The 72,089-nt window shown below is 40.0% G+C and overlaps 5 protein-coding genes across 5 annotated transcripts in view; 3 read left to right on the forward strand and 2 right to left on the reverse strand.

Annotated features, from left to right (window-relative positions):
* Window positions 1-1,767, forward strand: part of ankdd1b (ankyrin repeat and death domain containing 1B) — a gene marked incomplete at its 5' end in the record, with an annotated part of 5,541 nt that extends 3,774 nt beyond the window's left edge. The window contains 4 exons of the mRNA XM_083912920.1: window positions 225-320; window positions 808-1,009; window positions 1,294-1,425; window positions 1,553-1,767. Of these exons, the coding sequence (XP_083769046.1) occupies window positions 225-320; window positions 808-1,009; window positions 1,294-1,425; window positions 1,553-1,608 (486 nt within the window). The 3' untranslated portion in view covers window positions 1,609-1,767. The remainder of the gene's footprint in view (window positions 1-224; window positions 321-807; window positions 1,010-1,293; window positions 1,426-1,552) is intronic.
* Window positions 1,768-1,883: 116 nt separating this feature from the next.
* Window positions 1,884-11,014, reverse strand: poc5 (POC5 centriolar protein homolog (Chlamydomonas); the record flags this gene model as incomplete). The annotated part of the gene is made up of 12 exons (XM_083912919.1): window positions 1,884-2,517; window positions 2,629-2,799; window positions 2,951-3,052; window positions 3,465-3,598; window positions 4,962-5,145; window positions 5,605-5,784; window positions 7,378-7,482; window positions 7,770-7,946; window positions 9,051-9,250; window positions 9,380-9,487; window positions 10,182-10,335; window positions 10,931-11,014. 12 exons carry the CDS (start codon window positions 11,012-11,014, stop codon window positions 2,401-2,403), a joined length of 1,716 nt encoding a protein of 571 aa, XP_083769045.1. The 3' UTR covers window positions 1,884-2,400.
* Window positions 11,015-27,088: 16,074 nt separating this feature from the next.
* sv2ca (synaptic vesicle glycoprotein 2Ca) lies at window positions 27,089-49,270 on the forward strand. The gene is made up of 12 exons (XM_083912859.1): window positions 27,089-27,758; window positions 37,868-38,048; window positions 39,185-39,336; window positions 45,061-45,194; window positions 45,598-45,687; window positions 46,137-46,247; window positions 46,375-46,463; window positions 46,812-46,976; window positions 47,213-47,346; window positions 47,553-47,759; window positions 47,978-48,137; window positions 48,323-49,270. The coding sequence occupies exons 1-12, from the start codon at window positions 27,167-27,169 to the stop codon at window positions 48,504-48,506; spliced, it is 2,199 nt and encodes a 732-aa protein (XP_083768985.1). The 5' UTR covers window positions 27,089-27,166; the 3' UTR covers window positions 48,507-49,270.
* Window positions 49,271-52,493: 3,223 nt separating this feature from the next.
* iqgap2 (IQ motif containing GTPase activating protein 2) overlaps window positions 52,494-72,089 on the forward strand; it is a 34,731-nt gene continuing 15,135 nt past the window's right edge. Inside the window, exons 1-15 of the mRNA XM_083911915.1 lie at window positions 52,494-52,793; window positions 55,644-55,743; window positions 62,070-62,226; window positions 62,710-62,787; window positions 64,202-64,278; window positions 66,350-66,417; window positions 66,788-66,901; window positions 66,997-67,175; window positions 67,930-68,017; window positions 68,744-68,907; window positions 69,507-69,594; window positions 69,874-70,037; window positions 70,177-70,337; window positions 70,505-70,629; window positions 70,856-71,019. Coding sequence (XP_083768041.1) covers window positions 52,748-52,793; window positions 55,644-55,743; window positions 62,070-62,226; window positions 62,710-62,787; window positions 64,202-64,278; window positions 66,350-66,417; window positions 66,788-66,901; window positions 66,997-67,175; window positions 67,930-68,017; window positions 68,744-68,907; window positions 69,507-69,594; window positions 69,874-70,037; window positions 70,177-70,337; window positions 70,505-70,629; window positions 70,856-71,019 — 1,773 coding nt within the window. The 5' untranslated portion in view covers window positions 52,494-52,747. The remainder of the gene's footprint in view (window positions 52,794-55,643; window positions 55,744-62,069; window positions 62,227-62,709; window positions 62,788-64,201; window positions 64,279-66,349; window positions 66,418-66,787; window positions 66,902-66,996; window positions 67,176-67,929; window positions 68,018-68,743; window positions 68,908-69,506; window positions 69,595-69,873; window positions 70,038-70,176; window positions 70,338-70,504; window positions 70,630-70,855; window positions 71,020-72,089) is intronic.
* The window catches only part of f2rl2 (coagulation factor II (thrombin) receptor-like 2), a 1,504-nt gene continuing 964 nt past the window's right edge, over window positions 71,550-72,089 (reverse strand). Inside the window, exon 2 of the mRNA XM_083911916.1 lies at window positions 71,550-72,089. This exon is cut by the window's right edge and continues 594 nt beyond it. Coding sequence (XP_083768042.1) covers window positions 71,638-72,089 — 452 coding nt within the window. The 3' untranslated portion in view covers window positions 71,550-71,637.

Below are 72,089 nucleotides of genomic sequence, written 5' to 3' on the forward strand. Positions count from 1 at the left end.
TGGGTTTTTGTGTTGTTTTGTTCTGCTTTTATTTACTGTAAGGCACTTTGTGCTACTGGAAGGTATGAAAAGTGTCATATACATAAAGTTTATTCGATTTGATTTAAGCCACAACAGCAGCATGATACATTGAAACCATGAAAAAATATCAAATTCTAATCGTGACACCGTACAGTTGGAACTAAAGTTTCTGTATTTTGTTGTACCTGTTGGATTTGGAGTAGCAGGGTAAGACAGCTCTGGGTGTGGCAGTCAGAGCCGACGAGGTGATTATTGTGGACATGATTATCAAAGCAGAAAGATACTACACCTGGAGGAAGGTGAGAGATGGTGAAATTATATTTCTGTTTCTTATTGATGCTTCTTCTATGTGCGCTATCCACTTTGCTGCTGTAAATAAGAAATGTCCCCTCTGTGGGACTAATAATAAGGAAGGGAAGGAGTATCTTATCTTTACTTTACTGGTTTCATATGTGCCATAATCCATTCTTGAGGGCTTGAAATCAATAATTACATTCAACACAAATGATTCATTTCCTGGCATTAAAATCTAGATTAGTAAAAAAAACAAAAAACCCTCTAATACCTTTAAAAAGAAAAAAATGACTCATCACAGAAGCCTTTGACAGCCAATTTACCATTGATTACATTAAGGGTATGCCTGATTCCTTTCGCTTCTTGATTTAAAAAAACATTCAGCTCTGGCATTCATATTGCTAATCATGTCTTTCCAATAATATTTTCCTATGCCCCTCTAAGGCTTGTGGCCTTTATCAATCTGCTGACATAATTCAATTGCCCTTTCAGGCCAACCCAGAACTTAATGAGAGCATTCACAGCGAGTTTCCACTAATGTTTAAACTCGACCACCGGCATGACACCAAGCAGCTCCGTTCGATGGCCTGGCACCTGGCATATGAGCTCCTGAAACCAGGAGACTGGAAAAGACTTGCAGAATACTGGGGCTTCACGAAGGAGCAAGTGTCGGCCATTGAGGAGCAGTGGACAGGTGCCAAAGCTCACCTTGACTGGATAGGCTTTTCACTTTGTATGTGTCAACTCTCTGGAAAAAAAACATAAACATCTTGTGGCCAAAATGTCACAATAGAATCCACAAATTAATGAGGAAAATTTGTCAATGAAAAAATATCCCAGGATAACTATTTTCTGAATCAGGCTGGCAAATTTATTTTTCTCTATTTTTTCTTCTAACGCACAGAGGCAATCTATAAGTTATTTTTTACTATTTGGATTGTTTCAGCTGTACAGTTCTGTGTGTGTGTTTGTCCACAGGTCAGCAGAGCTATCAAGAGCATGGGAACAGAATGCTGCTGATCTGGCTCCACGGGGAGGAGTTGGCTCAGAAGAGCCCAACTAGAGAGCTCTACCAAGGCCTCATCTTTACAGGGAACAGGAAAGCTGCAGGTATATTCAGTAAACATTGGTTGTTTTTTTTTAATCAAATATACTGAGGAATCTATTAACATGACACTGTGCTGCCTTGGGATATGTGGCAACGTTTTATTGCAGAAAAAGTTCATTTGTCTTACAGATAAGATTCGGATGGAGGCAGAGAGTTCCAGCAGTAAGAGCTGCAGAATTTCATGAGGATGAACACTGCAACACATTGGGCTTAGACTGGGTACTGAACTTTGATATTTTAGGTAATGACCGAATTGCCCCTATAGTATTGAAAAATAATGATTGGCTGTCTAACGCTACACAAGGTAGGCTCACTCGTGTGTTAAGGATCTTAAAAATTGAGATTTGTACTGTAATATCTTTCTGTTAAAAGGGATTTTTATAAACTTGGTATCCAAAAAAATAATAGTTTAAGAACTTATATTGAAGTGAAGGTATCAGTACCCAGCCATAATATGCACTAACAAAAACTCCATGTTTACATCATTTTTGACTGCTGATCCTACAGGAAGTTACCAGTAAAATTATTTATTTTAGAAATAAAATGTGGCTTTGGTTCAGTATAGGAAACAATGGATGGATGGTCGGTTTCAATAGAAAACATCAATAAAATAAATACTTAAAATATACAATTTTAAACGTTACAGTACAGTCTCAGCTGTACATAATTTAAAGTGAAACTTTTTCATAGAACTAAATGTCCATTTTGCAATTCTAAACTCTTTCCAGCTGGTAATAATTAAAAACATCTACATGTGCAGTGCTAAACACCTGTGTCTGTGTAGCACTTTCCTGAGAAAATCCTATTGTTTAAGAAATCGTGCACATATGAAAGGAAGCTGAAAATGCAGAGAGTAAGGGCAAATTCACTTCAAGATATCAAAAATAAAATTCTAATTCTAAGACTGCTGCATAGGATGTGTTACATTTTAAATCTAGCCCAGGTGAGCGACACTTTCTGTGAGATAGTTTTTGTGGTCAGTCAACTACTTTAATGGAGTGTACATGGCACGTGCTGGTGTGTGTTCTGGAGGAGCTTTGGCCCTGTTGGGAGGAGCGGGGAAATTTAGAAGCGGTGGCCTGACCGATGGTGAGCTGAAGAGAAACAAAAGAAAATGTTCATTATTATTTTTCAGCTTCACATGACTAAAGGTTTACACATAATTACACACATATTGCAATACAGTAACATGCACTGTCCCGTACCTGTGTGACAGGATGATGGCGTTCAACTATCACAGAGCTCATAGGCGGAGCCACACCCATCACCTGGAGGTTGCTGCGTGCACCCTTACCAACGTCGGTACGAGCCGTGATGCGAGCCGTCACAGTCTTGGAGGATTTTTGTTGACCGGCTGTGATAACACGACCGCTCGCCTGAAACGACGAATATTAGCTCATGGTGAATAAATGGCGTTATTAGTGGAGAGTTGAGTTTCCATGCGTCATTACACATGGCTGTTGCGAAGGGGGACATTGTCATTGTTTTTACGTGCCAGAGTCAAGAGGTTGATCTTCTAATGCTAACCTGTTTCTGGGAACTTGCAGTGCCCCCAAGCGCGAGGGAGCTGTGCACCACTGTAGTAGGATGAATCACTTCTGTCCTGGACATGGGGGCACCAGAGCCCCCCTGAAGAAAAGGATATCAGGGGAAAAACGAGTTGTAGTGCAACAAATAAAACCAAACAAAGGAATTACAGAAGCAAATGTAAAACTTCTGTACAAAGACTTCCGTTTTAGTGGCGTCTACACAAGCACAGATGAGTGTCAAGCCAGAATTTGTGGCAATATAGGGTAGCAACAAATAAAAAGTCTTAATTAAAGAAAAAGAAAACCGCATATTCAAACTTTAAATTGAGAGAGGGACTTTCATATGCAAGACTAATGGTTTGATTAATCCCATGAGAGGTTTGAGAAGGAATTGAACGTGAGTGTACTGCTGCCACCTAGCTTGTCTTTGCTTACCCAACTCTGGAAGTCTGTGTGTGTTTTGTAATCTAAGAGGTTGGCGTGTAAATAAATGTAAGGTTTCAGTGTCTCACCGTGACCTCGACTTCACTGTGGGAAGGCTCTGGGCGGTCAAAGTGGACAGGGCTGAACCGCGTGGAGGAGACAGAATATGGTTGAAGTCGAGCCAATGTAGCAGAGTCAGCGTCATCCTGGGTAGGTGGAATATCTGCAGAAAGATAGAAATTTTAATCAGAAATTGGCAAAATATATTCTTGATAGAACTTTTTTTTGTTATAGTTACAAAAAAAACTTGAATAATTTTACTTTCTAGCTCTCAGTACTAATGGTTTAAAAATGGTCGATGTAATATCTGATTAAGTTTGAGCTAGAATGTGAATACCTTAATTCGTACAATTTTTAAACCAAATATGTAACTGCCAGTGCCAACTAAACGCCTCTGTTTAAGCAAATTAAAAAGGTGGCTGATCACTGATAATGCATACTGTACGTCTATTGAAAAAGACTAAAGGGCACCTCATGCCATTTATTATTACCAGGCCCGCACGGAATCTACAGCTGCAGAATTCCAATGACACATCCACAGATTTTACACAATTGATAAAAATTTAAATAAAACTCAGAATGTTAACGCATCTTCACCTGTAGCCAACAAACAAACAAACAAAAATAAACATTTCGCTAAATTCCGCAGATTTTCATTCTGAATCAGTGCTGAAAGCTGAAAAAAAAAAAAAAAAAAGTACTCAATTAACAGCCTAGTTTGATAGACACATAATGAAATGCATTCCAGGTTCCAAGACTCATTAAACCTGTAAGCAGATGAATGAGCAGAAGACCATGCTAGAGTTCAAAGGCACAGGCTGAATACTGTGGGATCCAGCTTCAGCAGCCATGTGCTCACAAAAAGTAGCCAAGAGAACCACAGAGTATAACTGCTGTCTGATACTTACTGTTGTGTGTGCAACATGCTGATAGCAGGGTTTAAATCTGCTGCCAACAGCATGAAAACCGTAGATCTGTCCTTGCTGGTGTCAATGGGCAAGTACTAGGCTGATTAGTACTACTGTACTAATTCAAATGCTTTGTGAACCTTCGCACTGTCTGTTGTTAACCTGCTGCACCTCTCGTTGGCTACAGCTACAGAAAAAGTGTCATTGTCTGGTCCAAGGTTTATGATAGTTGTATTCGTCTACTTAGGTTTATAACCTGTGCAAAGTACCACTCAGCACATCACTGCATTGGATGAGTCAGTGAATGACTTCAAGATAAGAACAAGTACCACCCTTCACTCCACTCATTCATAAATCTACACAATAGTCAATAGCGCACTGCTGCACTCTATTGGAAAAATGGTGTTTCTTTCCTACCCGTATAGATAGCTGTGCTGAATCAATACAGCGCAGAGGCTTGGTTTCCCCTCTAAGCTTGGTTGTATAGAGCAGGGGTCCATTAATGTAGTTAGGGGGGCTCGTGATAAGGGTAACAGGGCACATTTTAATATGCTTGTTGTTTAAAAAGACGGACATAATTCTGTAAAAACAGGTTTGTGTGATCATGCTATTACAAACCATGCTGATCATGAGCTGGAGGTTGCTCCAGCCGTCCCTCTGTAGTGTGGAACATTCCAAGAGCCTCCATGTTAAGAGCACAGACACCCCTCATGAAGGCTTTCTTCATGGATTCTTCATAGCGCTCTCGCTCTAGTCGCAGTCTATGAATCTCTGTCTGGGCCTTCTCTAAAGCCTCACAGTGCTGCGGAGACAGGAAGGAGAAGAATGCATTCACCGGATTATATAATACTGACAAAAACACCTAATGTTGTTCATTTTCTTGCCTTTGTGTTGCACCCTTGATATACATCTATAACACTACCAATAACACATTTTTTCCCGAATCAAGCTTCAATTTAATTATCATTTAATCAAGTTTAGTTAGGCTGTTATTCACTGAAATGTCCAAATTGTATGTAATTATTGTAATTAACTGAAGAAACCTTTGAAAAAACTAAATGTATGTAAGAAACTAATAAATCATGGTAACTAGAGGTCCCTCTGGTCTTGATATAACTTAGCTCTGTAAATGTACAATGTATATTGCCGACAACAGAGTGCTGGGAACACCTCAGTGAGGTAAAGTCAAGTATAAATTCAGCAATGCAGCATCACGATACACACACTGTTTCATATGCAGGTCCTTCATTCGTGTATATACCTCCGCTAGCTTGGCCTCATACTCTGTAGACAGGCGAGTGCAGACCTCTTCAGCCCTCGCACGGCAAGCCCGCTCCACCTTGACCTTCCAATGTTTCTGGATCAGAGACTGCCAGCCTAACCACACCTTCTTCTTCAGCTGCAAATTGTAGTGCTGCTGCGCTACCTGAGCAGCACGAGCCTGGCAGGGAACCATAAGACCATAAAAATATTCACAAGGAAATAATTACGGCCATAATTCATTCTTGTGCAGGTGCAGTAAATTCTCTCCTGTGTTGCACTTTATGTGTCATGGTTTAGAATGTATATAGTGAATTTTAAACAAATGGCATAAACAGCTATTTTGTTAAACGTAAAAGCATGCACATGCTAGTTTGACACGCAGTATGGCATTAAAAGGAACATGTCGCTCAGAAGTGCACTGACAAAATTTCACACATGTAAATTTAGTAAGAGGGGATGTTTGTGTGAAACTGTGGCATATGCATGTTCAGTGTGCGCTGACATTGATGTATGGGTCGGTAACTCATGCAGAGAGTGATCATTTGCATAAACCATTAAACCACAGTGACACTAATCTAGCAATGTTAGGATACATTCACCACCAGTATTTTACATCCATTTCTCAAAAAATATACTGCACATATATGAAAATTACAAAAATGAAAACACCCCAGATCACACCCTTAAGTAAGGACCAAACTAATGATTCAAAGTGGATCATATGATGTTGAGATACTACATCTGATGCTCATGTGATGTTCCTCTGAACATCATACACCCATTACTTTTATATTATCAAAAAAGTCAATTCCATTTTCATATGCAGTAAGTGTTTCCCATACAGCATATTTATTTGGACAGCTCACCCAAATAGATTAGCCCTGCCTAAACAAATATTTCATTCTCCCTTTACCTTTTTTATCATGTTCTTGCAGAGCAGCAGTAGGTTGTTTTCTCTGTGCCAGGGTAAGTAATTGTTTTTTTTCATAAAACATTACATTTAAAAACTATTTCTAAACATTTTAGGGATGCACAAAATATATCTTTGCAATTTAACGTCCAATAATAGGAAATGTATATAATATTGTATTATTCTGATAATGAAATGACAGCCAATAATAATAATAATGAAGCCGCATCGCTTTCATTGACAAGCACAGCATCTACACTCCCTGATACAGTAGGTGCCGTTACACATCTTTAAAGTTGGTGTGCATTCCGCCAATAAACATGTATTGAGTATACACTGACATGTCTGATTTTTTCAAAAACTATTATTTTTTGGCGGAGCTTGGAGTCGAACCTTTGGCTGCTGCCTCAGGGACTTTCAGCCTCTTTACATGGGGTGACTGCTTCTAACCACTCAGCCACCGATCACCCCTGACATATCTGATTTGACAGATTATGTCAAAGCATTTCATTTGTTAAGTTTTAATTAATTTAAACTTAATTTAATTTCAATTCTTAAGCAAAATGCTCCGTAAAAGTCTGTTTCTGATGTGTTTTTTTTAAACAATGTACCTTACTAGATTAAATACATGAACAGAGCTATGGAATATTTGATCATCCATCCTTGGTCACTACATTTGAGCTTTTCTTACCCTCAAGTGTACATGAACTGCAGGTTATGAACTTTGTAAAATACATAAACATGAAATCATTGGTTATCTTATCGGTATTGGCCATGAGGAGCAGATTAAATTTCCCCATGGATACATTAAAGTCTATCTTCTCGTAAACAGTTTTCAACACCACAATGTCATCAGTTTACCTCCTCTTTGGCCTCAGTGTGCTGGAGTCTCCAGCGGGTGAAGGCCCTCATTTTCTCAACCTTTTCTTTTTGTCTGTCCAGCACCTGGCTCAGGTTCCCAATCACCTGAGGGAGGAGTATACGTCACACAACAAGCTTGGCAGTCTCAAAAGCAGAAGGTGAAAGCATAAGGCCCTTATACATTTTTTTCTTTCAAGATCTAAATGTACATAAAAATCTGAGACAGATTGTGCATGAGAGAGAACATATGAGTGATATGGGGCTGATAGGATTGGATTAAGCCCATCCAGTCATCCACTATAATTTCATAACAATGTAAATGACTGGAATTTCAATCTCTGGTACTTAATCAATGTCAGTCTGGGTAAGCACACAAATACACATGTAGTCACCTCGTCTTTTCTCTGGTTGGATGTCTCGTAGGTACGTAGCAGCTCCTTCAGGCTGTCTTGCTCTGACCTCAGGCCAGCTGCCTGAGCTGCATACCTGTCCCTCTCTTTCCTCATCTCCAGCTTGTGTTGCTCCATAAAGGCCAGCTTCCACTTCCTGAGCTCAGTCAGCACGTTTGTCTAATTAGGGAGCAGAGGGTGGGACAGTCGCAGTGTGTTCATTACACTGCTTTAGTAAATAATGGACATGTGTAATACATAAATTACATTAACAGATGTGCTAGAGGGTTTCAAATGTCTAGAACAGGACCAATGGCCTCAGCTACATTTCTACAGGGTCAAACATAATCAACACACACAAATATGAACATGTTTGGCTTATCTGAAAGGTAAAACATCAGACAAGCTACCATTTATTTCAATCAAGAGAAGTGAAAGCATCTCAACTTCCTCGAAAAAGTCCTAAGCTCTGACTTTTCCCCGGTCAAAATCGTTTATCAGCACTGCTTGGAAGGGAATTGGTTGTCTCCTGCCCTCCAGGAATGAGCTGTACAACATTAGATGAAAAGAGCAGGAAGAATGACACCATGTCCAGGGACTCATATCCTCCATAATCATTCCACTGAGAGACACAATTGAAAGGTCACTGGTTCCAGTAAGAGAAGAACTGTCATCCTATTCAATAAGCCTTCCTGAGACTTTATATTCCCTTTATAATCTCTGACCTCATCCTCACCATTAATTATGACTGATTGTCTCATTGCAGGAGTATGGGCAATATAGAACAATAAGGCCGATTTCAGTTGCCTGTATATTGTACAGTATGCATTGGTAATGCATTATTTTAAACTGACTGGTCAGTGACAAACGTAACTAAAAGTTTTTTTTTTTAGGGCAAACACATTTTAGCATTTTTCATGCAATATTTTAGGTTTTATAAATAAAGCACAGTGACACTAAAATGTATACGCTAAACAGCATAATTTGCCTTCTAGATTGCTCAATTAATGCCTCTATTGAATCTATACAACAGATTTTACAGCTTATGCAAAACTTTTTGCATTCTTATTTCAATTAATTTAGGATAAACCTGCCAGAATGCGCCTAGTTTCCTGTAAACTGCTGAAACACTGCTATTATTATAATAATAATTATTATTCAGCGCCCTATATATAGCATATATAAACATTATCTATGGTCGACTCTCAAGCAGGCAGAAAATAAGAGCCATTACATTGATTGATTGTGGAAGGACTATTCTACAGTAGAAGAAAGCAGACTAACCTTCAGGTTGTTGCTCCACGTGTCCAGAATGTTCTCCATCTTGCTTATGTTCTCCTCCGAGACAAACATCTCTGTCGAAGCGGACTCAATGGGGTGTGGGCTGTTCGGCCTAGACCTCTCAGACACAGTCTGTAACCTGTCTGAGGGAGTGTTTGAGAGCACGGACGCCCTGCTAGATGACCGACCTGCCATCTCTTCAGCTGTAAGTGGGCAAAGAAAATAGAAACACAGACAGACAACCACTAGTATTATTCTCAATATTATTGTTAAATATATATAAATAAATAGATAAACACCTTTTGTTTATTTGTATTTTTAATTCAATTTACCAAGAGAGACTCTTGAGTGTGCGAAGGCCTCAATAATCATGGGAGAGACCTGTGACGATCTCACATTCCTGCTAGAATGCCTCAGGTCTTTACCGTCAGTGGCAGTATCTGACAGAAAAAGAGGAAGACAGAGAACGAGGCACAATGGCAGATAGATAAAAGGGGGATGCTGCTGGAATACATTTTAAAATGGAATAAGAGAGTAAAATGTAAAAGAAAAAGAAAGAAATCCAAAGGACAGCTTAAGAACAGAGGAGGTGATGGTGAGAATGCTGAACAAGACAAGCATGGCTCCTTGTCCAAGAATGCATTTATGTCAATATCTTAATTAAATCCTGCAGGGGGAAGAGAAAGCCTGCACTCTAAAGAGCAGTATGGGCAGAGAGCCAGGAGATCATTACCAATTGGCCGTCTGCTTTCCACATCCCTGTGCACTACTCCATGACAGTTAAAGCACTAAACCTCCAATAAGAGCTGCAGCTGGAGCCAGGATGGGGTGGGGTGGAGGGTGGGCTGATGGACTGTTTAAGATGTGGGTGTCGTAGGGGAAACAGATAGGGGGTACAATCTGACAGAGTGATATCATATGTATCTTGACTAGACTGGTTTACAAGCTGAAAATATGAGACTGATAAACACACACTACATTTTTTCCATGTAGTGATGCCAAATCCGTTTTGACAGCTGATCATTTGATGGGGGCAGCATCTGGAAGGGCTCAAGTTGTGTTTCTGTCAAAGAGGCTTAGTGAAATGTGTGTGTATATAAATGTGTATTGCATACAGGAGGAACCTAAGAATACCGGCTGGGTGCGGTGATTTTGTGCCATCTTTTCTCTGGGAAGTCCGACCCTCTGCAGACTGGTGTGAGGTGCTCAGCCACTGCAAGTGAGCACCGGTGAGTGCGTCAAGCTTAGGGGTGACCACAGCACAGCGGAGGAGCTCCTCATACTCATCCTGTTGATTCATGAACAATAGAATATGATATAAATAGAATATTGCAAAAAAAGAAACAGTGAGCTCAAGTGTTTATTGATATCTTTATCCATCTGTACATGTAATTTTTATGGTTTCTGATTTCCATAGCTATTATACCTGTTGGTTATGATAACATTTTAGTCATCAGCGTTAAATTCAGGACACAAGGATGAAAAGACCCTGTTGTATACAGCTTTACAGAGCAGTCGGTCAGTTTACTAGGGAAAACCACACAGGCAACTAAACAGAGATTTTACTGTATTATCAAAATGACTAACTGGGAAGTGACTTACTTAAAATAGTTGTACATGCATTTAGTTTTACATTGCAATGGGCAATTCAGGACCTTTCTGGTGCGCTTACCTCTGTTTCACTTCAAAATAAGTGATTTGGCTTATTGATTGAAACTGACAGAGCGTACTCACAGTGTATGTGAGTGTATGTTTAAAACTTGTCCGATTGCATGTGTTGCTTGCCCTAACTGACTTCACTGTGAAGATGTGCTACACAATGTAGCTGAGAGATGTGACAAGGCATAAAGGCACATTGTTGTGAACCTGTTTTCTTTAATCACCTGAAGCTCAGAGGAGACAGAGCTGCCCGGATCAGAGTCCTTGGGCAGAACAGGACTGGTTGGCTCCTCTTCGTCTGAGGACATCTAGACAAAAAAATATAGCATGTGTGATTCACATGTACAGGCACATGTTGTTATTGTAATTTATACAGAATGCTTTATATAAACGTAAAATGATTATATCTTTTAATCAAATGGACAAATGTTAATGTTCATCCAGATTTCATACAACAGACTGGTAGTTTGTAATGTACAGTTTGTGATGGCACTGTATACACAGGGCGTGCAGGATTTAACTGGTTACAGAGAAACTGTATTAAAATGGTCAAAATCGTGTAAAAAAATAACGCAAAAACATATATGTTCTCATAACATCACAAACTACATTTTGTTAGACAGTGGTTCTTCGTTAGGCGACTTGTAAATTCTCACTAAAACAACCTCCCAAAGTCCCCTCTGTTGAAGTGCAACATTCGCTACGGTTACTGCAGGTTACGCACGTTCTGGCAAACTTACGCATTTAATTAAAACATATAGCTAACTATTGTAAGTTTACATATAGATGTACAAACAGAGGGACACGGTTACTTTTTGGATGCATAGTTGAAAACCACACAACTCACTGGAGCGAATAACATTAGCGTTAGTGCTATTTTACAATCCGTAGTAGTAAAGTACAGGAGATAACGTAGTCTACATAAACAGACAGTAGACGCAGTAACGCTGGGGCTTTGGGAAGTAGTATTTACCTTTTGTATATTTTATGCAGGCTTCCCCGATGCACAAGTTATCTCGTCAGTTAGAAAATGCTTGCTTTGCCGTTTTAAACCAACCGACGCTTAAACAACAGACTCTCTGATTGGCTACTGTTTCTACAGCACCGTGCTAAATTGTCTCTGATTGGGTATAATGTTTCCGTGGTAACGGTAAGCGGAAGAGCCACACTACAGTACACAAACACAAAGCTCTACTTGAGTTTTCTTTGTCATTTTGAAAATACAGCTTATTTGCTTTGCACTTTTTGACAGACAGCAGCATCAGTAGTAGTAGTAATGAGTATATATGTATATATATATATATATGTGAAGTCATGCACAACATTTTAGCACAACATTTGTCAGTAGCCTATACTTTTTGCACATCCTGCACAAAACTTTTTGTTGTTTGTTGTTTTTAACTGTTAAATTGTACATGATTTGTAATATCTGTTCACCTGTCTCATATTTTATGATAATTTTCTATTCATGTTCTTCACTACATTACTTTGCTTATTGTTTAATTCTCTTTAATTATTTTGCGCATTGAATACCAAAGCAAATTCCTTGTATGGGAAAACATACTCGGCAATACACACCTTTCTGATTCTGATTCTGATTATCATTGCAACTTCTCAGGCTCTAGTAGTCAAATTAGGGTAGAGTGGCCTCACCACACACAATAACTGTGCACACAGGCTATTCACCTATTCTCTCACCTCTCTCATTACTTTTCACAAGGTTTGCTCATCAATGTATAAAGGGGTACATACACAAATCTTCAGTTAGCAGTTGCTCTCATTCAGGGAGTTCATCGGTAGACTAGGCTATAATAGTCTGGCATGCTGCATAGAGATTACCTGATTAAAATAGTCACAAGGAAAACAAGCTTACCTCTTGAAAGAAGGTGTAAGTCTTTGGGGAATACCACCACCCTGTGAACCTACCTGTGGCCATTCCTCTGTTGTTCGCCACACAGAAAAGACAATGGTTCACAAACTGAATTACAGCAATGTCTCAACCCCTGAAGACCGAGTGCTGAACAGTATTAAGGCACATATGTGTGGGATAGGCCTAACGGCTTGGCAGGCCTGGACTTGGACAGACTCTAGAGAGAAGAGACATATGGTCCCTCTCACTATCCTCCTCTGCCACGGCAGCTCAGCCGTGGCAGAGCTGCAAGCAGTAGCCTACTGTTGGACTGGAGCCTCCTCACCACCTGACTGAGTGCGAGAGTACTTCACCGTCCGAAGGTGGCCTGTCAGCATTGTCACAACAGACCTGTAGTCTGGGGGAATGCATGCTTCTGACATTGGTGACAGTACAGTAATCCCCCCCTCCCCTATACGCAGTTTGAGCGTGTTGAGGTCTGAAGGATTCAATCTGATACGTTTCATAACAAATCTATTTTATAGATGCATTTGTAATATAGTTTGTTTCTGTTTATGAACAGAATAAACACTAAGTGCAAGCCTGTGCTGGCACAGACACCCCTCTGTGCACACACACATCACGTCTATTACATGTCATGACAGTTGATGCAGACTATGAATTTGAACCAGAATCGTGAGATGCCGAGGATAATCCTCACTGCTCTGTGGGGAGTGGAGGTTTCCTGTTGAATGACAGAAAGCCGTAGCTCACACAGATTACTTATTTCCATTTCAGAGCAGATGATTCACATGTTTTGAAAGGTTTTGGCAAAGTGTTCGACACAGTTTCTCTTTTTGAGACTAAGTCTTTTTTTTTGGCTTGTGTTAGGTTCTCTGCTTTTTTCATCATGCCATTGATGTTAAACTACTAATTTCCTATGCTTGTCTGCTTTTATTAAGTCACTATAACAATGATTGGTCATGCACAGACAACTGCAAGGTTTGTGTATGTTTTGTTGAAGGCACTACTGGCAGCATAATACATAATAGCCAACTGTTAATATAGTTGTTTTTATGTGATATTTTGTTTGATTGAGTTTGAGTGTTTGAACTATTAATTGCATCATTTTAATTACCCCGTGTGGGATTAAGGATCTAATTTTGTAAAAAGTTAGATTTCTTTTTTTAAATTATAAAGCACGTCCAGGTGCTACATAAATACTGTGAAAGTACCAAAACAAGCTCAATCCACAGAGAAATGCAGACGGGCCGTATTCAGAAACTGTTTCTTTAAATGAGCCTTAAAGAGAAAGGCGCTAAATCAGAGTCTTTCAGACAGAGGGTGAATACAGGTATATTCAGACAGATAATATGAGTAAAATAATGTGTTTTTTGAACACTAAAGCATGTAAACAGGTAATAGAAAACCAAAATCCAAGTATGAACCTGAAAGTGACCATAATAGGGGACCTTTAAATTAAGGCATTAAATTACTATCCGTCAAGTAAAACCTATATTCTCTTAAATAATACAAATCACGACAATCAGAGGACCAGTCATCATATCAGCCATATCAGCTATTACACCTGTCTTTTTGTCCCACATGATTACATCTAGATGAAATAATAAACAATAGTGTAGAACCGAGTTTGAGATATAGGCAGGCGATAGAGACCGACCTCTATTCTTTACCCGCTCTGTATAATGTTTTCCTTTTGTCGATGACAAAGGTAATAAACTACTGTTGATAGATTAAAGCCAGTATTACTGCCTCAAACCCTTCTTTAGATCCCCTTTGTAAATTTCACCTTCCTCTCAGCTAAAGAAATGCACCTGGGCTTGCTCGTTGAAATGGGATTCAGCTCACATTCTTCTCTCATAGCCTGTTCAATCTGTTCCAGGACAATAATCACAATCCATTTGACTTTCTTCCCCCTGGTATTTTAGCTTGGGTACGTTATACTATTCAGGACTTACAATAGTAGACAGAACAGAAATTAGGAAATTATGTCCTGTGCTTATACAAGCTGACTTTGTTGAGGAACTTCTTCTCACATTTCTTTTTACGCTGTATTTTGATTTCAACTAATTCCCCAAAAATGTCTTGTTTTATCGTCGTGTCTAAGTGTCATCTTATCTTTTGCATTTCATTGTGAAACTAGATTACAAAACTTGGTGTGAAATTGTTTCTGCCCTCGATCGATTTTCCGTCAGACATACTTACAGACAGCCATAACTCCTGAAGACAACAACTAATGTACTATCATCAATCGTAATGTTATCAACCCATTTTTCTCACGTATGAGACAATGATAACCTCTCACTGAACGCAATGTTACCAGAACTCATCTTGGAGTTATTCATAGCTGCCTGCTGTTTTCAAATTAGTTTTCATTACATTTTGATGGACCAGGACATCCCCCTTGGGCCACTCTAATCCATCACATCAGTGACACCAGCGTCCTTTTGTGTTGCTTTTGGAATTCTTGGGTATCGAATTTACCAGCACTTGTAAAAACTGTACATCATGGCAAGGTTGTTCATACTCAGATAAGATAGCAATAACAACCATGTAAAAGAAAACAAGGCTACATAATTTATGTTACCATATGTATCCTTATGATAAATGCTGACTCCAGCATAAAGTGGGCATCCATATGAGTGCAGATGAGCAGTAGAGGCCAAGAGGAAAGATGGAGACTAAATCAGTTAGTCTTAGCTTCTATCTCCATGGGGCAAAAACAATTACCATCAGTGTCCACATCCATTTCTTATAATCTGGATGACGATAAGCAGCAGACACTTGTTCCAGTCTACCTTCACCTCTCTAGTCATTTCTTAAGGAAAGCTGGCACTGCAGGTACTACATCCATTTTAGATCTCAGGGTGGTAGGATACATATTAAATGCACAGATACAGATTCAAATCTATGTGGAAAGAGCAAAATGCAGTGGGAGACATACTTACATTGTATGTATTAGTGTGAAAATGCAATAGTGTATGTTCTTGTTGTATGAACATTTTTCTAACCGATATGAAGAGTATATGTATTTCAATTTGTGGGGGGGTTTGAATATAGTAGGCTACTTAAGCAATGTCCAGTTTCGAATCTATATGTACAAAATACATATTTTTAAGAGGTATAAGGAGGAGGAAGGTTGCTAGGATGAGCACAGGCCCGCCAATAAAGGGGGCTTTCTGGGGCCCAACTGCTGGGGGCCGTAATAAAATGCCTATACCTGACCTTTTCAGGGGACCAGCCATTTCTTTGGGTGGCCCTGAGTGTAAGGTTATGTTATCTCTAATCGACACTGGATATTTCGGTTGTATATAATAGTATTGGGTTAGGATCAGATAAATATGATTACATTGTTTGAGTTATGAAGAAGGGGTATGACCCGATAGAGTGTATACTTCTTTTCAGACATGTAATATTTACTCATGCTGTTAATTTATGTTGCGTATAAGAATTTTTAATATTGAGTTTGCTATATGTTTACTGTTTTCCTATTTATCATCTTGTTTTTCATTTATTTGTAGCCTGTTCAAAATAAATCTAAATCTTATGTCGTACATATGAAAACACAGTTGATGAGAGGGTTCAGTCGACTAGCGCCGTTTTATTCTTTTCTTATTGCCTACAAAAATAATATCAGGCTACGTTTACTATGACATGGGAATTAATTCACTTGACAGCTATTTTTCATACATTTCAGCATCCAACATGCAAGCTCTGGGAAATATGAGTATCATATTTATTGTATTTTCACTCTAATAAAAAGGCACTGACATTCATGAGCATCTTCCTTGCTTGTGTACATGTTTATGTGACAAAGAAAAGAGTAAGTCTTTCAAGAAAAAAGAGAGCGAAAGCGTTGGAATGCGCAGTGGACTGTGTGTGTGTGTGTGTGTGTGTGTGTGTGTGTGAGAGAGGGTCATTCTACTGTCCCCTACATTAAGCTAAGTGCTCCTCAGCTCTCGTCTTTTGGCCTGAGGGAGGGTTGTCTCCAAACTCTGAATCAAAAGTAAAGAGTGTCCCAAGCCTCAGGTCACTGCTTCTGTGAATCATCAAATTCAGTGGATTAAGATAGATGCATTTCCCTTTGTTTACGTGTGTGTGTGTGTGTGTGTGTGTGTGTGTGTGTGTGTGTGTGTGTGTGTGTGCACCTTTGCACACTTTTTTTTGTTGTGTGTGTGCATTTGTGCCCACTGTATGCATCATTTACAATCCTATTCAGTATCCTCCTTTGTGGTGAATATGATGCACAACCAGTGTCAAAGCCATGTCTCTGTTTAAACTCAGTAAGCAAATGCACAACTAGGCTGCACTATTCACTGCATGTCCTACATGTTAAGCATTTTATCATGAAGCTATTGAGATTCATTTTTTTTCCCCCTAAAAATGAGAATAAGGAATTAGATGGACAGGGTGCAATGCATCAAAGAGCTTGCTGTTAGTCATTTATGCAGCGGACCAAGTCTCACTGGTAGCGCTGGTACAGTTTGCAGGCTTTAATGATGTGAATACTGAAAGGCTGAATGTCCCTGTGCTTGCATCAGACCGTCATCTCCTTCTTTTCCCCTCCCTCACTTTCTCCAGGAACCACTCGCAGCTTTCAGAGGCGTCAGGATCTGACATAGCAGGCGCACTGGCAGTCACTGTCTCACACTTTTATCTAAAGAGCCTACTTATCCTTTAGAGCCTGTGTTAGGTTATGCAATTATTGTAACAGGATTGTGTAATCATTGTGTGGTGTTCCTGAAGAGTATTGCTCCCTCCCTGTGCATGGTCAATAGTTTTGGGCATAGGGAGAATAAATGTGTTTTGTTCTGCTAAAGCTACTTCTGAAAATCAAGGGCTTTACTTTCTGCACAGGTTACTTTATGTACAAAATCAAGATTGTCGTAACTGAGAGTGCAGCCAGATAAGCACCTAAATGAAAGTAATGAATGCAAATGATGTAACTGTGATTGAATGACTTCAGAAGATTGCCGGAGTGAGTGCACTAGCGCTGAATATTGCACATGTACAGGTCTAGTCATTATATTAGCAAATTCACCTGTGGCTTGATGATGTAAGGTCTAGCATCATTTTGATTGGATGTTCCATCCTCTGACGAGCTACGAGGGCCTGGACCCCCTAACCCTCCGGTTCTTCTCCCATTAGGGGTCCAAGGGAGATAATTTGTCCAGATATGAATGTCATAAGATATTTGCTTCTGCAATAATGCCACACAGCTGCAATCGACTTAAAATAAAGTGTAGCCACAAGACAGAACAGTGGTACACAATAGACGATGATAAGATAAAGATATCTAAATACACAGGCAATTTAAAATGAGTAAGAGAAATCATAAATACATGCAAGGTAAGCAGTGTATGCTGTCAAGGGTCATTTCACATAATGAGGCCAAGCTGTGACTGCACCTTTGGTTACAACCTTAAAAATACATTTAATTGATTTATTTTTTGTATCTTGATGGGTTGGAGTTCAGGTGCATTGTATCATGTTTTTTAATTTTAAATTTCCTATGGGAAGCATTTTAATTCCTCTTAATTTGGAGCCTTAGCTCTCTCTTTCTATGAATCTAGCTTGGAATCAAATGTAGGCAGTTAGTTAGTTAGTTTCATTTCACATATATGGAGTTAAAATAGAACAGCGATGGAGGGGTGCTTTAAGTTTGTTTGTCTGTTTATTTCGTTTATTTGTTACAGGGACCATGCACAAAATGCATTGGTTACATAGTGTAAAAAAATGATTTGTACCGGATTCTAGCTAAAAGCTCATTTCCATCTGCAGTCCCTGGGCAGGTAAAACAAAGTTAGTCTCAACGTTTCTTAAAATGTTGGAATAAAACTGAAATTCAGCATATCCCCAATAGTAAGGGGATATGGAAAAACTTTCAATTTAAATATGCACATGAATATTGACAGAACTGGCGAATGCGTGCACGACAAGCGTGGTCGTCTCTATGGCATCTGCACCCAAACCCTGGCTGCGCGCTGAGACGTTCAGGTGTCGGTCAGCAACACGGACAGAGACAGACGTTGTAATGCAAGGGGCAGCTTCACAGTCGACTCTGCATAACAAGGTGAGGTCCCAGACAGCTCCGGTTACTTTTATGAAAGCGGTTATGGCTAAAGTTGAGACTTGATTAAAAAAAAAAAAAAAAAAAAAAGACGAATCACTGCACAGTATTCAGATCTAGGACTCGCGGAAAACTTTTCGATCAGGCAGCTGCAGTTGTTGCCTAAACTGACAACTTTTGCCCTCAAGGAGAAGCCCAGGTCTATTTATCATGTAAGCATCCAACCGCACTGATACTCGTTGTTTCACATTTTATATGCAGTCCCTCGTTAGGCTGTTTAGCATTCATGCGTCGGGCTGTTCCACGTCATTCAGTCACCTAACTCGATTGTTCCATCAGACGGAATTACCCGCACCACTCAATGAAGTACAATCATTGATTACACTGCCTCCCACCCCCTTCCTCCCTCTCTTCATCCCTCCCTCTCTCCCTCCTACCACCATCTCTCTCTTTCGCTTTCCTTTCCTGAAGTACTGCAGCGAGGGAGGACTGCATCGGGGGAAAAAAACCTCTGTCGTGCGCCGGCAATTACCTCAGATCCTATTCTACAGTAAAAAACAAAAAACAAAACAAAACAAAACAAAAACAAACAAAAATATAATTTTTTTTTCCCATAACGAAAAAGCGGAGTCTGATGCAATGGCTAACTATCAGCCCAGTTCACTCTTCTCGCCATAAATGACGGTAAGTAGCCTTATTACTACTTTTCCCCCTGAAAACGTACCGACTGTGTGACGAGTTAGAAAATCCAGTATATTCAATACATTGTTTAACGATCATCAGCTGTATAAGGACTTACATTTCATCTTGCTCATTCATTTGTGTTTTTCTCCAAATATATCTCCAAATAACATCTAATCTAATCTGGATTCATAAGTTTATGCAGGCTATGTTGTATTGTTTGTTAAAGTTGGGATGTTTTTTTGCACTAAACTGAGTCCATATCTCCTGCAAAAGTAGACAAACTGGTATCATTAAGTGAAAGCAGGCAACAAGCAAGAAGAACAACTATACAACTATAGGGATGCATGGCGTTTTATTTCCAGTTTCTAATTTAATGGTGGCATAAATGTTTCTGTATTCTCCATGTGCATCTTAGTTTAGGCTATATGAAAAAAGTATGTTATTGATTTTACTTACTTGAAATATAAAGTGGTTATTTGGTTTATGAGGATGATCACCAACTGGAACTCATAGTGCACCTTCCTGTCATCTATCATTTATATTTTTATGGTCTATGGTTTCTATGGTTATTTTTATGGTCTGGTAGAATATAATTAGCACGCCTCTGTTCAGTTAATATTTTTCTTTTACAAACACACAACTGCTGTGGCTTTAGCTTGTAATTGCACACCCCTCTAAAACAGTTAAATTAGTCACTTTTCTTGGAACTTATGATCACTTTTGTGTTTGCTACCAGAAATGTCAACCATTCTGTCAGTAGGTGCCTGTTAAAAAACACCATGATGTATCAAATGAATACCTATTGAGTACATCTTTCTGTTCAACGTGCATGTTTACAGTGAAATTGTATGTAGGGGAATTAGAGTTTTAGGTAGTCAGCTGCAGACTGCATGCTGTAGTGCAATCCACTTGCCCTTGGGCAGTTAAAGCACTCTGCACTGCCGCCAAAAAGAGAAGAAGATGCAGGAGGAGCAGGCAACAACTGACTCATCCGTGAATTGCACCTCAAGAGGCAGTGAGCGATTGACAGGCACACAGCCGGTGAACTGGAAATGTGTGGTAAAGTGCTTTGTTTGCAATCTGAAGGCTGCTGTAGTAGTCCTGCTGGGTTAACACTGAAGGCGTCCGTCAAGAGAACAAGTGTTAAAAGTGATTGTAGGTTGCAGAATTCATTACTTTGACCCACTACTCATTGATTTCAATTTTCTTTTTCTTCTGGTAAACTAGAATCACATTGTAATCCAAAATAACTCTCATTTGCATTCAATAACATATCCGTCTCAAGCATCCACTGGCCTGTAATTTCGTTAGTTTTTCCTAAAGTTTATGCCACACACAGGCTATTTTAAGAGGAAGACATGTTCTATTCTAGTGTTACACAGCTGATAGGAAAGAAAGGACAAGTGCGCTGTGCTAGTGACGATGTAGTAAAACAGCTTCAAAAGAAAGAGAACCCCTGTGCAGGCAAATAGGGAATTAACAGATTAGTTTTATTTTAGACCCATAGCATATTTTACATTACATTCAAGAAACTCCTTCTCATGCTTGTGTCATCGAGATTTTGTGAATTGTATGCACACCTATACACAACCACCATGCCTCACATTAAACAGTTTGACAACATGTAAAGGATATTGATTGATTGAAATTGTAAAAAAAAAACGTACCGGTGAATGTGCTGCATCTTACATGCCTTGCTATTCGGTGCTATTGCGTCATTTCAACACAAAGTGTAAGGTCTGCACCAGACTGTGGTGGTGGAACATTATGTTTTGTATCTGTAAGCACTGTATTGTGTCAGCAGTGAGATTTGGCAAGACAGGGAGACCATATGCTTACAGAGAAGATCAAACAGACATCCGCTTAATGCAAAAACAGAGACAACACACTTTACTCTCCGTGAATCTTCAGGGTGGGATAGGACACGCTTTTTTTATTAACTCCAAAATGTGTGGGTTTTTTTGTATGTACAGATGTAACATTTTATGATTTAAAATCTGCAGTCAGATTGTTTAACAATATCAATATAAACAGAGAGGGTTTTGTTTTTCACTGGCTAGGATGTGCACAGAAGTGATTAAAGTCAATAATAATATTAACAATGGCTCATTTTAAGAAGGCAGATGTCAGCTTGCTACAGCTGCTTTATGAATCTGTATGATGTAACATGGCTTGCAATCAGCTCTGCTTTTGAAGTTTTTATCATGGATGGTGGAGTTGATGAGAGGTGAAGGGTTTCAGTGCTTTGAAGGGTTCTTTTGAAACAACCATTTTTTGTCCTCTCTTATGATTGTTCTTTTGCCCAGCCTCCATTTATTCTGTCATCAATACTTCTCATATACTCTCGTCCTTCTCCCTGCCCCACCACCACTCAGTCAGTAATGACATCAGTTTTTGATGAAATCTCCTAACGGAAGACATCCCGGGCCGTTGGGCCTCTGCCTTCCAGATGAGGTCATGGGCGCACCGTTTTGATGGGATTACATGCGGCTCTGCCCACTTAGAGATTGGACCTGCTCTTTCTGATGCTAATAGAACAAACCAGCCGTCAAGCCACTGTGCTTGTGCATGTCTTTGAAATGGGAGGACACTGGCAAGTCAAACGGAGATGGAAAGTATTTGTTCCTATAGAGCAAGGGACATACACTGTGCAACTGGTTCAACGTATGGTGCACATGACATTTAGAAATCAGTGTAAGGCAGAAAATTGCCCCTTCAGAAGGCTTTTTTGGAGATGCAACCATCATATATTTATTATAACATTTATTGTACTAACAAAAATCATACTAAAAAAAGAGAGAAGGTCTTAGCTACCCTGATTGTTTTGCATCATTACTTTTTTGTACTATGTAAGGGCCAATATCTGGACTACACTCAGCCAAAAAGGCACTATTGATTTTCCTTCAAGTTCCCATGACAAATATTAAGTATTTGTCTCCTCCAGCATTTCTGGGTCATGCAACCTGAAATTCTGCGACCAGAATTGATTTTTTATTTCTTATTCTAACAACCTGCTTGCCCATACCAATTTGTTTGGTGACATCCATCCTTTGGACAAAATGCATTGCTTGTAGGAAGCCCTTACTGTGGCGATAATTACTTCACTGTGTTTCAAGTTCTTTAAGAGTTTTCATTACCACTGGCATTATTGGAGTGTTATGTAGTCATTTTTTCCCTTCAAAATGCTCCTTAGCGGCTTTATTACTGTGCTACTTTGGGCTAATAATTCATGATAAGCAATGAACGACTGTGTTGAAGTGGACTGAGTTGGTAAAACACACATACTATTCATATTAATATAAGTTTTTTTATTTTTCCCAAATTGCTTGTCCTGAGTTTGAAATGTGGCCCAAACTCCACAGCTCTTTTTTTCTCTTCATGTTCATGCATGGGGAAATTTGGGGCCAAGTGACACTTGACCTAATGTTTTTTTTTAGTATTCTAAAGAGGTTGAAGGAAAGCAGGGCCGCTATCCATCATGCAGACAGAGGTGTTGCCAGGGCAAGGCCTATTTTCAGCCAACATGGTACACACACTATATCAACTCTCTTTATTCTAATTGTACAGAACAGCTATGCCCTGCAGGACAGTGTATAGATGCAGCTTCTTTATGTCCAATACTCCTCCTTGTCTACTAGAAATCAAATGTTTAGAGGGTTTGGTTGCCTTGAGAGGAAATAATAATGGTGTGAATTGAACCTAGGTAACGAGGTAAAGATGATCGGTATGAATGCGTGATTTATAACTAGGGATGTGTTGACTGCTATTGAGGCTTGGGTGAAAACGGTATATTGGAAAAACGGCTAGAGCGCTGCTTATGCTCTAAGAATGCACAGATGATTTTAAAACATTTTCTGGCATCAGTGGAAACAATAGATGCTGAGGAGAGAGCCTGAACGTAAAGCAAAAAAATAAAGAAGAAACAGGAGCAAAGGAATGTTGTAGAGACAACACTAAAATAGAGATTTGGGAGTGTTGGTGGTTACCCAATTTGATTTTGATTGCTCCGGGTGCTCGGGCTGTCTGTGGTGTCAGGGTCTTGTCAGCTGCGGTCAGGTGAAGTTGGTCGTCTGTGGTGCTCGGGTGTCCTCTGAGCTTCATCACCAGTGACAGCGGGCCTCACCATACACTCCATTTATTCTCTGACAGGCAGGATGTATAACCCTTTATCCGGTGTGCATGCTCATTTTGATTAAAAACGATGTGCGATAGCCAACATGACCTGATCTTGAAATGATAAACAGCATCGGTTTAGTGACACCACTGAAGTCTGGCATGCTCCTGGCAGAGTGTTAGTCGATGGAGTCATTCAAAATTATTTTTTGTGGACATTATTATTTTAAGATGCAGTTGATGGAGAAGTTCCGCACATGACAAGAGACTGGGAGAGGAGAGAAAGATTGTTTTTAGAAACCATACAATACTTTCAGCAAGATAGAAATGGTGGTTATCAACCTCATAGATATGGGTAAGAAGGGGCATGCTTTACTGGCTGGTAGGTACAGAAGGACGTTATCCTCTATTCACATGTCAACGGTCATCGTTAGCTTGTTCATAAGTCCTTGGCATCACTTTACTTGGTTAGGTTTAGGCAACACATCCCAAACTATGTGGTTTTGGTTTATCTCATCTCATCTTCAACCGCTTATTCGGGGTCGGGTCGCGTTATACCATCTAACCATCTAACCTTAACCAGTTGGTCAATGCCTAACCTTAAAGGTTCTCTGTGTATCTTTCAGAAAACCCTTGTGGCCTACAGGCCAAAACAGTGAAACTGAACATATTTGGCTGGCATCATGTTGGTGGAATGCTGGTTTAGGTTTAGGAAAACATTGTGGTTTGGGTTCAAACAGTACAGTTTGTAGTGTGTAGTATTTGTTTGACCTATCTACTACTCCAACCTTTCTCCTTCCTACTTTTGGTCTGTTAATAGTACTGTCTACCATTATCACTTTTCATACTACATCCCCTTATAGTGCTGCAGACATGTCTAGATGGTAACCCTAGATTAACAAGAACTTGAAAAACGGGGACTACCTTTGGCTACTAACCTTTTGAGGTCTATGCCTGACCTTGATCATCTAACCATAACCATTCGGTCAATGCCTAACCTTAAAGGTTCTCTGTGTATCTTTAAGAAAACCCTTCTGGCCATTAGTGAATTGCAGTCAGCAACAACATATTTGGCCGGCATCATGTTGGTATAATGCTGTAAAATGAATTACAATCATATTGACAATAAAACTAGCTTGCCTTTTGCAAATCACTTCATCACTCCATTAGACAGCAAATCCATGCTGTACAGCCAAGCCACAGCAAGCTTAGGTTTTGGTGAGCTAACATTAGCCAGCTAGCTGAAGCAAAGCTTAGTTGCATGGATCTGGCATTGACTACTTTGTAACATAAGCTGATAATTTCAAAACGGCAAGACAGCCAGATCAGCACCGGGGGAAAAGGTTTTTGTTGTACCACTACAACACAGAGTCCATGCTGTGCCTCCGCTACACACATTCTGCAGCCGGAGCCCGCAGATCAGCAGTCCATGGACCCTTAGCCAGCATAAACCCCATCACCGTGGGTCTGATTCCGGACTGCCCCAAGTCCTTAACCGGGCAGTCGCCAACCTTGGGTCCATTTTCAGACTGCACTGCAGAATGTACAACAGAAAAACATACATGGCTGGTTTATTAATTGACGTTAGAGGACTCCATTAAGCTATAGCTGTTGTCTGTAGGGGAGCTGAAGAGAGGCAAAGGTCTTGGGAGTATATAAAACGTCACATCCTGGGATTTTTTGTTCTGATTCCTTCACATAGAAGTCAGTCCACAGGCTGTTAAAGGCAGAAAGTCGGTGACGGTCTCAATTTACGTTATGTGACAACCCGTCCCCCATTGGCAATAAAAAATTAATATATATAAAACGTTACCAACAGGACCTTTAACTATCTCACAAGACTATCTCACAAATCTCGGGTTACCATCTAGATACAACCCAGTTGGTCTGGACGTCTAATATTGATGTTTATAAGTGCTCCTGCTTACCAACAGATAACTGCCTATTGAGTCATAGAGTAGGTAGGAGGTAGAGCAAGACCATATCTATGGTAGTGCTAACACCTGATAATTGCCATTCGAAGGGCTGAACATTCGTGGATGGGTGTTAGGACAAAAAAACTTACCAGTGATCCGGTGGGCAATTGCTTTTTGGACAAAGGAAGCAAACAAATCATCCTTAGAAAGATTTCTGAGTTACAACTGGTCTCAACTGAGGTATTAAAAAATTATCAGTCCATGTGTAAAGGAGTGTGCTCATAAGCACAAAAGTCATCCAATGAGCAAAAGGGATTAGGAGAGTCACCTTGAATCAGCAGTGTCATTTTGCCCAGTTAAATTGCATTATGGGAACTGGAGCTGGCCCTGTGATTTGTGTCCTCCTGACAAGGCTTCAGTGTTCATTAGAGGCTGTGGTGAGCAGCTCCTAGACACACGGGAACTGCACACACTGGACAGCTCTTACCACACACACACACACACACTGGGCAGCTCTGACCGTCTCCACCCTAATCCTAAGTATACACTCTATCTTATCTAGAAAGTTTAATAAAAGATTAGAAATTTAGGATTTTTACCATAAATTCCACAATTTTTAGTGATTAATAATGGTTGTGCCTCTGCTATGAAAAATTATAGAATAAACAAGTGAGTTAACCCGTGGAGGCAATATGATGATGAACTGCGGATCACAGTTTGAACCTTCACTTGAAATCGTGTCTCACTATTCACACTGTTATGCCGGTGTCTCTCTCACATCAGCACTGGCCTGTCAGGATGGGGAAGGGCTTCCCCACCCATGCTGTGAGCACACACTCGTGTGTATGACATGTTTAGGTGTGTGAGAGTCTTTCTGTGTATTCATTAATGTCTGCTTCTTGCAGGTATATATGGCCCATTTTAGGTGTCGAAGACACCTGACTACACAAATTCAGGTTCCTTAGAGAACATAGATATTTTGTGTGCTTTATGTGCCTATGTCTGAGTGTGCATTTATCTTCGTATCCACTTACAACCGTTTTTCCTTGCCTCCTTTCTTTGCATGGATTAAATATGACAGTGCCGTTCCGGTTGGATCGTCACTCCCATTATAATAAACCAGCTCTTTATTGGGGGCAAATTGATTTTGGGCAGAGCCTTGTTTATTAGCCCCTATTCCTCAGAGCTGATCATGAGTCAGCAGATTCAGCATCTCTGTTGAAAACATGTCTTCAAAACTAAGTCCACATCATGAAATATAGAACAAGGAGAGTGCCCCTTTAAATTGAATATTCATTTTGAATAGAAATTGGCTTAGCCTTTTTCCTTGCATCGCTCTAAATGATTAAAAGGCCGGGGAGAATGGTGAGTGAATGATTAAAGAGGGTATGTGCTGTCTGTGGGGTGTCACCTGTTAGTCTGGGAAAGTTATGAATGTAGCAGGGGAGACATGAGTTATGGGCACTATCTGATAAACATCTCCCTCTCTTTTACTTTCTCCCTGATCTCTCCTTTGTCCCCCTCTCTTCTCTGTCTTCCCTGCTTGTTCTCTCTCTTTTTTATCTGTCTGTCTCTTCCCCTACCCCCCGTCTCTCTCAGCCTGGCCGATGATTGCCACAGCCATTGTGGGTTATCTCCTGTGGTGACTGCAGACTCAAGAGTTTTCTTCCCTGCTGAACCTCAAGAAACACTGATTTCCTGCAATTTCCCCTGCCAGCATACACTCACCCCTCTTGCCCCTATTCCTTCTTTCTTCTGCTTCTAAGTATCCTTTGAACCCCTGTGAAGACCTATTGGTGGAGCCAGAATGGAGGACACTTACAATAACAGGACTTCCTTGGCTAAAGGGGCCAAAGACATAGTCAAGGAGGCCAAGCGGCATGCAGCAAAGAAAGTCAATAAAGTGGTGGACCGCGCCACAGACGAGTACTCATCCCACCACAACTACAGCCGATTCCAGGATGAGGAGGAAGAGGACGAGGATTTTTACCAGAACCCTCCGAGGCAGGAGGGCTACAATGACAACGAGGAGGGCTCCAGCGACGCAACAGAGGGCCATGATGATGAGGATGAGATCTATGAGGGCGAGTACCAGGGGATCCCCTCGGCAGGAGATAAGAAGCAAAAGGAGGGCCAGGTGGCTCTGGGGCAACCGATGTCAGACGCCACACGGGACCGTAAGGGGCTGGAGCAGGAGAGACAGGCTGATGAGGAGGAGCTGGCCCAACAATACGAGCTGATCATCCAGGAGTGTGGCCATGGGAGGTTCCAGTGGCAGCTGTTCCTGGTGCTTGGGCTGGCACTCATGTCAGATGGGGTGGAGGTGTTTGTGGTGGGCTTTGTGCTGCCCAGTGCGGAGACAGACATGTGTGTGCCCAACTCCAGCTCTGGATGGCTAGGTAAGGGATCCTGTATTTGTTTGAGTGTTGGTGAGTGTACATGCATCTTGTGCTAACAGGAAATTATGCAATTCGTTCAATATTAATATAGTTTGATTTGTTTTCATGATTCTAAATAGTGTTTTCCAATGCCTTGATTTTAGACCTTTCATTCTGTTGTACATTGCATTATCGGAGAATAATATGTGCTCAAACACTTAATACTTACAAAGCAATATTACAACGCAACTTTAGTATGGAAAGGTAGGGGTATGCATACAACATGAACTGAAATATTGAAGGTGCAGTCCACTGTCTTCTGTGGCTTTGGAGGAGTAAATACCCCTGATGATGTCATACTAATGTTACACGATCATACAAACTGGAGGTGTGTAGGAGGTGCATATACTCTTCCTGGTTTACCAGTATAGAGATCAACAGTGAGGTGAAAATCCCATTCATGTTTGGAATCAAGATTTTGATTATTAGCCATAATGCCGTAACCATCCAAAGTAGACTTACCCCAAGCTATTAGATTGTGAAACAATGTTATACCTCTTTTTAAGAATGTTTTAATCGTCATGGAGAAATACTACGCTACCCGCTATCCTAAGGAAACAGTGACATCTCTTGATTATTATTATTTTATTATTACTGTATTAAACCAGTCTTATACCTTGCCTTTCTTTTGGATTTTTTTTTGTGCAGAATTAAATGTTTTTTATGGTCAAGACTGGTCTGGTAGTTGGATGGCTCGGTTCCAGGCTTAAAACTCTTTATTTATAAGCATTTTCTGAAATGTCAATGGAGTCAATGAATGGGGGAAAATTTCTTCCAGAACCAAAGCTGTTCAAAAAGCGGACAATCACTGTTGAGCTCTATAAAGAAAAGACACTGTCCATGTTGCATTATGGGAAATGTAGGGTCAATTGTGTAGGGTGCTTGACCCATGCTAGGGCCTGAAAAGTCATCAAGGACATCTTGACCTCTGCTGCACAGATTTTTGCAACACATTTGGATCAATGGTGTCTTTAAAGTAACTAATCAATGGTCTCCATGCTCTTAAAAGTGTCACATAACTTTTAGGGTCTTGTTATTCCCAAAGAAAACAACCTCCTGAGAGGACATTTTCTAATCAGCATGATGGATAAGAGGCAACACAGGCACGTCCCACTTCCAGGCGCCGTTTCACAGCTTTTAATAGAATGTCATATTTTGTAAGATATCATACGAACCTGCTGATGAGAATATGTGGATTCAGTACACTTTATAATTCAGACACAATATAAACATACATTATGCATACATTCAAACCATTTTAGAGTGTAAGCATACTTAATTTTGTTATTTTCCCAGCTTTAAAATGTTACATATTAAAATCCTGGTTTGAATTAGTATAGTGTGCATTGCAACTTGGACTCAAGGAAGGGCTACACTACTACCTGTGAAATACTGTTTGTCTTAAAAGATAAGATTAGTTATGTGCGCTCGTACCATACGCGTCACACTTTATCCTAGTTGTATTCCACATGGATGAGGTGTTTCGGTCCACTGATCTCCATGTGAGGATTAAGAGGGTAGCTAGTATTCCCTTTGTGCTCTGTGTGTTGAGCAGGAGTCCCAGCAGTCCCTATGGCTGCAGGTGTGTAATCCATCACCACAGAGCTGTGTACAGGGGCTGACTCACTGTGTCAGTACCAGAGTGGCGAGGACATTAATTCAGGCACACAGCCCTTAGATACTAACTGCCATAGTGAGACATGACAATACATCAACTGCACCACAACAGCTGATGCAAAATTGATACAGCAGGGCCTTTTTGAGATTGGAGGTTTTACCTAAAAGTTTGACATTTTTGGAATACAATTAATGAACATCTGAAATAAGAAATTCAAACACTCTGTCATGTATAAAATACGTTATTATCTTAATTTGTATGATTTTTATTGGAAAAAAGAGATTGCTAATATATTTCTGTGTGGGGTTGTCACTTCCTCACAAGATGTTGCCATGATGCACCTTAATTTTTCTGTCTCTTTCCCAGTATCCATGAAAACTCTTTTCTTCCTCTCTAACCAAGCAAAGTCCTGCAGGCATTCACGCTCTATGCTCTGCTTCTCCTTGTTCGTGACTCCAACCCTCACCCCCTGTCCCTCCCTCTCACCCTCCATTCTCTATGCGCCTCTCTTTTCTTCTCCTATCCTCCCCCCATTCTCCTCTCCTTTCTCCTGCTGATTGCCCCGAGGCTCCTCCCCGTTGAGGTGAACATGATTGGTGCGCGTGTGGGTGTGTGGGTGTTTGTGTGTGTGTGTGTGTGTACATGTGCATGTGCGCGTGTGACAGCATACTCTACATGATTATTATGACCTTGCTGGTATCCATTTGGAGTCATCCAGAGTAATTACACTTAATTACAGCAAACAAAATGAAGTGAGTTGGTGTTTTACAGGTGCCATGGCAATGATATATTGCCTTGAAGTGCAGAAATAAACAACAACCTGTGTGGGGGGCGGGGGGGGGGGTCTACTTAGTCATGTGATGTCCTCTACATAGGACACAGTAGACCTCCAACCATTGAACAGACATGGGTACAGTTTCAGCAGTAGTACATTCAACTTTGTCGTATGTCGCATGTGGGAAGCCAGTGAGGGATTATGTCCTTGTTGCTGTTGCAGTAGTGACTCCTAGTTGGTTGGAGCTGCATGGAGGGGATTGTTTTGATCTTGGAAGGGAGATTTCTTTTTGTTTTTTGTATATGGTATAAGAATTTTTAAAGCTTAGGGAGGCGTGTTATGGGCGTGTTCCCGGGAACCCTGCTTGTGCAAAGTCCAAATCCACAATTCAATTCGACTAATAAGTCTGGCAATGCAAGCCATTTAATGGGAATAAGCCCCAAATCACCCCAATCCCCCCAAAAAAACTATCAAACGTTTTCAAATGAGTTAAAAACAAAGCTACTTGAAAGTCATGTGACAACATACTCATACTTATTTTATCCCAAATCATGATCTTTTCCTTAACCTATAACCTAGAAGTTAACCATGCGTTTAAAACTGATTGTTTCAACATCACTGTTATGAGTATGTGTTGGAACAAAGTTAAACAAAAGTTATCCAGGAGAAAATATATTTCACCCGAAACCTAATTGAGAATGCAGATTAGTTGTATGAATGTAATTTTTAGGTTACAGGGTTGAAAGAGCACAGAGGAATTATTATTATTATTATTGTTATTATTATTATTATTTTATTTTGTTGAAAATTTCAATTCACGCTCTAAAAAACTTTGAATGATATAGTTTTGAGAATAGCGATTTGGTGTTTGGTTAGTTCCACCTGAGCTTGACTCCCATCACGGTTGCATTGTGCAGCTTCATTAACAACATAACAGGCAGGGACAGAGCTGCACGGACTGAGCTGAGTGTAATGGGATGATGCAGTATGAGAAATACAAAGGCCGGGATTTGATGGATGACTAAAATGCTGATAAGATTACAGTCTGGTCCTATGAGTATCCTGATCTTGCAGGAACCTTTATGCTACATGGGAATGAAAGATGGATGGTTGAGGTAGGAAGGATTGAAATACTGTAAATACTTAAAATACGAGTCGACAATGTGGGGAGTAATCAGGAAGGTAAAACAAGTGAGATGCGTGATGAACAGTGGCGAGGAGAAGAGGAGGGACAGTTTTGAAGCAGAGAGATTGCCAAGTTAGAGGAGTAATGGGGAGAGAGGTGTGGGTGGGAGGAGAGGGGTGGGAGATTGGTGGTATAGTACACTAACAATGTGAGGGAGAGGCTCAGCTATCATCTCAGACACAGCAGACAATGGGAACGCATCGCCCTATCATTACTTATTTGTTCTTGCTTTTCCCTCCCGAAACCCTATCTCCTCATTTCTCCTTCTGACTCTTACAACTCGGTTCTCCTTATTTTCATTTAACATTCTCCTCTCCTTCTCTTCCATGGATACTTTCCCCCATCTATCTCGTTTCCGCTGTACTTGATCTTCTTTTTATCCTAACTGCCTAATGCCTACTTGTACCGTTTTCTTTCTTGGGCTTCTTTTTGTCCCAGCTCCCACTTCCCGTCTCTTCTCAAGCTCCGTCTCCACGGCACTTCTGCCTCTTTGTCTCCTTTCTTTTCCCGTCGTTCCTCCTCTTTCTCCCTGTCTGTATGAACCAGCTGACAGGCTGTGTGGGGCTGCGTGGTCCAGGGGCAGCTGAGCATGGCTAAACTGCAGTAAGATCGCAGCGTCACTGCGGAGATTACACTACTTGAGTAGTGCAGCTCCACATTCTGTGGGAGATTGTGTGTGTGTGTGTGTGTGTGTGTGTGTGTGTGTGTGTGTGTGTGTGTGTGTGTGTGTGTGTGTGTGTGTGTGTGTGTGTGTGTGTGTGTGTGTGTGTGTGTGTGTGTGTGTGTGTGTGTGTGTGTGTGTGTGTGTGTGTGTGTGTGTGTGTGTGTGTGTGTGTGTGTGAGAGGGAGAGAAGAGTGGTGGGGGGAAGGAAGGAGTGTGTGGGTGATGGGACAGAGTGTGTGTGTGCGATCGCATATGGACCAAACCTGCTGCCACCAGCAATATCAGCCACACCATGTCTAACTGCTTGCTCTTATCAGGGGCTCATAGCATCACTATATTTCATGCGAATTATCCACAGTCTTTAATGTAATGATGGTTGTATCATTACTGATGCTGAGTGAGTCATTTTAAACCCTGCACTCTAAGCCCCACAATGGGTTACTTTCATATAGATTTCATTGAAATCCTGCCCCCACTGATATGACTTAAATATGACAAAAAGCTTCAATCTCTTTTTTCTGCGGAGGTGGCAGAAGACGGAGGCATGAATCCGATCAAACTGACACGATGTAGTACAAATGTGATTACACGCTGCTCAGTGTAAAGGATCTGATGACAGCGGAGCAAAGAGGAAACTTGAAGCAAATAAATGGGAGGGAAGCACAAAGGAGAAGAGAGGAACAGGAGTGAAGGGGAAAATATCAGCTAGTGATCAAAGAAATTGGAAAAGAAATAGGAGAGGGCACAAGCTGAGAGAAAGAGAAATGGAGGAAAGGTTTGGAAGAGGGGCACAAAGGGGGGAGGAGAGCCGAGTGATGGGGGGGGGGGGTAATATCACAAGATCCAAGAAGAGACTGATAGAAACAGAGAGAAGGTGTAGGATATTATCAAACAGGGAGAGGTAGGCCCTACCGCAGCACCAGGCACGCACCGGGTACGCACTGGGCACGCATTGGGCACGCTGCTGTATGATTGTATCATCATAATGAATAAAGCAGGACGGGTGTTTTGCGCGGCACCGAAGCAGTTTGCGGCGCTAAGAGCGAAGAGCATCAAAGCATGAAATCAGAGAAGAGGTCGTGATGCAGCTCAGCGCTCCCACGGCTCTCAGGGGGCTCCTTGGGATGTGACAGGACAGAAAACACTGCGCCAGGGCCTTCCCCTTCCTCCCCTCTTCCTTCTCGTTCTCTCACCCTATCTTGCAATTACTGAACTCTCCTCCCTCATTAGATTTTCTCTTTTTCGCCCCCCCCAATTCATTGCTGTTGCTCTTTTTGCAGTCGTGCTTGCTGTATTAATTTTCATTTTTTAAATTCCCTCCTTCAGCTAGCTCCCCAGTGGCTGGTTTAGCTACAGCGAAAGAGGTTAAATGTATTTGTAGTATTTTAATCTGTTATTTAGATTTGCTCTTTGGTCATATGTGTGTGTGTGTACGTGTGTGTACGTTTTTGTGTGTGTGTGTGTGTGTGTGTGTGTGTCTATGTGTGTGTGTGTGTGTGTATGATTTTGGCTTGGAATTCTATCTTATGTTTAGAGTGAGTCTGTGGGTTTGTTGAATATTAACCATTCCTGGAGATGTGTTTTGACATCTCAATGAGTGTCATGGGGCAAAACCTTTTGCTTCGCCTGAGAGGTCTCCTGACACACTGTCATTTTCTGATGATGCTCAGAGTCTATATGGATCATCAAGTCCAAATCCAGCTGAATTTTACTCTCTTATGGCGAAATGTCGCTTATCCTTATAACGTGTCTTATCAATGCTTCAGAAAGTGTACATTTATTCTTTATTTACTAGCACTTTGCTTGTTATCACACATGCAGTTTCAGATCAATATTTTTTGTCTTGAAATTACGCTGAACTGGAGCTCAAGTCTACGCTATCCTTCTTAGTTTGCAGGCCTGAGAAAGGACTTATACATTTATAGCCCTACTAAATCAATGACATGGCAGTACTGGGTGATAGCACTCAGGGAAAGGGTTTAATTAGAATATTCCGGTAAAAGCTGTTGTGGTCCACAACCTTATCATTTCCACTGTTCAGTATTGACTGATCCACTGTGGCCCAAGCATCAGTCTAATGAAATGCTATACGTTAAATTGAAGTAGAATACCGAACACAATTGGTTTAATTTTGACCATTCGCTGGGAGCACAGAGGAATTAATGGCATCAGATGCACACTTTTTGCAACAATATTGATTTATATTGAAAATATTTTGAAAAAAACACTATAACATTACCACACCCCCTAGGAAATATCTATTTCATCCTTATATTTATATTTAGAAAAAGATCACCTGTCACTGGATAACCTTTAAAACATTACGTTATGTAAGTTGAATTAATGGGCAGAACCTTAATTCTTTTTTAATTCAAAACCTAATCTTGAACAGCACAACAGTTTAAATCTGAAGTCAAGGTTTCATATTCTACCAGCACTTGCTGTTATCTTTAAAAACATAGACAATCTCATACAGGTTAAAAATGTTAATGTGTAACTGTGAAATAGAAATGCACCCTGGAGCACCCAAATGTATTTCAGTCCAAAACAATGTCTGTTAAGTTAATGTTGCATTGCCTACATGCTGTAAGTAAATGCTCCTGTTACTTGCTTCTGTTTTTCTGTACAACACGAGATTTTGAGGATAATGTTTCTACGTCGATTTTTGAAGATTTTTAATAATATAATATGTAAAACTCCCATCAGTGACAGAACGCCACCTAGTGGTTAAGGGCAAAATGCACTAGGGGTCATCATCCCAGACACCTTTATTTTCCTATGTATGTCAGATTTTTGTTGAAGTGTAGATGATGTTAGCACCATGATCTCTGAAAGTACTTCCAAGACAATATATCACGTTTCCATTTTTTTTTTTAAAAGAGTCAACTTATACTCATGCTAGGAGTGTATTAACTTGAATGGTGAATGAATGGGTAAAACCTCTATTGCCCTGAGAGAATTTGCTTTGCACAAAACATAAAATTTACAGCAAAACTTAGCTTCTGACTACAATTAACATTTGGATGGAATAGGTTTGTGAATAATGTCTCTTCAGTGTGTCTGTCTCATCAGTGTTACTGTTCCTGTGAAGGACTTTTCAATCTAAGAATTTGCTGCAGTGTCGTAACTGCTTGGTTTGAGTCCAGGAGCTACAGGAAATGGGACTGTATCACTGTGACATCACACCGAAGGTGGAGTGTGACTCATAATCAAATTAGAAAGAAATCCCCCTTTGGGGCAAGAGACACAAAATTCTGTTGAAATATGTACCATTATTTTCTTAACGTGACAGGTTAATGCCACACAAACTACCTTTTGGTCTTTTGGTGATAAGACCGATCTCTGTCTGTGCTATTTTTGGATTATATTACAGTACAGTACCCTGCTCTTTACTGGTGCGGGCACTGCTGACATCATGTCCAGAGATATCGTGCAGCAAGTCAGACAGAACATCAATAAATTCATTACGTAATGGACTGTCCTGCGAGGGATGTATTCATTAATCAATAGTTTTATTGCTCTTTGTTTTAAAGGACATTAAAGTTACTGCTTTGTTTTGTGCCACTATCAAACCAAAAAACGGTTTATTGTTTGTATGGAAAATTGAGCGCTGAAACTAAATGAAAATGCCTCTAGATGTTTGGATGCATGACAATTAAATGGGTGGCCAGTGGGTGTTCGTCTGTGCACCATGTATCTAGCCTCTCCTTAATGAAGCACAAGTGAACTGTGCATAGACTGAAGACTTCCGTTAAATTTAGAATTGAATTTATGGTACCTTCGGGCGAGTATCTAGATGGCTGCCAAATGTGACAGATAGCCGGGTTTTGACCCCTGAAGCGAGAGAGTCAAACAGATATCTGCTCACAGCAGAGGAGAGACCTGACTGCAGACATTACAGAAAGGAAATGCATCTTGCTATTAAGATAATTGTAATGGGGGGAAAAAAGTGTGCCTACGGCTGAGTCATATCAGTCCATATATATGACAGCAACATTCACATTCTCTTCTTTTTGTGTTAAATTATGAATACAAATATTCTCTCCAAATCAGGTTTATGTGTCTGCATATGTCTCTACATGGGTGAAGACAAAACACTGTATTGTACTTACTGCAATATTATCTGTAAGTAAATTATTCTGGATTTTTAACCTGGAACAGACATTTTCTAAATGGGGACAAATCCAGTTGGAGTTGCAAATTGCAGCAGCTTCTGCTCACCACACAATGCCACATACAACGATGACTAAAGCAGTAATAATAGGCTCCTCTCTCCGGAGCAGAATCGTGATGATCAGTGAGAGAAATCGATGCTGTTTTGTTTGGAGCATTGATCCCATTTGTGATGAGAGAGATTAAAAGAGAGCAGAGGCCCCCTTTGTGAAGTCACCCCGCATTACTGTTCACATTCGTCTCCCCATTGTTCAGAGTCTTTTACACACTGTATTTACTCATCAATTTTAGAGTGTGTTTTGGGGCCGAGGGTTTTTCACATAGGCTGTCAGGTTTGTTGCATCAGTCAGTGTTACAATTGTTAGGATCCAGTCAGCAGAAATACTTAACTTTAATTTGGAAACTTCAACTGTAGGAAACTCTTCTTTAAATGTATTATAAGTGTCTAAGTCTAATATGTAACATGGGGATGTGTGTTTAACTTTAAGACATTTTGAGTGAGGTTATGCATCTAAGAGCAGTCATTTTATCCCTTTTTTATAAATTACAACATTGCATATATGTCAATCAGTTATATCAGTTATAAATGATTGACTGATTAACCTTCAGCAGTAATTGAGGTGCCCGCTTAATGTTGCTCCATATTTTAATTTGACACTTTACCATTTGCCAGCAAAGGCACATTTAGAGGACACACTTCCTAAAACACTTCTTGGCTGAGAGTCAGTATCAGGTGTCTTTAAACATCAGCGATGTTAATTGCCACTATGCAATGGCAGGGTTTTTGCCCAGGAACCAACAGCATTAGCAATGGATCAGATGCCCACTTGTACATGAAAGGTGTTGCTTGTAGTGACCAACCGACAGATAATCATCTCCGGACTATGCAACTCCCCTCAGAGCTTTAAAGCGTCTTATAGCTCGGTATATGTTAAATAGGCAACTGTTTGTCAGTTTAAGGTGATAATATGTCAATGCTGTGTTAACAGCTTGTTTCCGCTAATCCCCTGTGGCCAAAAAAAACAGTTATTGCAGGTTTACAGTAAATGGTATCCCTAAAGAGCTTTGTGAAGATAATCTAGTAAATCACATGTGAAAAACACTACGGAGAGGCGACTTATTTGTTCCCTTAAAGATAAAACCTGATGAGAGGACTGGCACTAAAATCAGAATAAGAATCAGAAATACTTTAATAATCCCAGTTGCAAACTCCAGCTATACAAACAACATATTTAACAACAACAATATTATACAGATAACATATATTTGTAAAATCAGAAATATAAAACAGTATATATATATATATAACTATATATATAACTATATATATATATATATATATATATATATATATATATATATATATAAAAATATCAAATTTACAATAGTAATATATGATATACAGATCAAAAGTACTATAATAATGTGCAAAGTACTGTAAAAATGTGCACCGTAAAAATGTGCACCGTAAAAATGTGCATTATCATCTCCATTAGGTGACCAATGAGAAACTCAAAAATATGGTTTAGTCAGATACACCACCACCAAAACATGCAACCTCATACAAACATTATGCACATGCAGAGATGTGAGTTTATGTATTGTTTATGTAGGCAAACAAAAATCATACCCTTTTTTCCCCTTGTCTTCCCAGGCAGTGTTGTTTACTTGGGGATGATGGTTGGAGCGTTCTTCTGGGGAGGGATGTCTGACAAAGTGGGCCGCAGACAGTGCCTCCTCATTTGTATGTCCACGAATGGCTTTTTTGCCTTCCTGTCATCTTTTGTCCAGGGATACGGCCTCTTCCTCCTTTGCCGTCTTATCGCAGGCTTTGGGTAAGTCTGATAAAGAGGTCATTCTGGGGCGAGACGTCAGTTTAAATGCTTTGTGAAAACTCAAAATCTCCTTTTTTGGCAACAGGATGGTCACACTATCTGAACATCTATATGTCCAAACAGTCACAGGCGTCAAACCAGTGGAAGTAAAGAACCCATCTTTATGAGGCCAAATCTATTTGAAGAGTGTTTCTGTAGGCATGCCTCTGTCCCTCCTAATTATTACTCCCTTTGTTGACTTTCGCTGAATAATTGTTCTAGTTGTTGAAAAGAGATGAAAGCAGTTTCCTTTCATGATTACAGTAAAGCCTGTTTTCTCTCTTACTGCTCCACAGAAAGGTTGTAGCTTCTGACTCTCTTACTATAGAGGCTTTACATCTGTCTGTCTATCTAAATGTAATTTCCTTCTACTGCTGCAATGCAGAGCAGTAAAAAAACACAGTCAGTGTTACACAAGCATGTTATACAGACGTTCTCACTCCACAAAGAAAACTTTATTATACGTCCTTGCAATCTTGAGATCTCTTAAAATAAGTGTGTTTCAGAGTGTGTGAAAATGAAAACTCTACCAGAGTAAGTAGTAAGAGGATCTCTTACTACAAACTCTGGTAGAGTTTTCAGAAACATGATGTATAAGGTGATTGATTATATTCTCTTTTTCGTTGGCAGTGTAAGTATTCTTTTAAGAGCTAATTCAGTAATTGCATCTGCACTGCTCTCCCCAGAGACCTTCAGAGTAATTGAACAGGCCATCCAAACTGCCAGTACGACCTGTTCGTCTGAATCATGAGGAACTGGCACTAAGGATATTTTGAATTAAGTTGGGGGGGGCAGAAATATGCGTAGTTGCGCTTACTTTTTTGCTTACTTGGTCTCCTTTGATGTCTTAGCAATGACCCTCAGTGTATTCTATTTTAATGGTTGTACGAATTTGAGCATATTATCAAATTACAATTTCTTTGGCAACATATGACTTGTTCTTCTTAAGCTAAAGGGACAAAAAACAGGCCAAAAACTGAGGGATTAAAGCAACTTCGTCAATTGTGTAAAACATACGGATTAGTACAGTTAAGTTTCTGTCTTGGTTTCTGCCTCCATACTCCCGCTAACTTTCCCACTCTCTCTGGTTCTTGCAGGATAGGCGGTGCTGTGCCCATCGTTTTCTCCTTTTTTGCAGAGGTGTTGTCCAGGGAGAAAAGAGGAGAACACCTTAGCTGGCTGTGTATGTTCTGGATGATTGGAGAGATCTACGCATCCGCTATGGCCTGGGCCATCATACCACACTACGGTGAGTTTATTGCCTTACAAATATTGCAATGTAGCTGTCTTGTCAGGCTTGGGGTTGTGCTTCCTAATAAAGAGAACAGGTCAATTATGAGTTGAATAAAAACTCTATCCAGTGAAGGATGTACATTTGGTAGCACTGATTATAAGCATGACAATGAGACTTTATGCTTAGTTCCTGACTACAGGTTACAAAACTGTAAGGCTTCCCTGTGGGTGTGGATTGAGGTGCTAGTTTTCCCTGCCATGGGAATCAATCACCTAATAGCTCTGAGTGGCTGCAGGCTATGAGAGGCAGAGGTTAAGAGATTAACATACGCATGGAGACACATGCTGTAAGGGTGAGGGTGGGCCTGTGGGGGAGAGAAAGCTGTGATTTATGACAATATCGCATTAGATATGAGCTGCACTCATCATGGAAAGCAACAAGGGAATTAGATCTATTCTTCTCTTCTCCTACTTGCATGCTTTTCACTTCTTCCTTTCTTTTTTAAACTCGCTGTCCCTTCCTTTTACTGCATCTCCCTCTCATCGTGTACGTACTCGCCCCATATCTGTGTCTAACTCTGTCCTTCCTTTTATTACCTCTCCCGTCTCTCCATTCTCTGTCTCTGCAGTGTTCTTCTTGATCAAGCATAATTAGGTTTTTCTCCTTGCTCTAATAGGACAAAGCTACAGCTAGAGGTGATTTATGGCCAGGCCCCATGCTTTAGCCAAGCTGTGACGTCAGTGAGAGAGCGAAAGGGTGTGTGTGTGCGTGTGTGTGTGGGTTGTTGTAAGTGGCGTGGCATGTTTTACTGGGCTGCAGCCACATACAGGTCTTCTTCAAGGGAAATTGAAGGCAATAATATCTGACATTGTAAGAGGTCATCTGGGTTAACACACACACACACACACACACACACACACACACACACACACACACACACACACACACACACACAGAGCGTCAGGGCTTCTCTGTTTCCCTACATGTTACTCACAGAGATGCATACACACATGCGCAACTGCACACACAGCTGTAGATCCATGCACGCGGCTATACAGAAGCACACTGGTGAAGGACTCACAAAACCCTCTGAAACCAGAACGAGTCTTCACGAAGAAACTCTGCTGTCAGATCTGCTGACATCCTATTGAAGGGATGGTCGTGGCCTTACTTTGCTCTCATTCTCTCTGACACTCACTACCATACTTCCCATCTTTGTCTTAGAGAAAACTACGTGTCTTGCATACATTCTTCAGCAGTCGTCAGTGTTTTTTTATGTTTTCCCTAAAGTACTGCAGTGCCTGCAACCCACAGCATTACAATGTGTGGGCAAAAATGCCTCCTGCAGAGATACCTTTATGTTTTTGAACGAAGACATAAAGGTATCAGAGATGGGTTATGATATAAGTGCCTCCACACTTGTGTTTAATACACCATTAGAGCTCTCATTTATCTTCTCCACTGAGTGACTCCTAATGTCTCCCAAAAGCCCCCCTACCAGATGCACAGCTGGGGCCCTGAAGGAGGTCTGCACGGATCCTCATCACACTGACAGGAGAGTTTGAGGAGTTTACTTGCTGCCAAGAAAGCCCACCATGAGAGTAACCTCATTAGACACTGCTCAGATCCACAGATTAAAGATTAAATACCCCCCAGTGGACTTCATGTCATTGTCTATTAATTGCAAATAGTCTGCTTGTACTACTTGAAAGGCATTATATCATTTTGACTTTCTGTTAACTAGGGCTGAAAAAATTACTTTAATGATTCATTGATTATCCAAATAGTTAGCGACTTTTCTGTCGATCAACTAGATTGATTAGTCAACTAATCATTGCAGCGCTATTGTTAACCATGATAGCACTTTGCCTGTATAGTAAGTACGTGGCTGAAGCTGGCAGCTGGTTAGCTTAGCTTAACACATTGGTTCGCAAATCGGGATGGGGGGCTGGAATAATATGTGGTTCTGCACTGCAGGCAAAGCAAGGACAAGTTTGTGAAAGCACTGCCAGGTACATGTAAAGCAGCGGATGAATCTACACCAAACGTTAGAACTACCAATATAAAGTCACAAAAATATGATGAGGAAAGATTTGGGAACCAATGGCCTAGGGTAAACACTGGAATCAGATGGAAACAGCTAGCCTGGCAAAATGTTAAAGTAGTATTACCAGACAACGACACTGTTCTGTCTGAATCCATCATCCATCCATCCATCCATCCATCCATCCATCCAGCCATCCATCCATCCATCTATCCATCTATCTAGTACTGTATGGCCTGGTAGTGTAGCATTGCTGAGTCAGTCATCCATAGACTTAGTCAATTATGTACGTAATCCCTGTAATGAGATTTCCAATGGCATGGGTGAAACAGTTACCCTGAGGGGCAGGAAGCCACACTACATTTCTGCAGAAAAGGCAATCACTGCTGAACAACTCCTTCCCTTTATCTCGCTGTTACTCTGTTTCTTTCTGTCTCTTTACTTCTCTCTCTCACTCTGAGTCACTCCAGACACACACACACACACACACACACACACACACACACACACACACACACACACACACACACACACACACACACACACACACACACACACACACACACACACACACACACACACACATACACACACACACACACACAGAAAGACACAGGTGAGATGCTGTCTACAAACGTCATTACTCCTACTGCCCAACAAAAGGAACCATGAGAGTGAAAATCAATCATTGCTTATTTCTTTTTGCAGTTTTTGTTTTACATTTTCTGTTTTCCCCTCCACCGATTTCTGCTTCATACTGGGACATTTTCATCTCTCTGGTCTCTTCTGGGATGCATTCATACCACTTATGACAGCCCACCCCCGTTTGAAAATAGTTGTTTTTAGCAGCTGATATGCATTGCTTTCAAAGCCGGATTTTAATATGCTGTGAGATTAATTCCAAACAGCCTTTTTCTGGCATAACCATTAGCGTTAACCCCCTCCCCACCCCCTGACTTTCCTCCTACGCCTGTTGATGGATAATGGTGCTTTTCCCTTTGGAGCAGCATCTTCATGAAGCACGATCTGTCGAGAAACGTGGGAGGTCACGGCTGACATGGCAACCCCTTTCTGTGCTTTCTCCCAAAAATTCTAAAAAAAAAAACTATGTCAATGTGAGCACAAACACATATACATACATATACAGTACATAGTACATTTGTGATTGCATCCTTGCTGGTTCCAGCATTTCTTATATGTACTTAAAGGGGCATATTATGCTCATTTACCTGGTTTATACTTTTATTTTGGGTTTCCACAAGAACATGTTTACATGTTTTAATTTTCAAAACACATTATTTTTTCATACTATCTGTCTGAATATACCTGTATAACTCACTCTCTGAAATGCTCTGTTTTAGTGCCCATCACTCTGAGACCCCCTCCTGAAAAAGCCCTGATTGGTGTCCCACAGCTGCACTCTTGGGGTCTCTGCACTGTGAGCAGCTGGGGAATGACTTTGATGGCACTGCTACAGAACTTTATACTGTGGGTGGGGGTAGCAGCAAAACTTACTTTATTCACCTTACAAAAAGCCCACCTAAAAGAAAATCAATATTAGTTTAAGGTTGCTCTATTGCTCTTTTTTCCCTATCTTCTCATCTTTGTAGCCTAAGCAAATATGAGAAGTTTGTTCAAGCGTTACTTTTTCAGATACATTTTATCTTAATTAGTCATTTGATGGTATAAAAACATGGTGAAACATCATGATTGGCAGCTGGGATTGACTCGTGATTGGTTGGGTGGTTGGGACTTCAATAGTACTGCCCAGTCACTACTGCACAGACTGTTGCGAAATTACAACATGGTGGTGCCTTTATTTTAGATAGTTTGGCTTCACTTGTCCATCTTTATATACAGTCTATGCTCCAAACTGGCAGTGTGCTGTCATGTTTTGTAGGTAATACACTGACTATTGATAAGAACCTCAAACAACCCCACTAAAAAAATAAAAATGAGCCCTTTGAGTTTCCATCAGAAACATTCCTTTATGTAACTTTTGCTAATTGAACTCAATAATTCCATATTCGAAGTGAATAAATATTATTCCACAATTTTAAATTACAGCACTTCCAGTAAACCCTTTTAGGTCTGCAGGGAGAATTCTTAAGCTCAGTTACAAACTTTGTTTGGCAGATTCTGCATCTATGACAAAGAAAGAACCATGTTTGTGTGTTTTCACAGCTTGACAACAACAGTTAAATTCCAAGTCTTTTATTATTTCTAACTCTGAGGTGTCTTTATGTAGCCTAATGTTTTATTCTCCTTTCTCCACTGAATGGTTTACAAAATTATTTCGGGGAAATTCTTCAAAATAAGTGTCCTTTTGCATAAGGGTTAGGGAAATTGATTAGGCACTACATTATTATTTGTGCACAAGTGTGGGTGGAAGTTTGGCATTATGTCAATATGTCAATCGTGTCAGTATCATCTGCTTATGTTAATTCATGTGATTAATTTCTGTGCTTTTTCTCTGTCGATGCAAATTTTCTGTGTATATAGCGTGTGTATAAGCTTTGTGTGCATCTCCACCTTATGTGAGTGTATGAGTGAATATGAGTCTGTGTGTGTGTGTGTGTGTTTGTGTGTGTGTGTGTGTGTGTGTGTGTGTGTGTGTGTGCGTGCGTGTGTGTGTGTGTGTGTGTGTGGGATTGTGTGTGCGTATGTGTGCATGTTACTATGATTAATGAGTCTGGGAGAGTGCCTGTGGGCTGAGATCAGGTGCAACAAGATTTAACTTAGCAGAAAACACTCAATTCCTTTCCTACACATTCAATTAACCCGTCCCTGTGCACTCCTCAGCTCCCTCTGCAGAGCCATTCATCTCTGAGCTTACACATCACTCTGCTGTGGCCGCCAAGCGCTCTCTCAAAAGCCATCTTTTATTTGCAGCTCCTTTGTGGTCACGGGTATGAGTTTCACACATAACATTTAGAATCAGCCTCTCTGATCAGGTGGCCACAGCAGTACAGTCATTTTATATAGTCACTACTTTCACAAAGCATCATTTAAACACTTATTATAGTATTCATATTTGCTTATGCCCCTGCGAGCAGATGACTGAACTGGACACATTGTGAATTGGGGTCTGGAATGAGAATCAAGTGGTAATGACGAGAAAAATTAAATGATTTTATTTGCAGCAAAATAATTCAGGATGACTTGGATGTTTTATATTATAGTAAGGCACAACATAACGTATCTAATCTAATCTTTATCAGTGAAACACAGTGAATGTCGTGTAAGAAATGGACCAAATAATGTAAATTAAATAGGGCTTTATAAGTCTGAATATTAAAACTAAATATTAATAATACAAACAGGTATACAACAGTGTTACTAATACAAGCTAGCAACATTTGTGAGGTTTTTTAAAAACACTCTAGCAGCACTATGATTTGTGAGCTTTCAGATTAACATGGGACAATTATCAGTGCTTCAAAAATGCCAAGTGCGCTTTGGAATTATGATAATATACCAACAGATAAGCCACACCAACAAAAAGACACCTTTCAATAAGAATTCATCAGCTATACTGTACGGTTTATTGGCATCCAACATAATGTAACCCACCATTGCATCACTGTCTGCAAGAAAATGTAAGTGAAGTCATCAAGTGTTTAAATGCATTCACATCCTATTCTGCCATAGCATCCATCTGATCTGTCATTGGTATTGTGTGTCTCTGTTTACAGGTTGGAGTTTTAGTATGGGTTCAGCCTATCAGTTTCATAGCTGGAGAGTGTTTGTGGTGGTCTGTGCCCTTCCCTGTGTGTGCGCTGTGGTGGCACTTACCTTCATGCCCGAAAGTCCCAGGTTCTACCTTGAGGTACTGCTATTATCCTTAAATATTACATCTAAATGCTGAAAGAGTTGTGGCATCAGTTTTTTACATCTCTGCAATAATACGTCAGGAGAATTGAGAGTACATTTCCCAACAGATGTTTAATCAGACCAAACAGTGTGAGTCATCTAAAACAAAAGGAGTCCGTGTATATGTGTCTGCAAAATAGATGCCTTGAGATCAGTGACGGTAGATTTTCTGCTGCAGTATAATTACCCTTTGGTGTAAAATGAGTCACCGTTGTCGTGACTTTCATGATTTTGGCCCATCTTGGAAAAAAATAAAAGGAATATATTTATGTGGATGTGTTGCTGTCCCTGAGTAAGTGAGACCGGTGCTGATCCCATGCATTTTTCTTTTCTCTTTCTCTCGCTGTCCCTCCTGTCAGGTAGGGAAGCATGATGAAGCCTGGATGATCCTCAAACAGATCCACGACACCAACATGAGAGCGCGTGGGCAACCAGAGAAAGTCTTCACTGTGAGTGTTTGTTTCTGATGTGCACTGTCTTGGCTGGGTTTCCTGATGCTTAAGGAAGCAAAGAGGCTTATATTCTGCCACCGCTGGGACAGGTTTTAACACTTTCACTGTGCAGGATCATATCTGAATTATGAAGGTTCTGAAAGCTGTTTCATGTCGCTCAAGCTTATTTGCTTCGTGAGCTGCACTTTGGGAAAGCCTCTTAGTCAACACATTTCTGGATTCAAACATGTACTAGTACACAATGTTTACATTGATATTTATTACAGTTACCATGGGCTTACAATCTTGTGTGAAATTAAAGATAATCAAAATAAAATAAAGGAAAAAACAAAATACAAGTAAGGCCCATGGTATTGCTTACGTAATCACAGTAATGTCAAGAAATGAATGTTGAATGCACTTACTGTATGGCATTATACTGTGATCATCTTTTTTTTCTTTCCCAGGTTAACAGGATCAAGATCCCTAAGCAGCTGGATGAATTGGTGGAAATGGAGTCAGAGTCTGGCAACCGAGTTTCCAAGTGTTTCTTTAGGATTAAGGCTGAAATACATGGGGTAAATAGTTTTTCTTTTCATTTCATTGCAGCAAAAACTTTTATTGTTATTAAGCTGTGTTTCTGTTTGCTGCCTCAGCCCTTAATTTGTCTTTTGACTTTTGTTAATAACTCTTATTTCTCTTTAGAGCTATCTGAATCTCATGAAGTGCTTCAACTACCCAATGCGAGAAAACATGATGCGACTAGCGATTGTGTGGTTCACGCTGTCATTCGGGTGAGCCTCCTCCTGATGTCATTTGTGTCATACAAAAATCAGTCTAACTTCTCCGGTCGGATAATAGCACTAAAGGCAATCAGACTTGCGGCCGCATTGCATTTCTGTCATCTTGATCACTCTGCTGTGCAGAAGTTGCAAGGGCTCGTAATTGATCACAGTCTGTGGATCAATACTCGTCCATTGGTGTCTCAGGGGGAGCGGAGATAGGAGTGAAAGCAGCCAGAGATTTAAAAAATACCCTGAAAACATTGACTGCACATAGAAAAGTGTATCAATTTTTCTTGGCTGATCAATTATCAATTTGATTTGTGATATCCTGATATCACTGTATCCTTCTGGTTGCAGGTATTATGGTCTTTCAGTCTGGTTTCCTGATGTCATCAAACACCTTCAGGCAGATGAATATGCCTCCAAAGTGAAGCTACACAATAATGAACGCATTGAAGACTTCACCTTCAACTTCACTCTGGAGAACCAAATACACAGAAATAGCCTCTTCATCAACGACCGGTAGGGCAAGTTATCTTACCAGCAGGCTTAGTGGATGGATGGGTGGATGGATGTATGTATGTATGGATGGACTGATAGATGTATGTATAGATGGATGTATAGATGTACAGTGTATGTATGGATGTATGGATGGATGGATGGGTGGATGGATGATATGATGGATGGGTAGATTAACTATTATACTATCATATTAGACTACATAATGTTAAATGCAGAATGTAACTGTGCTTCTCCAGATTCATCAATATGAAGCTGCGGTCCGTCACCTTCATTGACTCTACCTTTCGTAACTGCTACTTTGATGATGTGACATCGGTGGGCTCCTTCTTCCGTAACTGCACTTTCATTGATGCTTTCTTCTTTAACACAGGTAAAAATATGAGAATGAAATATTCTCAAACTCTTATTTTGGCTTGAATACACAAAAAGAGTGCATGTTTTGTCATTTCTAATTATCAGGTTCATCATGTATAATCACGTCATGGTGAAAAAGAACATTTTCAAGAAGACAATGATATACTTTGTCTGTATAACTCAATGCCAAATGTGATTTCTTTTTTTGTCTTCTTTGGGCAGATATTGATGAATCCAAGTTGATAGATGGCACAGAGGTGATCAACAGCACATTCACTCATAACAAGAAAGGATGCCAGATGACGTTTGATGATGACTACAGTGCCTACTGGGTTTACTTCATCAACTTCCTGGGGACACTGGCTGTTCTGCCCGGCAACATTGTGTCCGCCCTTCTCATGGACAAAATTGGGCGTCTGTCCATGTTAGGTAAGAAGGGCGGGTAAGAGGGAGGTTCATGTTTGTGTGTGCACTTGAGTAATTGGTTTTCACATTGACTGCGGGGTGTTGAAATGATGGTGTGAATATATTTCATCATTGAGTATGAGAGGCAATTTCGATTAGACCTAAATAATAATAAATAATCACTTGCACTGCGGCAACTGTAGTTCCTTCACTCTTGCTCTGTGTGTTTGGATGTCCATCAGGTGGCTCCATGGTCCTTTCAGGAATCAGCTGTTTCTTCTTGTGGTTTGGCACCAGTGAGTCCATGATGATTTTTATGTTGTGCCTTTACAACGGCCTGAGCATCTCTGCCTGGAACTCCCTAGATGTGGTCACGACTGAGTCATTCCCTACTGCCAGGAGGTGAGAGGACAAACAATGGATGAGTACATGCTGGCTTACATAGTTGTTTAGACTTGTTTGTTGTTACATACAGTGGACAGAGATACATATAAAACAGGGATAAGGGATGATTCAATTATCTTTAACACATTTCTCTCTCTTCTCTACCTTTTACTACCTCCTGTCTATGATTCTTTTCTCCCCAGAGGAACAGGCTTTGGGTTCTGCAACGCTCTGTGTAAGCTGGCTGCAGTCTTGGGGAACTTGTTTTTTGGTTCTCTTGTTGGCATCACCAAGGCCATCCCCATCCTCATGGCCTCGTCTGTGCTCGTCGGGGGAGGCCTGGTTGCACTCCGCTTGCCGGACACCAGGGCGAATGTCCTCATGTAACACCAGTTTGGTATTTATCAGCTGAGATAAAGCGTTGAGCAAGGAGTGCAAATGGCTTGGTTTCACACATATCTAAACAATGATAATCACACTACATAATTTAGGTAAAGCTGGATAGCGACCCAACTTTCTGAGTGTATTTTACTTTAATCATTCAAATCAAAATCATTAGATTTCTAGTTAGTCAAGAATAAGCTCAGACATTTTGTGAATGTATTGCTTGGAGATTTCACAGAGCTGAGAGTTTGCACAGGTTTTGGTACTGAGACTTTGGTGGAGTTTTGTTCGGTGACTGGTTGCACGTTCCAGCTGTAGCCATAACCTTGTGTGTAGTCACTGCATGGTTAAAGCTCAAGGCTTTTAAATATGGATACAGTCTTATTAAGACCAACCAGATGGGGAGAAATTGAAAAACAAGCTGTAATGAGCACAGCCAACCTTCTGTGTGACAACGTAGGGAATAGATGATCAGATAGAGCGGACACACGACACAGCTGTATGACAGCTGGCTTGCCCACGAGACTCACGTAAACAGGACATGCTGTAGACAAGTGTCAACATAAAAATGAATACATAAAAAGGGGAATACATGTCTTAAAATAGATTCACAAACTTCCATTTTTTTCTCCACTTGCACCATACTGGACACACAATACTATATTTTACTCAACATGACATTTTTTCAGACATCTGCAACCTTTTCAAAATAGATAATTCATGTAGGACGCCAAGCCTATTACATTACCTACCCAGCCAAGAATCAAATAGGCCATATTGAAAAACTCTATTTTATTTGACCAATAATTGTATGTTAAATCTGAGGCTGCTGACTTTTCTTATGCATATGTTTTGTGTTATTGTGGAAGTTGGAACGATTAATTATTCATTTTATCTAAATGTTGTTACCCAGAGTCCCACCCATGTGTTGCATTATTGTACAAATGTTCTCTGATGAGCTCTCCTTTTGATTTAGCTTTGTGTTGAATCTTACTTGTGGCATTGATGGTGATAATGACATGTCATGCTGCTTCCTTTTCAAAATAATGAATGGCCTTTTTTAAATGTGCCTCTCCTTAACTGGAGCAGTCTGGCCATAGTCATGTGGTGTCATAATGTTATAAAGAACAGACAGAAACTGAATAGGAAGTAAAATAATCATGCGTTTTTTTTGTGTATATATGTGAAATATGTGGCCAATACAGTATTTTATTAGGGTGTGAATTAATGTTTTGTCTAAACCTCATCTCTTTTGTTAGACATCCCTATTTTTATAAAACATTAGCATGATACAAGGTAATAATATAAATAACAACCACCTCTTGATGAGGGATAATTGGTGCCACCCATGAGGAAAATGTCTCCTATCGAAACTTTATTTTTCTGTATTTTAGTATTTTAGATGAGTAATTCAGCTTAAATTACAGTATGCTGTTACATTTCAAGTTGTGAAACAAATACAAAACCAGATGACACATTTCGGCTCTGTGATTTGTTCTGATTTACCAACATTTTTGTCTCAAAGCTAATTTTGCCATAAACTCACACTTGACAAAACATGACATCGTAATAATGGATCTTGTTTTTTAACATTGGAACCTTAGTGCATAGGCCCATGCTAAAAATAATGTCATTAACATCATGATGCTACTTTCAAAGTGATAAAATACCTCTAAGACTTTAGTTGATATTGGCATTTTCCAGGTATACATAACATATCAATTCAGTTTCTTTCAGTCCTGTTTAATTTGTGCCGGTGGATTGTATTTTCTGTGGCTGACAGCCGTGTCCTCCTGCTTTTCTCCGTATTTATGGTATCTGTGATTTCAGAGTAGAGATAGTTTGCCCTTAGACTGCAGTTGGCTCTGTCAAGGCTACTCAAAAATACAACAACATCAACAACAACATAAACAACAACAACAACAAGATAGCTTCCAAAATGGTACTGTATATGTCATTTTTTTTAATTTTCAAAACAAAAATATAGCATACAGATTCCAAATAAATGCACTGATATAAAAAGTATCAACTTTTACCCAGTGTCAATCCAACGCTACATTAGTAGCAAGAATAACGGAATTGATCTGTATGTTTCTGGATGAGTTAAAATCTTATTTAGTGGCAGATCTACCTTCTGCACTCGGGGGGATAAATTATATTCCCTGTTATGTTGAGGTATTTGGGGTATTGCTTAAATGTAGTGTATTTATGTGTATGGTTGTTTGTGTGCTTGTGTGTGTGTGTGTGTGTGTGTGTGTGTGTGTGTGTGTGTGTGTGTGTGTGTGTGTGTGTGTGTGTGTGTGTGTGTGTGTGTGTGTGTGTGTGTGTGTGTGTGTGTGTGTGTGTGTGTGTGTGTGTGTGTGTGTGTGTGTGTGTGTGTACGTGTGTGTGTGTGTGTAAGAGAAAGTACTGTATGTGCGTGGGCTTGCATATGGATGGGTGAGTGTAAATAATGTACATATCAAAGCTGATATTGGTGGACTGGGTTATATGTGTAGAAGCTCCTTGATGGACTCATGTGTCTCCTGCTTTGTCCAAGTAATAAATCCATCTACTGTTGTACATCTATGTGTGTCCTTGGCTTTAAGCCCCTGTTCACCTGCTACTCTGTATGTGTGCGTGTGTGTGTGTGTGTGCACACTTGCATGTATGTAAGAAAACTTCTGTTCTTTTGTGCTTCTTCTGGCTGAAAATGATGGCAATATTCAAATTTTTGTTGGGGAAAATGTGAATGTATCACTCTTGTAATTTCTGTTCATCCATTTTATGGAGGTAATCAAATGTATGTGGAGGATAAAGTTGTGTATATTATTGTGAAGGGCCTGCCAGTCATAGGAGGACTGCACGCTATGTTCAGAGGTCCATAAGTGTGAAAATATGTGAAGAAATATTTGCCAAATGATGCCCTGTGAATAATGTTAGAATCTCGAACGGCAGGGGTTGCAGACTGTGCTGCTTTTGAACATATATACAATAAAAGCTATGTTCTCTTACAAATAATGATGTGTTTTTATTTCACAACCCTTATCGCCAACCTAAGCCACGCAATAAAATATCTTAATGAAGGTTATGATGTGCAGTTTCTTTTGAAACAGTGATATACTGTAGGTGTTAGTTCAACATTATTGTCATTTTGGAAGCTGTAGATAGGGGTGCCGTTAAATGGTATAGTACAATACTGTTTCAAATGTTTAGTCTGCTTGAAAATAATGAGGCACATACCTCATTTGTATTCTCAGTATATTAGGTAGTTCAGTGTAAGTAGGTTTTATGCAGAAAAACCCTGTATGTGGTTATGTTTCATTTGCAACCTCCATTAGGAAACTCAAACTAATGCTGCTATCTAGTGGAGGAATTTAGGTATTGAAATGATTTACCGATTTATGTTACACTGGGTTCATTTATACAAATGCTATTTATACATATAAGTGGATGTCACGTAAAAAAAAATACCCCAAAGTTTACTTTGATGTTAAGATTATTTTAATACATTTTTGAAATACAATAATAGCTTCAACTGACATTCTTATTTGTAGACTATAAATGCCATTCATATGGAAACATTTTAAACGGCCATTTATCTGAGGTGTGGGCGGTTCTCAGTTACTACTTTATTCTGTTTATTTCCTAGGTTTTGGTAATTCCCTCAGGAATATAACTGCCTCTATGTGAGGTGCTGTACAGAGGGGTCTTAAGATGAGGACAATATATAAAGACATAAAAGAAACACAGAGCACTATAAAAGGGCGTATGCACAATAAAAATGCACATCAAATAAAACAGACAGAACATAAGAATAAAGTTCCACCGTGCAGTGTGTCGGTATTTACCATTTTCCGCAGTGGCATTGAATGCAGCATGAGCCACCTTTGACCAGCAGGTGGTGCAAGGTGCTAAAGCTCCTTCTCCTGTCCCGTCAATCATTTCACTTCAGAGCGTAGTCGGGGCAAGATAACACAAACACTGTTCAAGAGTCAAAGACGTGCGCACCATGGGGATTGTCTGCAGCCGCGAGTGACAGTTGGCGCTTTCATGTAACTTTTGAATACTGTTGTTCCCCATTTTCTGCATTTTTTTTTTTTTTTTTACCAGTTAGCAAAGTCGTTTTTTTTTAAAATTTATATCAATATATCCTGAGAGGCGCGGCACATTGCTGCTGGCTGGCTGCTGTAACGTTAGCTTTCGGGCTGAAGTGAAGTTATTTCCAGTTCAGAGGAGTCCACAAGTGGAGGAAACGACGCAAGATGCACCATGAAGAAACCGCAGCTCTACAAAAGCCACGTTATGGAAGTAAGTGGCACCTTTACCACACGGTTTTTGCTCTTAACTCCTAGTGTTTGCTTGGTTATTATGAGGGGCAGAGGATGAACACGAGCTGAGGGAAGGTGCCGTCACATGGATGTCTGATGAGCAACAGGTGGTTGAGCAGCACCTGGCTCCTCTGAGCAGCAGGATACCTGTAGTAGGTGTGTCTATCCCTGCCAATGTGGGCAAAATAGAAATGAAAAGTGGTCTGAAGAGAACGAGAGAACACACACTGTAAAAGGAAGAGGTTTTTAGGTGAACTACTCACAACCTGGTTGTTAAATTAAAGCTGTACAACATTGGTACGTTCAGGGTCCATGCTGTGTTTGTTTTTAAAGGTTTAGGGGGCTGCAAACACCTCTAAACGTCCCAGGAACATTTTTAATTGTACTTTTCCTTCAAAGTGCCCCCTACTGCACCACAGTGATTATCTATTTATTTAATCAGCCTGTCTACACATAAGGCATTTTCTCATAGGTTAACCATTAACCGGTGATTTTGCTGCTGCTAAGAAATCTGTAACTGACCACATTAGTATGTTAAGAATGTAACTGATATAAATAATCACATCTAAAGTCTGCAAAATACTTCACAAAGACAGTTGACTGTATCTCGTCACTGACCAACATCTGTGGGCAAAGTGCAACTTTGAGAGATAACGCCAATCAATTATGTCATCAGTGCAATCTTTTGTCTTCTTTGACTTGGCCCATTGAATTTTATTGACCAGCTGTCTTTTATTCTGCATGCAAGCCGCCCTGTCTTATGCCGTGTTACTGAACAGTTGCTACTGTGCATCCAAAATAGGTGTGTCCCTAGAAAAACAAGCACAAATAATGAATAGTTTAGTGCAAAGGCTGGGAGATAAGGAACAGTCAAAGGAACAAACAAGCCATCTTGAATATGTTTGCCTGTCATCAAGCCAAGGTTTTCCTAAGTGACAGTGCCCCTGGGTGCTTTTTTAACTTACAAGGGCTGTTATCGAACCAAAGCAAAGTCATTCCCTCGGATTAATTTCAATAAATGACTAACCTCAGTTTATGAGTTTGCCTGTGAAATGGAGCAAACCAAAAGCCAAGTTGGTCTTGATTTGTATGTCCCCTTTGGCACCCCCCATCCACCCCAACACCCCATCATGGAGCCCATAACTTAGGTCCGGTGATCCTGTGACACACAATGGCAAAAAACTCATCCTGAGGGTTAAATATAACACTCAATGCAAGAGTGCAGACAGACTCTTCCAGGAAGTGTGTGAGTGAGTCAGTAGAGGAGGTAGTGTGTAATGGCTGCACTGGGGCTCCGCTGTTGCTACCTCTGACATGAGTGTTCATACACATTTGCATCCATGTCACAGCTGCACAGCTGGGCCACTGATCAATGGGTAGATGACCAGATACTGTGCTTATGGAGCCTTAAAGCATTTCACTCAAGAGGCTGGAAAACACCACATTTTCTGTTGTTGATAATGTCTGTGCAGGTGGCTTATGAACAGGCAGAATTTAAGTGTCTGAGAGTTTTTAAGAATTCAGACTAGCTTCTAGAGGCAGGATTGAGTTGAATAGAATAGAATAGAGTAGAAGAGAGAGTCTTTATTGGCATCATATACAGTAGAATACAACAAAATTTGGAGTGCTACTTCTGATCAGTGCAATAGAAGACACAGGATAGTCATCACGAGACAAAAAAAAAATACTCATGGAAAAAGGTTCAAACACAATAATAAGATAAATAAATATGCACTTTAATGTTGCCGTGGGGGAAATGATCTTGGACTCCCCATTGCAGTTCCAAACTCAATAAATAAGCTGTACATTTTACAGGCTTAAAATTCTCTAAAAAACTTTATAGCACTAAGAAGAAATGGCAGATCTATGACTTTGATCAGTCAGAATATTTTAAACCGCTGAACTGATGTCATTAATATAAGTTATTTTAAACTGGCGGAAGAATAACTAAGGCTGGAGTCATTTTCTGCCCTCCTCCTGGGAATTAAAATGAGATTGTTTAGGCTAATCAATTGACAGGTTTAACCAGTTTAATTTCAATTAATAAATTAATATTCATACGACTCATGCACAGAGCTCTGACTCAGACGTCTATATAGTATTTCAGTTTTTCAGTCTTACTTGGTATTTTACACCTAATACAGAATTTGAAATCTCCACTAACCTGTACTCAAACCCAGTATAATGGTGTTTGGTCCAGTGGGAGAAAGCTCTGGTCTTAATCTGAGCCCCCTGACCTGAGATTGTCCCTTCACTCAGCCAGAAATAAAGAGATTTGATTGGATTACAGTGGGGTAAGAAGTGTCTGGGGGAGGAGATCTCATTAAGCTGCAGGTAAAGGTCAACTCTCAGCAGAAGTCACTTGTCAGTCGGGCACCCCACTAAGGCCACTTTGACGTGACCATTTCATCTCCCTCAAACAAGGGTTGAATGGGGCATGGGCTGTATTACAGTTTCCAGAGTATGCAAGATCCCAACAGTTAATGGAAATACCCTTCAACAATAATGTTGTGTTGTACAGTCCTGTGTGTTTTAGATGAAGGAACAAGATCCAATTAGAATATCTAAAATTCTTATTTAAGTTTTTCTTTTTCACTCATAAAAGGTTCGGTCTCATGTAATGAATGACAGTGGAACACAGGTCCTGCTATGAATATATTATGTTTCAATATGACCTTTGTTTACATTTTCCATTTTGTGACATCATACAATATACTTAATTGATATATCATAATTTTACCCCAGACCTACTTTAATTGTGTAATTAAGACCAATGAGAGGGAAAATATGAAAACAATTACATAATTTTGAATTTGCATGCCTTTTCCAGCCATTCAAGACGATGAGAGGCTGTCAGCAGAGGAAATGGACGAGAGGAGACGACAGAACATCGCCTACGAGTACCTGTGTCACCTGGAGGAGGCCAAACGGTAAGACTGGATGAGGCCTGACATGAAGGAGGGAAGGGATGAAGGGAAAAAACCTTAAAGATAATAGGAGCTTAATGGCAGATGCTGACCAAAGGCAGCCACTTTTTTTTTTTTTATAGTATTTACTCTGTCACAACGCAGAGTTCAGAGGAATCACATTGGGTTTGTTCTTTGGTGAAGGATTAGGTTTGTTCAATGTCCATCTAGAACAGTTTTGTATTACAAGTCTGTGTGTTGAATGAACATCATTACGCAGATAACAGGAGGGAGTGGTTGAAAAATGAAGTGATGGAAAGCTGACGAAAGTGAGGGGGAAAATGATAGATAAGAGAACAAAGCAGTGTGTGATTGTTGTAGTAGCTCGGAACTGTAATGACACATAAAGGCAGAACCAACCCCCACGTGAGATGAAGACACAGAGCTGTAAGCATTCATGAGAACGTGTGTGATTGAGACGCAGGAGGATTTAGTGGAAGGAGTGGCCCTCTTTCCACTGATCGCTTAAAAATAAGCAAAGGAAAAACAAAACATCTAGATGGTTTGCAGATCTTTCTCAGCAAGTTTTGTTAATAAAGGCTTGTGATGATTTCCAAAAGACTCTTTGAAAAGTAAGTTATTCTAAAGACAACATAAACCATTTGAAGACTCATTCTTGTGAGGTGCCTGAGCAAATCTAGAACTAAACCACTTCCTGTCTTCTTCACGAGGACGTCCATCCGAGCAGGAAGGAACAGGAAGTGCAACTATGCCTCTTTTTAACACACTGATTTTGTGACAACCTGGCCCAGTCACAGAAAGATTGATTTCCATGATGGATAAATGTTTGAGCCCAATTGTGATTCAGCAATCATGCTTCTTTTCAGGAAACACTATTTATATGAGTATGTGCAGCCTCATTTACATCAGCATTTCCTGACAGATTATTGTTTGACAGCTGTATGTGCACTTTGACTCAGTAAAGACTTTATGAACAGCCTGCATTATCTGCTTATGTCACAGGATAATAAGGGTCTACAAGGACATGCAGGCTAGAGTAAGCACAGATTCAGTCATCCATCATAATTGGGCGACGTCCAAATTGTTGTGTGCTTTTCTTCTTTTTAGTGAGCCGAAAAACTTTAATGGAAAGCTAACTCAGCTGCACAGATGCAGTTTAAGGAACAGGTGCTATATACTCCACAGGCAACCTCAAAATGATCACTATTTCACTCTCACATACACATGGGCTCACACTTTCACTTTCTAGTTTCCTGTTATTGCATCCCTGGGCTACTGACTTTTCTACACTGCTGTAAATTGTGGAAAGGAGCCTCTATTCTGGGAAAGGTGTCAAATTTAATTAGGATTAAGAAAGCTGCTAATGAAGCCGTCACCCACAGAGAGCATGGGATTAGGTTGCATTCTCTAGGGTCAGGAGTCAGCAGTCACTAAAACAAGGCAACCATGTAGAAGAATATCTTTTACTGGGCCTGGGTTATGATCTCTTCATTATCCATAGGTATTGGAGAATCAGATGTTATTTCATTTTAGATGGCAAGATGACTGTCATTCTTTGTTTAACTCATAAATGACACGTACAGTTTCCAGCAGTGAACTTATTAAATATTTAGTGACATAAAAAAGGACATTCAGTTCTGATCTGCTTCATCAGTGAAGGCATTTTTTAAAGTGGACTTTCTGACTTTTCATAGCAGGAAAAGCACAGGATGATGATATCAACAATATCTTTGTGTCCCAGTGAACCATGTGAAACCACAGTGACATGCACAACACCAGAAACTCAACCAGGTACATGAAATTCAGGAATTATGTACGTACTTTTCCAAATGTGACTTTCCAAAATGATAAACAGACAGGCTAGAACAGCTCTTTTTGTTTTTGTGTTTACTTGACCTCTATCAACTAAATAAAGCCCAGTCCAGTTAGTTTTAGATTCCTTGTTAACTTTAAGGTCATTGTCAAAATGTCCTCTTGTTAAAAACTGTAACCTTTGTCCGATGCACTACAGCCGCGCGGCATGAACAAATAAATAGCAACCTGCAGTTCCAATAAAAACATCCTCACTGAGAACAATGTGTGACACAACGGGAAGAGACAACTTTGTTTTAAGAACAGTTACTTTGCTTTCAGTACCTTAAATGACATTAGGTCAACTGCAGAATAGTATTAATAGTTCATGCAGATCTAATTTTATTGGTTAATTTTCTGATGGTTTATTTCACATATGGACCGTCATATTTGATCATATTTGAGTTCTTATATTACGTAGTGGAGTGTCCACATGTTTTGTTGTTCAAAGTTCCCTTAAGTGCACTAGGGAGTTTGCTATAGTCTAACTGTTGTTGGGGATGTCAGTTGATAGACACACCCTCAGACAAAACACATACTTTACACACGTGGTAGTTTCTGTAATGAGACTTTGTACCCTCACCGGAGAGTAAACAGTTGATGGTTTAATTTGTAGCTTTTTTTTTTGGACAGGAACTCTTTCTGTTTACTTTGATCCAAGTCTACCCCAGGATATCTAGAGCCTGTGTTTTTTCAGTCAAGAATATTATCCTCATTTTCAGACACACCCTACTCCACCACATATACTACATTTCTCTCATTTCCCTGACAGCCAGCCACACAAACACAAACTCATGACCAGCATGACTGAGCTACATGACGTCAGCTTTCAGAAGACACTACTGTCTGTAGCCAGAAATACTGTAGCTGAAAGCAAAGTGGTGTAGAACACTAACAATTTGTTGATGTGGTGCATATTTAATTCCCAGAGTCCAGAAAGCTGTGTTCTGTTTTGCCCCGTGAGTCGCAGATTGGACAATGACAGGAAGGCCTGCTTTGGAGGGTTGTAAACAGGAGTGCTAGCCTGTCCTGCTTCAGGAGACAAGTTCCTCCAACATTGTTTTAAGTACAGGAAGTAAAGTTTCACAGGAGAATTTCGTTACCCATGCAGGATGTTCTTTTGACTATGTTCCCGCCAAACAGATCTTTTTTAGTTTCTCAGTTAGCTTGACTATAATCTACATTTGATCGTACATGATCTCTATTAATATGTCACTTTTATGGAGATATAAAAGTTAAAAGAATCAACAATTTGTCTGGATTTTGATCTGCATCTGTGGCTTTGATCTGGTTGGCCTCATCCACTACATTGCATGCCCATGTCTGTGCAGTGCTTGTGTATCTGTATCTGTTTCATAATCATTCAGAGCCAAATGGGTGTTTCCTGACATGAAACGTTATGGTTGGGCTGGGGCTTTACTGGTAGTATAGCATGATGCCAGGCAAAGAATGCTTGCCTGCTTGATATTGAAGATCGGATGTTAGCTTCTTTCAGTTTAATGATTATTTTCATGATCAGTTAATCTTCCAAATATTTCCTGCTTATTCGATGTATTGCTTAGTCATTTAGTATATAAGACTTGTTTTGTCAGATCAATAGCCAAATACCCCAAAATATTACATTTTCTCTTACGTAAAATAAGAAAGGCAGTAAATTTTAACATTTGAGGAGCAGGTACTATAAAATGCTTGCCATTTTTGCTTGATCATTTGCTTAAAAGATTAATTAACTATCAATATTGTAATTTTTTGTCAATCAGTGAATCGATTAATCAATTTTTCCGCTAACAACTAACTGATGCAGCTCTACTTAAGTTTACACAATACCGGATTTTTAAATCTTTGATAAAGTGCAGATGAGCCAGATACTTCTTTCTTGATCCCTTTTGATCCATAAACCTGAGCTTTGACTAGAGCCCGTAAATGTATGCATTCCTCATATGGGGAGAAATCATATTTAAAAAAATATTCCACAGAAAGAAGTAGCTTATTCCACTATTTGTTAAATTAACACCTTCATGGTTTAAGATGGAAGTAATATTACAAAGAAAATGTGACTATCTGGACTTTCAATTATATGAAACACCAAAGTATGGTGGAGGTTTTCTTCGTGCATGATCTGCAGCATTAGCTGACATGAGTGGATACGAGAATGTTTTATGCCTCAAGGTGCCTAGCCTACACTCTCCACTGGGTTTGTGTTGACGGCACAAAGTGTGTTGTGGTTGTCCTTTAATGTGCTGACACATATTTTGTCAGACTGAATCCTTTGAGCACCCACACGACCTTAATTAACCTAAACAAGGTGTCTGTGCGCGCATGCATGTGGGAGAGAACACTTTATTGCTTGCACACAGAAAGGTAGGAGCTGCTGGTATGGTTGAAACCTATAAAGAAAACACATAAGGAAGCTAAGTCACTGAGCACTCTACCCTGGATTAAGGATATATTCTATTCTAGGATGATGAGCAAATAGATAAAAACTTGAGTTGAATGATCAGGACAATTGTGTAGCCATGGTGGTAAATACGGTGTCACGTCCAGGCAGTAAGATAATGTGTAACAGATTTTCAGACCATGATGATTCACCATGCTCACAAATCATTCACTCGCTCTTTGGAATGGATTTTTCCTAACATATCTTGGAATAGACTTGCAGTCACCGCTCTGCTAATAACGTTTTAAAGGGAAATTTCATCAGTCTGAAAGAAGGTCAACATTTCAACATGAGCTGGATATGCTCTATTCAGTTTTAAGTTTCTAACATGTCAGTGTTCATCCCTTGTAGAGCTAGAAAATCACCTATTCTATAAGACACTGTTGTCTTGCAGAGTGATCAGTAGGCTGATAAATGTAGTATTAGACATCTTGCTCACGTTTTTACCTCTTTAACCTGATATGTCCACTTGAAAAGTAATCCACTCACCGTGCAATTAATAATCTACTCATACATACCTAGGCACTTATCTTCTTTTTTTTGTGCAATACCTTAATCCACCACTTAAGTGCAATAATTAAAATTTCCTTCTCATTTCTATCATATACAGTCATACATATTTTATCATACATTTCCTCTACATTTAATTTATCTGATTTCATTTTTATATTAATTTTATTTTACCTGTATTCTACTTCTACCTCATATATATTCAACTAAGAGTTTGTTTACTTTATTGTTGGTTTTTTTTTATATATATAAACGTTCTGTATTTATTTAGCTAAGAGTTTATTGGATATCTTATACTGTTTTTTTTTTATATACCTCCCTTGTGTTTTTATAAGCTGTTGGAAATTCAATTTCCTTGCAGGAGTCACCCCAAAGGTATCAATAAAGAGAAGTCTAAGTCTAAAATTTCCCTGGTCCCAAAACTCAAAGTGTACTGTAAGTCTGTCCCCAGCCCCCTTCCTAAAGCATGCTGGGCTCAGTGTGGGTGCTGCCTGTAACAATGCCCAGTTTTCACTGGCCTACAGACTACTTTGTTGCTCTGTTAACCAAATACATTTCATTTAATTAGAGCAGCATTGACACCAATAATAAATATTGTACATATCTGGAGCTTGGTAGCCCTGTGTTGTCTTATCAAAACTAATGCAATAAAATCACAGCTAAGTATTCATTTATTTTCAGGCTAAAGCTAATGCTCTCTTGTCTACACAAACTATTGCTCTTTAATAAACTAAGTGATTTTGTTAGCCAGTGGACGAGTCAAGATTTGAGTTGATCCCGCAGAAAGTAATTTAAAGGTGGTAAATTTGCTTACTTTGAAAATAAACTCTATTCTATTGTCCCACCAACAGTATGTTCAGAGACAGTCATCATAGGTTTTTCATGCAGATCTTCTTCCTACTCTACTGTAGAGTACTGTAAATGCCACAAATGGAAGCAACACATTATTTTTTATTATGATTTATCTTTGTGCTCTTGACCCACTGTCTTTAGTTTTTGCTGGCATCAGAACGGCAGCAGGTGTAGGAAAAGCCAATATTGACCTGCTGACTACACGCAGGCATTCAGCCACCTCATAAATTTCACTGCACGCTGTAGTAGATCTATGATGGCAGGGTAAACAGAGTGGACTGATGTTTGTTTATACTGTGAATGTAACCATAGCATGCTGTTTAATATTACGGAGAGACCCGTGACTTTAATGGTCCTGGTGATTTAACTGGAAATTTACTGTGGCCAGTCTAGCTCTTACTATACAGTAAGTCCCTAATACTGCTGATAGTAGTTTCTTCTCATCTGTATTTATATTCACCAAGAAGATAATGGTATCCACTTTTCAGTTTTATGCCACAATCTAAGCAAACATTCTTGCTTAGATTTTAATTATTAGTAGTTTATTTTAAAATTTAAATTGAATAACTACCTCTGAGTGTTTCCACTGAGGCCAGTTTGTTTGCAAAGCTGCACATTAATTAGAGATGCTTATGGAAATCCCCTGCCTCCTCTGAGGTTGATATTTGTGTACTCTCAGGTGGATGGAGGCCTGTCTAGAGGAGGACTTGCCCCCTACCACAGAACTGGAGGAGGGACTGAGGAATGGTGTCTACCTTGGCAAACTTGCCAATTTTTTTGCCCCCAAAATGGTGTCTCAGAAAAGGATCTACGACAGAGATCAGGCTCGCTATAAGGTACACTTCCAGTCTTCCATTCTGCCTTTAAACTTCTCCCAACTTCCCTTTTTATGTTAGGTCATACTACATTTGCATTTTCACCAGCTTACATTATAGGAGTTAGTTTTTAGATCTTTTCCGGGACTTCCTGACAGTTTCACACAGGAAAAGGCAAAAGGTGGCAGGTGAATGTTCGGGCCTGCTAGAAACATGTCTGGACTTTGAGCTTGATTTTATTTTTCTCTGACATGTTCTGAATAAACCTGAGCAGACTGTTAGATGCAATGATAAGTTCAGGATTTAGCATGCAGTTTTTAGGTATCAGACCTGCTCAGCTGCACATTTTAAGGCCACTGATGATAGGCTTGGTTACTTATATTACAGCATTATTTGGGCAAACAAGCTTTTAATGACTGTTTTTCAGGTTGTTTTCAGGTTTTCCTGCACTTTCTCATAATTGTATTGCTACATTTATGTTTGTGCTCCTGTTTTCATCTTCAGAGCAAAGGACTGCACTTCAGACACACCGACAACACAGTGCAGTGGCTCAGAGCCATGGAGTCAGTAGGTCTCCCCAAGGTAAGAAGCTTGCTCTGCCATCAGTAATGCAGACACATACTCCCTGTTTTACAAACATGCATACAAGCATGTTCAGTCTGCTGAGCCATTTGAATAGTCAGTCAGTCAGTCCTTTACATTTGTTACAGGAAGAACCCTATTGGCAGATTAATTACGGATTTTTTTAAAAGAGTGAATAGAGTTTAAATAAAAAATATCACTTGAGCATCTCTCGGGAATTCCATTAAGGAAAAACAAATACAGTAAACAAGCTGAAGGACTGGAAAGACGGCATGACTCAAGTTAATGCAAAAGTCCAACTTGTGATGTCAGCATACTAATCGATCAGATATGTGTGTAATCATGAAAGACATGAGTTGTGTTTTAGGAAGGCAGAGTCACCAAGACTTTAGTTATTTGTAGCAGATTCACTTTCTAAAACTTATGAGAAAGTTTTTTTTTTTTATTGCTTTAAGTTGGGTATTATTTGACAATATAGTGTCTTTTCACTATGGTGAAAGGCCAAGACTGTCGGACCTACCTGGAAAGGACCCATCATCCCCAAAGAGCTGCAGACCCATTTTCCTCCTCTGCATCACCTACAAGCTCGACAAGAGGCTACTACTCTAACGCCTTATGCAACTTTTAGACCCCAAGTTTACTATCGCGCTGGCTGCTCCTGTGCCAGGCAGCTTCTTAACCTCACCTAACACATTGAGGATGTTTTTGAGTGCAAACTCATTACCGGAGCAACTTTCATAAACCTCACCACTGCCTACGACACTGTCCAGCACCGCACCACACCGTGATCAGGAAACATTAACCAGCTCGATTTGAGGCTTTAATAGAAGACTTGTGTACCAGTACTTTTTAAACTTCTTCTTCATCCATGATTCACATACTGCACACACACAGCATGCATCTGTAAGAATGACACAAACAGATGAAATTGTAATGTGCAGCTCTCACAGAACAGTATTAACCTCATTGAATAATTAACGAGATGACACAAAAGACTTCACAGAGGTGTATCCTGGTAATTAAATTGAGGTAAAATGAATACCCTCTTATTTCTGTGCCAACCTTTTAGATCTTTTTTATTGTCACTCTGATAATGAAACCTTATCTTTAGCTTTTTCTATTACACCATTCCAGAGCAAAATCATGATCTTGAGAGCAGTATTTAGGTGTAGCATTCAGGATCTGTAAGATGTCTATTTGAAAAGAAGTCGGACAATGTACCATGAGCATTAAACAATAATGTGCTTTATAAAGGTAACATTTATTGCAGTGCAATCCCGTTATATTTTACAGGTGTTCCTTCTTTTTCATCTTAGGTTAAAATGTTAATGTGGAGAAATTAAAAATGTTAACTGCAGCGTAAAAAAGAGACTGTGATAAAAGAAGAGTAACTTCTTGTGGTTTCTGCTTTCAGATATTCTATCCTGAAACAACAGATGTGTATGACCGCAAAAACATGCCCAAGGTGGTATACTGCATACACGCACTAAGGTAAGAATAAAACGATTCCAAAAACATAGTGGTTTTTCACTTTACTGTCTTCATGCATTTCTCACTTACGACAGCAAAATTGCTCACTCATCTCTACAGTCTTTTGTTTGTGCAATGGCAGGGAGTTGCTTTTTTCCTCGAGGTGCCACACCTGAATGTCACATTTAATTTTACTCCCAAAGAAGATATGAAAACCTATGGACTAAACTGCTATTTGTTGTAGAGGACGTTAAAGCCAAGTACTGGTATCTGATAGTTGGAACTAAACTATGAAATAATGGGCAGATTAGATTAAGCAAGCATTGTATTTTTCTTTAAATGATGACTTCTTAGTCTGCTCATATTCTGCCACTGAAAGGTTACTCACTCTCTAATTTGGATCCATTTACTTTCACTAAGTGGTTATGGCAGACTTTGTTGCACTCTTTGGTTTGACTTTGATTGGTTTGAGTCGTTATTTTGCTTTCCACACAGCAGCTTATTCAAGTTACAGACATTAAGGACAGCTCGTATGTAGAATGACAAATGTCTGAGACTAACAGTGTTATTACTCTGTGGTGTATGGCCTTTTTTCCCCATTAAGTTCAACCTCTAATTTATATGTCAAAAACAGAAATAGTACTAAGTGATATGAAACAGGAACTGGAAATTTCTACCTAGGTAGGGCAAGGAGTGCTTCTTGTCAAACACAGCCTTTTTTTATTATTTGTCTTAAGTAGGTCAAGGCTATATAATACAGCACCATGCATCTAGCTATAGACAGCTATTGCTGCAATGTGGCATGTTCACATGCTTCCAGTCCACGAATTGCCCGTTTGCTCAAACACCTTTAATGAGAATAACCACTCTCTGTACAGTGCTTCTATCAACATTGTTACATCATATAATTAGGGGCTTTTTGGTAAATTGAATTTGGTGTTTCAGGGCTCAACTCCTTTTTTTTTTTTTTAAAATGCTGTAATACTGCAAAAGAAAAGTTGTTGGTCTTACTGTCACGTGGGTGGCTGGACAATTACAACTTCAGGCCTTGGCTTTTTTCCATTGAGAAGACTTTGAATGAACTAAAGGGTCAGTTTTTATCTATCTGAACCATCTAGTCAGTCAAACATAGATTTAGGGAGTGGTTATGTGAGCTTGCTTGGATTGTTTTTTCTGTTGTAGTGTTTCGGTCTGGTCCTGAGAGAATCAGTTTCCTTCCCTCCTTATGCACACACGTGCTCTTCCTTCCTGAGAGTCCAGCTTACATCCCACAAGGACCCAGTGAATGCTCTGCTTCCCTGGGCACAAACACATACACACATGGAGGCAAAGCAGCGGATGCTCCTCCATGTTCAGTTTAGTGGACAATTGCACAGAAACACAATGTAATGGGGAAAGGGCATAGCTTGCAAGTAAATTTTAAAACGCTTAAAACAAATTGGTAAATATGTAGAGCTGAATTTGTTGTCTAAAAGGAAGAGAAACATGGAAATAATGAAAGAGGGACTCACAATCTGGAGAGAGCTCCAAGCTAGTCAGCTGCTTGTCAGTAACCCCTGTGGCTTGTAATCGCCATCTCCATTAATCCCGCTCAGCTGTTACTGTGTTTGTATCTCAGACTGAATCAGCTGCCTGCATGTTAAAACATTACCCTTTGTAGCAGAGTTTAGATAGTTGCCTAAAGCCCCCTATGTCCCAAGGACAGAGTGCATTTAATGTTTACACACACTGTGACTAACGGGCAGAATAACCAGCTACTACAGCGGCTGCATTCAGAGCTGTGCAGATGCCAGATCTGCTGTAGATATCTATAATTCATTACCACTTATCAGGTACCTGCGGGAAGATGAAAGTTTTATGAAGTTTCCAGCCACCTGCTTGTTGATTTCCATGCTCAGTTGTGGACTGAGCTGGCTAGTTGCTGTCAGGTGGTGCCTATTGTAATACCGACACTACCCCCCTGTGGTGTAAGCATGACATTAAAGTACACCAGGAGCAACAATACTCCACAAGACCATAGAACATGTGAATGTTCCCAAGCCAATCCGCGCTTCCCCATTTTTGTGTGTGTAAATCTTGTGGTTTATTTCAGCTTGTACCTGTACAAACTGGGCATTGCACCACAGATCCAGGACCTCCTTGGTAAAGTCGCCTTCACAGGTAACATCAGTGCAAATCAGTGTTTTCTCCTAAAACTGAAGTATAGCACAAAAGCTCAAAAGTGCCCCAGATTTATGAAATAGCTTTTGACATTGGGTTGTTCTGAGTATACCTCAGGTTTTACTAACATGGGTTAAACAGAGAAATGAACAGTTTTTATTTTTTCTCAATGTTAACTAAAATGTGTTTGTGAGGATTTACACAGTAAGTATGGCGATGAACATGTCTGAGAGTTATACAGATCATCACAAAAACGGCATACTGTATACTGAAAATGAACAAGATATTTAGAATGGTAGTGTTTTGAGAATCATGATTTTCATTTTAACAATACAATTTCCTTTGCAACTGGTATATATCCGACTTCTAGAGGAAGAGATCAGTAACATGAGGAGTGAGCTGGAGAAGTATGGCATTCAAATGCCAGCTTTCAGTAAGATTGGAGGAATCCTGGCTAATGAACTCTCAGTGGATGAAGCTGCCTGTAAGCCCCCTGACGTTCTTACTAAATCGCCGACTAGTGTTGTGTTTGTGTTTTTGACCAACTCCAAATGTTCACACACACTCTCTTGTCCTAAGTGCATGCTGCTGTGATTGCCATCAATGATGCGGTTGACAGAGGTCAGACGTCTGTGACAATGGGAGCCCTGAATAATCCTAATGCAATGCTGAGGAATATCCAGGAAACTCTTGCCCAAGACTACCAGGACACACTGAGCCAGGCCAAGGCTCGTAAGCAGGATCAGTCCTCCGGAAGGGTGAGAAGCCTAACAAACACTTCAGTGGCCTCTTGTGTTTCTGTGTTTTTTTGAGGCTTGATTAGACTTTCACTGTGTTTGATCAGTTTCTCTTTTGCTCACCTACTCACCAATCACTTTCTATTTTTAATCGCTGTTTGGACTCATCAGGTATTCAGTAACACTAATATCAACAGTAACATTGAATTAAATTGCCATCACCAATAAAAACACCTTTCCATTATAGCTACTGGATGCAATGTTGCCTCTGTATTCCAACTAGGGTGGGAACAGAACAGGGTTGCATGCCGATGTATTTGGATTGAACAGTTATTTAGGGAACTGAAATGACAAAATAGAAGAATATAAAACGTTGAGACCTAATGCAAATAATTTAACATGAATGTTGCTCTGAACCGATGTTTCTGACTGCAGCGTCTAGTACTGACAACTATAACAACTGAGGAGATTTCCACACGGAGGTCTGAAAGGGGTTGCCTGCACTCACTCACTCCACAGGCCTTGCCAGCACATTCCAGTGGCTGCAGTGTCAGCTGTACTTCACCAAACACAAACCCTCCGCACCATCCGGCATCTCGCCTCCCATTCTCTTTACAAATACTGTACAAGCAGGAGCCATCCATTTTAACTTAATGGCAGAAATGTGATATATGAAATATGCAACTTCATCAGTATGAGTCGGGGGAAAAAACAAAATAAATATGCTATAATGACATGAATTCCAAATATCCTTTTCTTTGTCTCCCTCAATTAGCGCTCTTCGATTGCTACTGAAGAAAGAGATGTCTATGAGGAGTTGCTGACTCACCAGGAGATCCAGGGCTGCATTGACTCTGTCAACAGTAAGGGCTTTCCCTCTCACATGACACTTACATACTGTACTTCCAAAATCCTGTCAAGTACCATGAATGTAGTGACTGACTGATTAATGCCAAAATAAGCATTAGCCGATACCTTGACTCACAAGGCAGATAGAAAAAATCTGCAGCAGGCAGGCAGGCAATTTTGCCATTCTATGGACGGACTTCATTATGGTAAAAAGCCTTCAACCAGTCAAACTAGCTAACAGGGCTCGAAAAGGTTTTTTTATGGGCATCCCTGACTCCTACTCTCTCAACTAAATCATTTATCTGATTTGTCCTTTGAGATTGTTTTGGGACAGTAAGCAAGTATAACTGTGACGTGTTTTAGGGCCGTCTGCACGACAGCGGAATTTTCTGAAAACCACATTTCTAGTGCAGCAAATCATAGCCAACCACTAGACAGATTGATCAATGCAGACAATAAGTGTTCAATAAATGTTCACTTAAGTTCAGAAATTTTGTGTCTCATTTCATCTGATGCAAAAAAACCAACAACAAAATGATATCTGCATTATATATTGGTCACTGACCGCCCTGCTCTCTAAATATTGGCAATGATAATTCCTTTTTGCATGGAAAAAAGACCTCTTATACTGTGTTGGTGCATATGAACATCTGTGAACTCTGAATATACAGTGGAGGACGTGGAGTTAAACAAATGTAAAAACTCCATTAAATTGGTTTGTTCTGTTTTCCTGTCTTCAGTGCAAGCAGCAATAAGGCAGGTGAATCAAGCGGTGTCGGCCCAGGACGAGGCTGCTCTGTTGGCTGCACTTAGGCTTGGAGCGCTGTCCCTGCTGGGAGTTCAGGAGCTAAACTGTCGCTGGTACCTGGAACATTTTACCACCTACTGCCAGCAAAAATCAAAGGTATACTGATTAAGAGCTTGTTTTCTCAGGTGTTCCAAGCCCAGGACTTAGGAGCCGGAGCACCTCTGATTTTATTTCCAAGCACTTAGTTAATTTAATTTAAATGCAGTTGTTGAGGGTATACAATAAGTATATATATATATAATTTACAGAGCACGGTACATATGACTTAACTCAGAGGTAAGTGTTTAAAGACGATATGAAGATATGTGAGATATGAACAAATCATACACCTTTGCATTGTTGTCTTAGACCCCCTTTCTTCTAATTTTTGTTTGTCTGTTTGACAAGGCAGACCGGCTTCTATTTTTAAGTTTTGCTGTGAACACACTGCACTTCATTGGCTAAAGAGATGTAGTGTAGGAACTGATAAATGACTGTGCCTTTTGCTGTTGTGCTCCCATCACTACTCAGGCAGAGAAGACATTGTGTCATAAAGAACACACTCATCCAAACCTTCAGAGAAAAACTTATCAGCTTCCATATCTTCAGTTGAAATAGAGACCACCAGGCACTCCACCGCCGTACACTAAAAAATGCTGAATAATCATGGGATCTTAGTGGTATCGCTCTAGTGTACTCTAATCTTTGTGCTGCAGGATGGAGCGAGGGCTGTGATGATGCACAAAGAGGAGATCCAGAGAGTTGTCAGCTCTTGTAATGACTTTGCAGAGGCAGAGAAACGAAGTAAGCACCTTTTTGTTACTTATAACAGAAGTTTATTAGCACATAATTACTGGTCAGTTGGAAATCACATATGTACCCACTATAACAAGCTTCTCAAAGCACACGTGTAGAGTCTATGTTCCATTGCACTGACCAATCCATGATACACCTTTAATATGGGGTTTCCAAAGGCATTTCAGCATGTAATAGTAAGGCAGGGAAGTAATGTAATTAAAACATGCATACCCTGCCTTGAGTTATCTGCACGACATGACTATCCATGGTGATTTTCTTGACCAGAACTCGAGGCAGTTGCAGTGATCAATACAGCCATTCGTCTCGGCAATGCAATGGAAACGACGGAGGAGCTAATGAACCCTGAGGCACAACTGCCAATTGTCTACCAAACTGCAGCCAATCTCTATCAGGCTGAGCTTTTCAGTTTGCAGCTACAAGGGGGACGGGTGAGACATCATGTTTGCAATTTTTACTTTTTAATATTTTGATACAGATGCATGCTGAGGGCAGTTCATTGTTATACATACAGTATACTGTAGTTAAATGTCACTTCATGCTTGTGAATCAGACCTTTATGTTTATTAGTCTGGTTTGAGCCACGAGGAGCTGAGTGTAGCTGTGGAGATGCTGTCAGCTGTAGCAGTGCTGAATGAGGTGCTGGACACCAAAGACCCCCAGGCTGTGATTGAGCAACTAACAGACTCTCCTCTGGGCTTCACCAACATGGACCAAGACAACCTCAATAGGTAAGATGGCTGAGTTGTCCTGTGGCTAACCTTCTCTTTGATGATTTCCGTTTTGGTGCTGCTGCAATTGGGGCCACTCATCAAAGTTAAATTATAACACCTTCAGGTTGTATATCACTGCACCCTCCATTCTTACTTTAATACCTCTTTGCTGACCTCTCCCTCAGGTATGCTGACACTCTTATCAAACTGCGATGCGAGGCTCTTTCCAAGGGCCAAGAGTTTCTGACCTGGAATGATGTTCAAAAATGCATTGACACGGTCAACATTCAGGTCCACGAGGAGCATGAACGTAAGAAAGTATTGCTTTCTGAAGGCTGTCAGTGTCTTGATTTCTGGTTTTGTTTTACATAGTGTAGTGTAGCGTGTGGACATTTAATGACATATCAGCTAGGAGTTTCAAACCTTGGAAAATGTTTTATTTTAGGTGTGATCCTATAATGACAATTTAAAAACAATTCACAATAAATTAAATTATTGACTGAGTAACAAATAGTTTTTTTTCCTTCTACTTCCAGGCATCATAGCTATAGCTGAGATCAATGAGGCACTTAACTCAGGTGATCATCAGCAGACACTTGCAGCCCTCCTCCTCCCTACAGCCAAATTAACAGGGGTGAACCCAGCGACAGCCAAACACTACCATGATGTCCTACAATATGCCAAGAAACTTCTATGCCAGGTATTGTGACACTAATTTATATAGCATCTCTGTAAAAAAAAAAAGAAAAAACCTTCATGACTGAATGAACCAGTGTTGTCACAAAGTTTAAACTTTATCTCATTCTAATCACTTGTTTGATTGGACTTGCATAGGGGGCTCTCATACGTAACATTGCTCCATTTTTTTCATTACTGCATCATTATGAATCTGAATGGTGACCTAGAAATTGTATGTACATATTAGAAATGCGATTGAAAAACTGAAAGGCTAGAAAAAATGTTTATGTAAATAAATTAAATGTATTTAATTCTGACTTGAAACAAAGCAAAGAGAAAGGATTATCGTTGTCAAGATGATTCTGTGTCATCAAGCTAAACGTTTCCTAATCTGAGATTTTGCTAGGTTGACATGATACGCTTGTATAGGATTCACAGTCTAAATGTTTCCTTCCTGACTGTGATATTGCTAACACTGACTGTACAGAGCTTTGTGTTGTCGTAGACCTAACTGAGCCTGCGGTATCACCCTGTTAAATTCAGTGTCCAATTTAACTTTCCCATCTGTGTTTCTGGGCTTTTGCTTTCCTGCTGGTTTCCAACAATGGTGCATGCTTTTTCTGTGTACACACATCCAGTCTCAAGTCATAACAGTCGGCCTCTGAGGTATCCCGTGGAGGGAGATGAATTGTAGTTCTGAGGCTGCCATCTTGGAAATGAGCATACACAGGAAGGGATCCAGACAACTGTGGAAGCAGCAGAGACACACGGCTACTCTGTAGTATCCATAGAGTCTGTCGTCACCAAAGGAAAACAGGCGGATGTAGTGGGCGATATGCAGGATTCCACTAGGCAAGAAACAAATCACAAAGATGATAAAAACTAGTGTGCTGACTCTGATGAACGGTTTCCAGTCACAATGAGATTGTCCTAGGTGGTATACAACTGCCACATGGGTGTAGATGCAAATCAGGAAGGGCACTAAGAAGCCCAGACAGACCAACATCAGTCTGTATGGTACCAGCGGGGAATGGGATTTTTCATCTAGGGGAAGTACATCATGGCAAGTGGTGACTCCCAGCTCGGTAACCT

The sequence above is a fragment of the Echiichthys vipera genome, assembly GCF_963691815.1.
Source record: "Echiichthys vipera genome assembly, chromosome: 4".
In the NCBI taxonomy this organism is placed as follows: Eukaryota; Metazoa; Chordata; class Actinopteri; order Perciformes; family Trachinidae; genus Echiichthys; species Echiichthys vipera.

What these genes read in the sequence shown, in the direction of transcription:
- sv2ca (XM_083912859.1), top strand. Translation starts at nt 27,167, where the DNA reads ATGGAGGACACTTACAATAACAGGACTTCCTTGGCTAAAGGGGCCAAA. An exon ending in CTCCAGCTCTGGATGGCTAG is followed by an intron (nt 27,759 to 37,867) that starts GTAAGGGATCCT and finishes TTGTCTTCCCAG; the next exon opens with GCAGTGTTGTTTACTTGGGG. An exon ending in TGCTTTCTTCTTTAACACAG is followed by an intron (nt 47,347 to 47,552) that starts GTAAAAATATGA and finishes TTCTTTGGGCAG; the next exon opens with ATATTGATGAATCCAAGTTG.